Source organism: Chelonia mydas, chromosome 21 (genome assembly GCF_015237465.2).
Source record: "Chelonia mydas isolate rCheMyd1 chromosome 21, rCheMyd1.pri.v2, whole genome shotgun sequence".
Taxonomy (NCBI): Eukaryota; Metazoa; Chordata; order Testudines; family Cheloniidae; genus Chelonia; species Chelonia mydas.
In genome coordinates, this window is record NC_051261.2 from 17,146,359 (window position 1) to 17,214,248 (window position 67,890).

Below are 67,890 nucleotides of genomic sequence, written 5' to 3' on the forward strand. Positions count from 1 at the left end.
GAAGAGGGAAATAGCAAGCAGAAATAAATATCGATGGTATTTAGGAAGTGGCCATCACTGTATAGAACCTAGGCACTGCTGGAGACAGCAGAATGATTCGTGGGCTCAGACTTCATGACATTAAGGCCCACACTTGCAAAAGCGGCTTCTCATTTTGGGTACATCATTTTTGGGAGCCCAACTTGACTCCTAGAACCAGATTTTCACACATGCTGGGCACTCACAGCTCTTATTGACTTCATCTGGAGTTTTGGAGCTTGGGCATCTCTGAAAATTAGGTTTATAGGATGGAAGCCTCACCCCATTGAAGTAAATGGGAGTTTGCCATTGATTTCAATAGGGCCAGGATTTCGCTCTGTCTAAAGTTGAACATTGGAGATCACTGGCTCTAATTGCCTTTTAAATTTCAGCTCCTGGATTTTGTGAAACCATTTCTGCAAATCTCTGTAGATCTCTGCTTTTCACTTCCTGTCCCTAACTTTTTAACAAGTCAGATCTCAGTTGTAGATTTAAACCAATAAGCCAGGCCTTTTCTGTGCAGCAGATAGGGGAAGTTATTCTGCATCAGCAGTAAGAAATGGACTCTCTGAGACCGACTAAGCACAGATCTGCCAAGTCTCACTGATGGGGGGAATCTAATTCTAGCTGGTTTTAATTTTTCCTTTGTATGTCTCATTGGATTTAGTCATTTGCAGCCACATGTTCAAATCCATCTGTGTGCAAATCCCCATGGGCTAGATTGTATCAGCAGGAAGAGGGGGGAAACCCTTTTCTGAGAGGCTGTGGGAAGGACCGTATTGTTGGTGAAGCCCCATTGTAAGAATCTGGATTTGCAGCTGGGGCGGTGGCAGGGGTAGGAAATGAACCCTCCCCATGCCTTGTTCTCTGTGCATAATCTAATCTTTCATGCTACCATAATCCCATTTCAGTTAATGCTACCATCAGTTAATGCAGGTGCTGTACTTCTCCATGCCATGGGGCTCCCTTTAGAGGAAGCTCTGAGAGTGCATTATTGACAGGGGAGTGTTGTTTTGGCCCCATGCGGCTCTTTAGCCAGGAGATGACCGGAGTGGTCTAAGAGTGAGTGTTGAGCAGTGGCTTTCAAACGTTTTGTATTGGTGACCCCTTTCACACAGCAAGCCTCTGAGTGTGACACCCCCCCCTTAAAAATTAAAAACACATTTTTTAAATTTAACACTAGTTTAAGTGATAGATTTATAAGTTTATGGTTTAAAATGAATTTACCTTTTCTCTTTTAAATTAAGACTACACACATTTTAATCAAATTATTGTTATAAGCAGAAAAGTTATCTTTTAAATTGTTGTTGTTTAATACTGGAGCATGCGAAGAAACTTTGTCAGTATCACTTTTCACAGCAGACTTAGTGTCCCATTGCCACCCTTACTTCTGCACCGCTGCTGGCAACAATGCTGCCTTCAGAGCTGGGCAGCTCAGGGCTCCTACATAAGTATGTTGCGACCCCAGTTTGAGAACCCCTGATGTAGAAGCACAGGGCCTTTGGGAGGCTGGATGTGCTTGGGGGAGGATGGCATTGCATTAGTGAAGGTCTGTTTCTGAAAACCTAGGAAGTCACCCCCATGCAGACAGACAGACTATTTTGAAGACATAAGTGATGCTTACCCTTAGCTTGTACTGGCCCTGCATTTCACTCTGAGACTAACCCATTATGCCATGCTGGGCCTCCCCAGCTCACAAAGGGAAGCTTGGACAAGCCTTAAGGGGATGATGACATTCTTGAATAAAAGACAAAGAGCTGGGCTTGGCTTAGAACAGCCTTTCCTTGCAATAGGGGAGATGGATTCTGGGGCAAACAGCAGAGGCTGTCAGCTCCACGAGCAAGTAGGAACTGGGACACTGCAACTGGCACATAAAGAAACCACTACTAGCCTCCACCCTTTTCCACCTCCACCTCCATTTCCCACCCCATGGTAGCGTAGCTTCGTGTTGCTGGGTCTGCACAAGCACTAGCATCAATCCTTGATTCTCATCTGTTTCTCTTTCTCAAACCAGCTCTGGTCTGACTGTGCCTATCAGCCAGATCTGTTACTAGTGAGGAAACAAGTTCAGATCCACCACACTGGGAGACAACAAAGCCTCTACACTGGGAAGAAGAATGGCCAAGAGGGGCTCACCACCCCAGCAGTGCCAAGGTAGGCTGAGTCGGGACTGCAAGGCTATGGGATTTTCTGCTGGCACAGAAGAAACCTGGTGTTCAATGAACTGGGGCATAATGACCTGCCATTAGAGGGGGCAACCCCCTGTCATTCCATGGGAGAGGAGAACAGTCCATCAGAGGAACAAGGCTGGCAAAACTCCATGAGGTTCTAATCCCCTGTGCAGCATATTCATATGTAGAGGACAGTCGAATCGCCAGCATAAATCGGGGAACTGGGAAATTAGGGATAAAGAAAGCAAGGTATAGTGGTTAAATCAGGGACCTGGGAAGCAGCAGAGCTAGGGGTGCTGAATGGGTTATTAACCAGGAGCTCACAAACAGGTTTGATGGGGTCACACCCATCCATGCTTTCTTTATGGATAAATGGGAGGAGTGCCTTGAAAATATTTTCTGTGGTAACATGGGTCCTAGTATGGAAGAGGCTGGGCACCTGACTGTTCTTAGCTGTACAGATTTGCTGAGTGATGTTGGGCAAGTCATTTCCTCCCTTCCTGTCTCAGTTTCCTCATGTGTAAAAACAGGGATAATAATGGTCCTGACCGCACTCAGGGAGGCAAGAATGTATAGACAAGAGGGTTCATTTGTTAATTCACTGACAAAAAACTTTGTTAACACAGAGTTCAGTGAGATGTTCTCCTGGTGTTATCTGGACCAGTGATCTGCTAGGTCACTCCAATCCTCGACTCTGGGAGCCAGCCTTACCCTGCTCTGCTGTGAGAACCCCCACTCCTGGGCTGGTCACGCACGGCCTGTAGCATAAAGAAAAGGAGTACTTGTGGCACCTTAGAGACTAACCAATTTATTTGAGCATAAGCTTTCGTGAGCTAAAATTGCTTATGCTCAAATAAATTGGTTAGTCTCTAAGGTGCCACAAGTACTCCTTTTCTTTTTGCAAATACAGACTAACACGGCTGTTACTCTGAAACCAGCCTCTAGCATTTTCAGCCTCATAACTATATACATGAAATTACAACCTATAACATTACTATAACAACAATGCTCAGTGCATCATGAGCCTTCTAAAGACACCTGACATGACAAACTTTGCATTGGATACCACACAATCATATTATAAGGATGAACATTGGGGTGCAGGGTGTTCCCCCCGAGGTACAGAGCATCACATTCAGGTTGCTGAGTTTCAGAATGTCAAGTTCAGTGACACTCAACCCTCTGAAACCCAGGAAATGAAGAGTTGAGGTACACACCAACATAACCTTAACTCTGCCCCCTTGGAGCTGGCAAAAGCCGCTGGGAATTACCTGTTTGCCCTACAGCTGCATTCCCTGTTTGAAGTGTAGCTGTACTGAATGGTGGAAGCATTAGTTGGAGCAACTTGACTGAGCTCTGATTGTGATATGAGGAGATCAGGGAGGCCTCTATGGGGGGCTAAGCTCCTCCCACCCTCATGTGTGTGACAAAAGAAAAGAGGCGCATGTGTACCTTAAGGCAGAGGTTCTCAACCTTTTTCTCTCTGAGGCTCCGCCAACAAACTGTAAAAACTCCACGGCCCACCTCTGCCAGAACAACGGGTTTTCTGCATATAAAAGCCAGTGCCAGCATTAGGGGGTAGCAAGCAGGGCAACTGCCCAGGCCCCATGCCACATGGGGCCCCGTGAAGCTACATTGATCAGGCTTCAGATTCAGCCCTGGGTGGCAGGGCTCAGGGCTCCGGGCTTCAGGGCCATGTGATGGGCCTTCAGCTTTCTGCCCTGATCCCCAGCAAATGTAATGCTGGCCCTGCTTGGCAGGCCCCCTGAAACCTGCTCATAGCCCCCCAGGGAGCCGCATACCCCGGGCTGAGAACCTTAAGGGATCCAGTATGCCTCATGTCAGCACGCAATTCTGTAGGTTATGTCAGTAGCAGTGCACAAGGGTCTTCTTGCCATGGGATTGTCAGCAGAGAGGAGGAATATGAGAGTGGTCTGTGGGTTTAATGATGGATAACTGAAAATACAATGTTAGATGGACTCCTGGGAGTACAGGTGAATGGATTGCAAAAGGAAGTGAAGGGGCTGTAAAACTTAACAAGTATGGGGTTGTTTCTGGGGAGGAGGCTTGGCGTTTGAGTGTAGAACAGGTGTAGGTAGCTCCTAATCAGCACTGCTCACATAAACTCAAGTTTTGCCTTAGCAAAGAGAAGGTGCTCGACTCTGTGCTACAGCTGTCATGTGCCCTTATTCCCTGAATGATATGCACTGTCTGCAAAGGCAGAGTACAAATATGGCTGTTATGGACATACTGGTCATCGCTCAAGGAGGGTAGCATTAAGGTTGTGTGGACACAGGCCTCAAAGCCTGTATTTCCTGGTTTTCAGAAGCTTATGCTTCAAATACCTTTATTCTTGAGTTACTGGTTTTGAGAGGTTTGAGTTTTGCTGAACTGTATGTTCTGGAAGGCCTACAGAGCAATCTGAACTCTGTATTAATTATGTTTGTCAGTGAATTTCCTAGTTTTGTTTTTTTTAATAGAAAGAGAAGTGTTTGTTTGTAGGAGTTAGTGGTCATTTAGGTAGTCGTAGTTATCAGGTAGGTTTGTAGTTGGTGTGCTTCTGTGGCTAGGTAATAATTATACCTAGCTCTTATATAGCACTTTTCATCAATAGATCTGAAAGCATTTTACACCATTATCCTATTTTACAGATGAGGAAACTGAGGAACAGAGAGGTGAAGTGACAGGAATAATCCCAGTCCAGTGGTCTCTCCAGTAGGCCATAGTTGCCGTATGAGTCCTAAGTGTTCTGCCCCACTCCCATATGTGTACACTGTTATAGTGCATTGAGGATAATACTCATCCTTTTAAATGTTTGCAGTGTATAGTTGCTGAGGGAAATCACAGATGTGGTCTATATCCTAAATTCTTGAGAGTTTTATTATGTGGTGGTTACAGTAATTTTAAACCCGTGAGAGGAAAGTGGCGTGTTTCTTCTTTACTATCCCTTCCTCCTTCCTTCCCCCATTCTCCGCTCCTCCTGCCCATTCCCATTTATCCCTCTCTCTTCCTGCAACCCCCAACCCCTTTTCCCACCCACTCTTCTGCCTCTAGTTCCTGCTTCCCTCCACCAACCATTCACATATATAATACATTTCCTTTTCAAACATAGTTTGAATGCCTTCTGAATTATCTGATCTGCGCAGATTACATTTCCCCAAAACAATAATAATGATTAAAAAACAAAGTAACAAACCTGGAGAGATGTCAATTTTAGCAAAATGTTTACACTTCATTCTCAGATTTCTGATAAGAGTAGGTTTCAAACTTAAAGTGCCTGCATGTTGGTCAGTTTTCAGTGGCCACACTCCCTGAGGCTATATGAAGGCTAGCAGCTCTCTTGGCTAGTCTTTCTTCATGTGTGCACTGTAATCTGTTCAGCATGTGAGTGTTAGGCTCATGCCTATCTGGTGAGTTTAACTCCTTTTTTTAATATTGTTTTCAATATTGCTTCCCCAAAGGGGCTGTGAATGCCATGCACTAGCTGGGATGAATGTTGATCCTGAGAAACATGTTTTGATCCCCAGGTCTGAGCAAAAAACCAAAAAATGGCAGAATGTGTCAACCTTAAGAAATACTTTTGTGTAGGGGGGTGCTGTATCTTGGGAACCCCATTCTCAAGACCCCAGTTTGGCACAGTGGTTCCACCCTGCGGTCCCTTGAAGCACACCAAGTTACAAGGCAATGCGAGTAAGCATGCAGCTTTTAGAGCATTTGGAAGAATTGTCCTTTAAACAGGAAGGGCTCCTGACCGCGAACAGTGGCGGAGCGCTGGAGACCCTCCCCGGAACTTCGAAGGGCTCCGGCTGCAGTGGCGGGCACGGAGCGGCAGAGATGAGCGGTACAGGAAAGGGGGAAAGCGCTGGTAGCTGGTATGCGTTAGCTGAGAATGGCCGAGCCCCAGCACGGGGGGGTGCACAAGGGGCTTGGAGGTGACAGATGCTCCTGCACACTGCCCGGGGGCGGTGGGGAAACTTGACTATGTGTTTGCTTTAGTGGCCAGCCCCCAGGAGGGGTGGGTAGGGCTAGACCCATGGCGCTGCTGGGGTCTAGTCTCCGCTAAATTCCCTAATCCGTTACTTGTGCATTCATCCTAGCCCATGGGTTCGTGCCTGTCCCTGGTTTTCATCGGGGGGAATGTAGGGCGAGGCCCCCCGCGGGCCCGGGCGGGCGAGAGAGGCAGCCCCAGCCTGGCACTGGCCCAGGCTCTCCGGCAGTGCCGCGGGCAGGGGGCGGAGGGGCAGGCGGGGCTGGGTTTTGGTCTCCACGTGACTCCGCGAAGTTTCGCTGCGAGTTTGACAGAAGTTTGAATCGCGGGTTCGTCCAGCGGCCAGGGCGGAGCGCAGACGGCAGCAGCCGCAGCAGCCGCCGGCGGCGGCCCCGGAGCAGCGCCCCCCGGACAGCCCCCTCCGCGCCTGGGCTGCTCCCCAGCCCTGCTCCCCGCAGCCCAGCGCCCGGCAAGGGTGCGCTCCGCCCGGCGCCGCACGCAGCGGCCAGCCCTGCCCGCAGCCTGGACATGTCCGAGCCCACCGCCGCGGCCGGCCACAAGGAGCCCGGGCAGCAGGTACCGCCCCCTCCCTCTCCCTCTCCCTCTCCTGCCCCTTCTCTGCGCTCCCCCGGCTCCTCCGGGCTTGGCTGACCGTAGCTCCCCGCCCTTGTCTCTCCCCTGCAGGGCCGGCGGCTCTTCGGGCTGCGCTGGGGCCGCCTGGAGGAGCCCCTGGGCTTCGTTAAGGTGCTGCAGTGGGTGAGTTTGCTACAGCGGCTCTTTCTATTTCGGTACCAGTGAGTGACGTTCCTGCAAAGCAAGGCAGCGCCGGCTGGCTGGCTGCGGGGGGGCGGCTCTTTCTGGGGGCGAGTTCTTGGTGAGTGGGGTATGGGGTCGGGTTAGAGGAGGGAAGGAGCTGGGCATGCGGTGCCCCTCCCAGGCAGCCCCTCTGTGTGCAAGGAAGGCCTCCGTTTATGGGGAGGGGTATGGGAACTGGCCTTAGCCCTGCTCACGTTTCACTCGGGGGAGGGGGGGGAAAGCTGGCTGCAGTGGTTTAACCTTTCCAGAGCTCTGATGTTGCACATACCAGGCCCCGGTGGGTCCCTGAGCTCGCTGAACTCTCCTCTTCCGCCTCCCGCGGGAGAGACTGGAGTCCTGCACTTATTTGGACCCCAGTACTTGGGGCTTGAGTGTGTGGGAAGCCTTCCCTCCCTCAGAACAGATCTGTTGTAGAACAGCCTTCTGCCCCCTTCTGATCACCGAATCAGGTGGCAATAGCTGGAGTTGTCTGCTACCGCACTGTTGGAAGCGTGTTCCCAGGGCAAAGTTACCATTGTTTGATAGTCGGAGTCAGTCTCCACTCGGCCTGTGTGCATTGTCCAAAGAGCTTTACGTGCACCGACTCTGCCTGTCTAGGGCAGGATGCTGGGAGCCAGGACTCCTTTAGGTTCTATCCCTACTGACTCTCATGGGACCCTGGGCAAGGCATTTCACCCCCCTGAGCCTCAGCATACCCCTCCATAAAACGAAGATACCCACCCCCCTTCTCAGCAGTGTTTCGCCAAGGCCACTGTGAATGAAACAGGCCATAGAAGAATGTAGCCTTGGTGTTCTGAATAACACCAATTATGATTTCTTATGTTTGCAAAGGTAACTTTAAAAGGCCTTCTGTCTGAATGAGGAACCGCAGCACTAGCTAGCATATCTCATGGCACATCAAGGGTGCTGCATTTGTTTCATGCCTCCATGTGGTGACGGAACTGTTCAGCATGTGTTCATGGTGTGCAGGTCACACTCTTGATCTGCCAGGATCCAGGGAGCCTGTACTTGGTGTATGGTGTGCCATGTATGCAGCATTCAGCTCCTCTGTAGCACTCTTCATCCAGAAATCATGTCACAAAGGTAGGGGAGTGTCATGGCCCCTGTTTTACAGCTGTGAGAGTGAAGCAGACAGGGGAGGTGATTTGCACAAGGTCACTGGCAGGGCTAGGAATAGACACACATTGCTTGTCCCGCCCCACATCCTCACCCACACAGCCTGAGAAGCTGGCTGTGACTCTGTTTACTTTGGGTGCACACCTCTAGGCTGACACCTTCCCAAAGTAGCTCTGGTTTTGGATCCCTCTGTTTTTGGGAGCCTAACTTGAGACACTGGGAGCCGGACTTTCAGAGGTGCTGAGTGTCTGCAGTCCTGACTAAAGTCAATGGGAGCTGCTGGTGCACAGCACCTCTGAAAATTCAACATATCCCAAGTCAAACACCCCAAAAGAGAGGCATCCAAAATCAGTGGACGGTCTCACAAACAGTCTCGCTTAGTCAGACCTGAGAGGTGCTGAGTACCCATTGGAATGGAAAGTGCTTCAGCATGCTGCAGGATCAGGCCCTCCAACCAATAGTAGCAAAAGGGTATAAATCCTGGGGAGGGAAAGAAATGATACAGGGCAGTTCAAAGGGACATAACTAGGAGGGACACTGAACAAAGAAACTTAAGCTGAATGCAGGAAAACCAGGGTAACAAAGGCAAAGATCCTCAAAGGTATTTACACTGTCAGTGGAAGTTAGGAGCCTAAATACCTTGGAGCATCTGGGTCAGAGTTCTTTATGGCATAGAGTCTCAAGTTAAATGGTGGGAGAAACACGCTGGACAAAGTACTTGGGAATATACAGTACAGAACAGTCCCGTGCTGGCTGAGAATGGACGAGGCGACATAAGATGACCTCTGCCCCTGACTGCTGTGATTCTCTGCCTGTTCTGTTCAGGATTTGGTTACATAGATCAGTCCTTTATAGATGAAGTGGGAACCCCTCAGTCTATTCAGCCTACATTTTCATTCTCTCTCTTGTACACACGCAAACAGAGAGTTGTTTTTTCTTCCTGTCGCTTGTGGGAGCCAGAGTTCAGGGTGCATGAACTTAACCAGAGCTGAGTGTTTCTGCATGAGTTACCAGAAAACTATTCAGAAGCCACATTCATCCCCCCCTGCCAGTGGAAGAGAAAGAGAAATTCAACTCAGAACCAAGAACAGGAAATGTCATTTGAGACTCATAACCATTTCCTGCATGGATGAATTACACTCTCATTACAGGGGGGGAGGCAAAGAAAACAAGACATCAGTTTATTGGTCCTGTAATTGAAAACTGATTTTGGTTTAGAGGCATAAAGGCCCCTGAGCATCATCAGTCCCAGAAAGTGAATTAAAAGTTGCTTCAAAGGAAAAAGATCCTACCGGGGGCTCAGGCCCTCAGCTTCACAGTTCTGAGAGAGACATTCAAGTATTGGGCTGCATTTTGCAATGAGTCAGGAATTTTGAGGTTTTTGTGAAAACACAGATTTTTCTTTTAATGAAGTCTCCGCTTCTGCCCACGCCACCTGCCCAAATGTCTCCGCATCAGCCGTTCTGGAAACACCAGCTTCTTAGGGAGGTTTCTGAACTGCTGATTCCGGGCTTTAGGGGGACAGGTGGCCCTGCTGCAAAATTCTTCCAAAGATACCAAGGAGCCTGCTCACCCATCCACATGGGCAGGTAATCCCCACTGAGGCCAATGGGGCAGGGGCGGGGAAGAAGCGTGTGCAGCTCTAGGTCTCGTGGGACACCATCCAGGTCCCTTATCTGCCTGTGGCAGTTCCCTTCCACACACCCCCATCCATTGTGCACCTCCCTCTGCCAAGTGAGGGCGGAGAGCCTCACGGAGTGCACACAAGCTGGCCAGCTCACCAGGGGTTAGTGAGCGATGTGGGGAAGGGAGCCAGTAAGAAGAGATCTCTGGTATGGCGCCTGGCCAGCCTGTGTTGCTGGCACAGATGGGCAGGGATGGAACAGAGGAGCTCAGCAGGGAGGAGGAATCCCTGAGAGCGTGGGCTGTCTATCAGCTGCGCTGGACGGTTACTAGTGCTGTCAGCTGTTCGGTGGTGGGGATTAGGCCCCATGGAGCCCCGACAGGAAGCGCTGGGGTGACAGGTCTCTGGAATGGGGAAGCTTAATGAGCCAGCAACGTGCTCACTGCCTTGTGTGCTCAGGTGTCCTGGTGCCGTGCTGCAGTCAGTGGGGGCTGTCTGCCCGTGCGGCTCAGTGTATCCTTTGTGAGCAGAGCCCCGGGTGCCATGGTGTGCCCCAGGGGGAGGCATCGGCCCCATTGTCTCCAGCACTGGGGCAGCTCTTGCTGTCTTTAAGCCATGATGCCTGTGTCAGTCTCTGCAGTTATTCTCTGCCCTTACAATTGGTTTCTTAGCTGCTAGTAGTTGGAGGAGGGTGTGGAGCAAAGCAGACATGGATCCTGTGTAAATACCTCTGCCAACCTTGCATGTTGTCCGTTAGGGTATCTTCCTTTGCTGACCCCCCTCAGCCCCAGAGCCTGCAAAAGGCCTTGTTAGAAAGGAGAGTTATGGGAGTCATCCTAGCAGTGCTGCTGTTCCCTTCCCTGGCTGGTGCAGATGGGAGGTGGTGGTGTCTGTTAGAGCAGGGTCAGTGAGTTAAGACACTGGGGTTCTATTCCCAGCACTGCTATTACCTGCCTTCGTGCCCCTGGACAAGTCACTTCCCTGCTCTGGGCCTTATCTCTGCCTTCAGTAGGAATCAATGGGCCAGCTCCACAGTTGCTGTAAACTGGTGTAGCTCTGCTGAAGTCAGAGCACCAGTCTGGGGGTACATACCAGTGACGGGGAACGTGCATCCGGAGAGAGGTTGTAGTCTCTGATCGCACCTCTTTGTCCCAGCACATTGGTCCCAGCAAAAGTGTCTGGCTCTCTCTGAGGAAGGTATGTGCTTAGTTTGTTTGCAACATAGCAAGCAGAATCCCAACCAACCGAACTGGGAAGAGAGGCTGGCTCAGAGGATTGCTGGGATCTAGAGAACTTTCACTGCTAGGCTGCCAGCTTGGCCAGCTCCCGGTCAGGAGAGCAGTGAGTGAGAGCTCTGGCGATGACTCTCCACTGGTGGTCTCAGTCCAGTTCCATATCACAAAACCTCTATCCCAGTTGGCACTGACTGGCCCCCTTACTCGGCCGTAGCCAAAATAGACTACGGAGACGGCTTCCGTCTCTCTCTGGGTCACAGCACTGCCTGGTCTTCTGTGAGGAAGAGATTGACTCCAGCTCCGCTTCTTCCTCCCCTTGCCCTGCTGCTCAGGGAAGTGCTCTAAGAGCGGTTGCTTGGGAGACAGGGGTGATCTGGAGCCCTGGGTTCTGTTTCTCCATGTTCTGCTTGTGTCGGCCTGTTCTGATTTCTTGTTACAAACGTCATCACTCAAGGAAAAGACCTTGCTGATTGGGTTTTCTGCTGGGTCCTTGCACCAGGTAACAGGGATGTCATATGACCATGGCACTACATTGCAACTGCTGAGGATGTTGCCTTGATTATGATGTGTGGATGCGCAACTGTTATATTGTGTTGCCCCAACTAAACTCAGGACTATTTACCTGTGATCACCGGGGCTATCTTGTAAATTTCAGGAGGCATGATGAGCCCAGAAGAGCTACCTGCTAGCGCCTGTTGCCAGTTCACTGTCACCAGCTGGAGTCCCCCTGACTTCAAAACCTTTTGCTTTTCTCTTCCAGCTCTTTGCCATTTTTGCCTTCGGCTCCTGTGGCTCTTTCAGTGGGGAGACAGGGGCTACCGTAAAATGCAATGATGACCTGAAAGAGATGACCGCCATCTCTGTCCAGTTCGGATACCCTTTCAGGTAATGTGGGACCTTGCTGGACACTAACCCAGAGGATGCTTCCTCTCCAGACTTACATGCCACTGGAGATGGTAATTAATCCATCAGAATAGACAGACTGGCCTGACACCAATGCTTGACTCAATGGAGAGATGTCTGTGAAGGGACCAGAACCCATATCCTACCCCCAGCTTCCCAGATGAGTGCTCTTCCCAAACCAGTACACTCTGACTTGCTTTTACTACCGTTTTAAAAAATAGAAATACTTTCTGAGGCAATATATAGTTAATCTGTGTAACTCACTGCTGTAGGATAGTGCTGCTAGAACAGGACTCTCACTGCAGGTTTTTCTTTCATTTTAATGGTACCTAAACAGAGTTGAAGGATGGCTGTTTAACTGCCCCTGTTGAAAAATGACTCCCATTTGGGCTCTCCTTGGGGTTTTGGAAACCCCTTCTGCAATGGGTGTGGGCAAAGGGAGGGGAGAGGGCAGGCTGGTATAGGTCTTAATTACCCAAAACTTACTGCAAATAGGAAGCTGTGAGGGAACGGATCCAAAGAAATGGCCTTTGGATGCCTGAAGAGTGGGGGCAAGTGGGCACAGATGGACACTGCCTGATCCCATGGTGTGGCAGGGAAGTTGGTTCCTATGCCAGCTTAATTGCAAAGAGAACAAGGCATTTTTTAAATAAACAAGTGGGGAGAGCCAGCGAGAGGAGCTGCCAGCCTTCCCCTCCATGCTCTGCTGAAGCCCTTTCTATGCAAGGCTCCTATGGCCACTGAAGCCCCGTAACTCAGATCCTCAATTGGTGTGAATCAGTTTATCTCCGTTGAAGTTAGTAGAGCTGCATCCTTTGACATCAGCATGTCTTAGCCCTGCTCTGAGGAGTAAATGGTGCCAGCAGCAGTTGCCTTGTCTCCCTAGGGCTCCCAGCATTTCTGCCGCCGGTGGAGCTGAGCTGGGCTTAGCAATGTTCGAAAACTCCCTTTGTGGACAGATCTGTTCTGACCCCTTTAGCTCTCCGTCCAAGAGAGCATTTCAAACACAGACCCCAGAGCATAGGGAGCCCTTTGCCCAAGACAAGCTAGGGAGGCTGTATGACTGAGGTGAAACCTTTTGGACATCTTCAGGCTGCATTATATGGGTGAATGCATGAATAGCCCCGGTGTCAGTTCCCACAAGAGAGGAATTTGTGCCACTATTATCTGAGGCAAATAGCATAGCAAAGCTTCAAAGCATGACTAGGTATTTGTATGAATAAGAGCAGCACCTTCAGTTGTAGTAGCTCTGATAATACTGGAAGGGCTTTTAGTCCTCATGGTTCAGGGCATATGCTGATCACCAGCTGGGTCAGGAAGAAATTCATCTTCCCCCTGCCCTGCCCCCCAGTACGGCATTTAAAACCAGGTATTTTTCTTAAAGCATCTTGCACTGGTCACTATTAAGAGATGAGATGCTGGTCTAGATAGATAAACCATTGATCTGTTCAGTCAAGCAGTTTCTCTGCTCAATTCTCTGTAGGTTGGAGGGCTCAGAGATCCTTTTAATCAGCTAATGTGGGTGTATGGAGAAAACCATCATAATTCAGAGGTGACTACTTTAACTCCTTGTAGCTCACAGGTGTCAATGTCACAGCTGTGAATTCTGCGTGCTATGCTATGGGCTGGCTGCACGCCTGACTCTCTCTCTGGTGTCTCTGAATGAGCCCCTTCAGGAGTCAGGCCTCATGCTTTTACTTCCCGGGGGGTGGAATCACATGATTCTCTCACTCTTAGACTGGACCCTGTGCTTCAGCATCTTGTGTATCTACCGTACTTACCCTGACAGGTCCGAGTGGGTTCAGCACCAGTGGGTCATCCCTTCGGGAACCTGTGAGCAGTGGTTTGTACAAATAACCAGAGAGCCTTCTTACACCAAAGCATTGTTCAGCCTTGACTGTAGGAGCCAGGCATAACATGAGAGAGGGATTAAACAAGAAACCGTCTGCACTCAGCTGCGATGGATCTGTTATACTCCCATCGTACTTTGCATCAGCACCTGCTGTGGGCTCATGTGTGGGCACACCCCCTAGGAAGCCTAGAAGGCCTGATTTCTTCAATTCCCCCAAATGGGGTCTGTGTCTGTCTGCCCCTCCCTAACAAGGCGGAGAGAGACTTTTTAACTGTTTGGTTTCTGTTTCATTGGTTGGCTCCCCGTACTGGCAGAACAAGTCTTGTAACTTGGCTGGAGCCTGGAAATAGCAACTTCACAGCGAACAGCTCAGGCATCCTCTTGTAATGACTGGCTGGTTGCTTATCTGTAGCCATTGTGTTGCCTTGCTACCTTTTCCTAGTCAGTCCAATTAAACTAAACCAATTCGTACAGAGACAACAACCCACCATAGCCAACAACCAGGTCACATACACATACATCCGTCACCCCCATTCCTGACCGCTGCTGAGGTCAGGAGGCAGGTTGCTGCAGACTTCAGCTCATGTTTCAGGTATAGGCCATTGCTGGAAGCAGGGTACTGGCATTGATGAGCCAATGGTCTGTTCCATTATGGCCAGCATTCGTTAATCCCTCAGCCACCCCAAAGCCAGAAAGGTTTGTCAAGCAGTAAGGAAGTCAAAGTGAGCACGGAATAGCCCCGTTTGTTACGGATCAGCAAAAAGGCCTCTTGGGTGAGCAGAAAAGAGGCCAGAATTAGATTGAAATCCAGCCTGTGAAGCTAAAATTATGAAAAGTGTGAACATGTCTATATCTATCCACACATCTCGGCCTGCCTGCCAACATTTGACAGCTATAAATAGAGGCACACCTCTGATCTCCACTGACTAGGAGCACTGCTAGGAGGCTCAGAGAGGGGAGAAATGGAGAACTGTGCTACTGAAATAACAGTGATTGTCCCAGCTCAATAGGGACAGTTGGCAGGAAGGCCTTGGGCGTACCTCAGTTCCTCCTTAACAAGTGCTCTCACCATCAGAGCTCCTTTAGAGACCTCCAACATATGCAAGACTCCTGCCCAGTTCCCTACACAAGATGGAAGAGTATAGCTCTCATCCCAGGCTGCTAAGGGCGCGTCACCAAACTCACACCCTGAGATGATGAACACAGGGAGAGTTTTAAGCATCTAGTGAACTTGTCCCCCATTTGATGGTCCCTGTTTGCTTGATACATTTCACCAAATGGAAAGCAGGCTGCTCTGTTTCACTGTGCAGGTCAGGTCCTCATCCTACATCCTGAAATACACGGGCCGAGCTCAGTGGAGCGTTTTCCATTTAGACCTGCTCTGACCTGGCCCTCACTTTCTGCTCAGTTTCCAGCTGTAGTTCTGGGGTACTAGCCTGGTGCTGTTGTATTCAGCTGCATGAGAGTGCGGGGGAAAGTCAGGTCAAAGAGAAAATCCCTCTTTTCCTTTAAAGTCAAATTCAGTGGGAGGGGTGATTGGGCCAGAAAGTTTTTCACCCTTCGGTCGCTGTGTCATATTCAGCGTCGGAAGGTGGTGACGGAAAGTTACCTGTTTTTGTATGGGGCTTGACTGCCACGGACAAAGGAGAGCTCCCTGCCCCGGGCACGGTGCAGTCTTATCTGCGCGTACAGAATTGGAATGCTGGTGCCATCTGATGGCTCTTAGCAGCCTCTGTGAAATGAGTGGGTGGGTGTCATACCGGAACTGAAGTGACAAGTCACAAAATCCTTTCTAAAAAAGAAAAGGAGTACTTGTGGCACCTTAGAGACTAACAAATTTATTTGAGCATAAGCTTTCGTGAGCTACAGCTTACTTCATCTGCATCATCCGATGAAGTGAGCTGTAGCTCACGAAAGCTTATGCTCTAATAAATTTGTTAGTCCTCCTTTTCTTTTTGCGGATACAGACTAACACGGCTGCTACTCTAAAATCCTTTCTGTTACTGGCATGAATCAGCCCCACTGCTGGCAGCCTTAGCAGAGAGGTGGTTGAATACCATGGTGATGGTCAATCTTATGGAAACCCAGATAGACAGAGTGGCCAAGGACTGACTGCTGTGGAATCTGAACTCACTCCTACAGTGTGTCTACACTAGCAAATCATCAAGGGGTAGTGCTGCTCCAGTGTAAGAGCAAGTGTAGACCGGACACCAGCATTTATACAGCCAGGGGCAGGGCTACTGGTGTAGATCAAGCCGTAGAGGGGATGAGGCCTGTTGGCAGGCTGCAGTGTAGGGACCTTACCCTGCCACTGCCCGTACTGTCCTTGCTCTGTGGATAACTCCCGCCCATGACCCCACAGCCCCAAGACCACACTGTCAACCTCCTGCAGAGGCAGGCCAAGCCAGCCGTCCATCTGTCCAGGAGGAGGAAGCAGGACAGTGCTCCTCGTTAGATGCATTTCCCTTCTCTGTGACTGTGGGGCCTTTTCCCAGGCCCTTGTCCGTTCATGCAGCCAGGCAGGGTTCCTGTGGGTGCCATCCTCTAGCTCCTTGGACTCCTCTGGGCAGCAGCTGCTCTGCGGGGTTCTCTGCTCAGTGTCCCCCTCTGCATCACTGGTTTTATCCCATGACCTGCACCTCCCAATCCTGTTCTCTTGTCCCCCATACTCAGTCCACCATATCTGGATTCCATGGCCCCTCCCGTATCTGAGGGGATGGGCCTTTCAAGGCTCCGCCCACCAATCCCAGCCTTCAGACAGGCTGGCTCCTCTTACCCAAGAGGGTGGATGTAGATCTCACCCCGTTCTCTCTCCTGCACTGCGCCTTCCTCCCTGCTAAATGTGTCTCTCTCCCACCCCTTTCTCTGTGGGCAGGTTATCCAGGATTCCCTTTGAGATGCCTGTCTGCGACGGCAATGCCACTAAAAGGACTTTGCATCTCATGGGGGACTTCTCGGCCCCCTCCGAGTTCTTCGTGACCCTGGGAGTCTTCTCCTTCCTCTACAGCATGGCAGCCCTGGTGATCTACCTGCGATTTCACTCCCTTTACACAGAGAACAAGAGGCTTCCCTTTGCGGTGAGATCCCTGCCTTAGCCCCCTGGGCTGGGGTTTGTTTGGTGGCTCTTACAGCTGTGGGGCTTGCGCTAAAGAACCTGTGGCACAGGGCTGGGAGTTAGGTCTCCTGGATCTGATTTCTGGCTCCGCCACTGACTCATTATGGGACCTTGGGCAAGTTACTTCCCATTTCTTGGGAGGGGAAGTCAGAGGAGGCAGAGCTGAGCATCTGAGGGCTTCCCCCACCATTGAGCCATCATTCTGTCCCTGCACCCCTTTCCAAGATGGGAGTTCTCTCCCTGTGGTGCTGTCACGCTGGCAACGTGAGGAGAGACAGAGCTGACCCATAGCAGGCACTGTCCCCCTAATCCCGGCCAGGGTCAGCAGTCAAGTGATTAAGCCTTCAGCTCTGGGTGCTCAGGGTGAAGGCTGAAGGCTGTTTCAGAGCCGGGGCTCACAGATGAAGGCTGAAGGCCCCACACTGGGATGTAGCAGGATGTCTGTTTGGTGCCTGGGGCTTCAGGTCAAGAAAGGGAGGCGTTAGATGCAGGCAGCAAGGGCAGACTGAAGCTGTGCAGTGCAAGCCGGGTGGTCCTAAACTCCTTTGCTTATCAAAGAACAGGGGAGTCGCATACATTGGGGTGAGGGGTTGGAACACTAGTGGGACCCTCCAGGGAATTTAGGGGCCTTTCTGGAGCATTGGGCCTAGATCTTTTGGAGTCTGCCTTAGTCCACCAGCCGGTGGGGCTGGGGCGGGGCTGGGGGGCTGGTCCCTGGCAGGTGGTGTTGGGAGGCGGTATAGGCCAGGTGGGCTGGAGGTCCTGGAGCTTGACGAGCATTCCCATCTCCATGCCTGGGGCTGGGGAGAGTGAGAGGAGCCCTGCTGTGCACCACACTGGAGCCAGCATGACGTTTCCTTCCCGCCCCCCAGGATTTCTGCGTGAGCGTCTCCTTCACCTTCTTCTGGCTGGTGGCGGCTGCAGCCTGGGGCAAAGGCCTATCAGACGTGAAGGGGGCCACACGGCCATCCAGTCTCATCGCCGCCATGTCCGTGTGCCATCTCAAACAGGCCGTGTGCAACGCTGGGGCCACGCCGGCCATGGGGCTGGCCAACATCTCCGTGGTAAGAGCCCACGGCCAAGCCAGCGCCACAGCTGCGCACAAGCAAAGGGGGCAGGGGACCCATTCGGCCAGATTTACACCTGGCGTGAATGCGCCATGTTCCGTTGAAATGAACGGCCCATTTACACCAGCTCAGGATCTGGCCCACAAGCTGCAATGTCTGTGACCACAAAACTGGAGTAGAGCGCTGGTGGAGACGCCTCTTGGGCTGTGCCATGCCCTGGATGGGGGTAGGGGGGTTATCAGCACTGGGGTTTCATCCAGGGACCATGAGCTGCTAGCACCCGGCTTTGTTAGTCAGAGATGGACCGGGCCCATCGACCTCTGTACGTGGACTGTCTGCGCCTGGGGGAGATGGCCATGTGGTGCTGTCGTTTAACCAGTGCGCCAAGGGCAGTCAGGGTGCCAGGAACTGCTCAGACACCCTGGTGTAAATGGCGCACTGGGTGCTGTCTCTGTACTAAGTGCATTGCCCCGAGAGGCAGTCACGGGCAGTGGATGTGTGCGCTCTGAGTGACTTAGCTACTTCTTCAGCACCAGAACGGGGTGCAGGCAGCAGTTGAGGGGATTTTGCCAAGTCTGCTTGGCCTCTAGGCCTGGGGAGCTAAGGGCGGTTCTCCGTTGCCTGTAGCAGTTGGCAGCCTTATATCCTTTGAGCCCCCCGCTACCCGGGGGGCCATGCAGCAGAGCGCCGAGCCATCCTGATTCCACCCGGGAGCGGGGTGTGCACAGCTGGACGCACGCACGCGCCTGAGGCTGGCAGGTCTTGCTGCGAGTTCGCTGATGGTAATTGTGCCCTTTGCTCTCTCTGACTCTCCCCTAGCTCTTTGGCTTTATCAATTTTATCCTGTGGGCTGGAAACTGCTGGTTTGTGTTTAAAGAGACCTCATGGCACGTGCAGGCCACTAACAAGGAGAACTCTGCTGAACAGGGAGCCATCGACAAGCAATAAAGACCCTCTCTGCCCGCCCGCCCCCCCCCCCCCCCAAGACCTCCTCCAACCCTGGACAGCCGGTACCTTGTCACATACACGCCTTCGTCCCAGTGCTGTGGGACCGTGGCCTGTGCAAGCTCCATCGTCGTGTTGGCATCCCTCCTGAGCATTCTGGGATGCCCACCTTTGAGTGACTGGCAGGCGGGAGTCCTCGCTCGGTCCCAGGTATACGTAACTTGTTGCAGACTCCGAGGGGCTATTACACAACTCGTGGTTCTGGTAGCAGGGTTTATTATTTTTGTTAATATGTGTAATTTATTTGTTTCTGCGTTCCTGGCCCCCCAGCCTGCGGCTGTGTGGAATTGCTCTTCACAGCTGCTGTGATGAGCCTAAACCAATCAGGAGTTTAGATGCCACAGGAGGGGGTGCGGAGTCACTTGTGGGTGAGAGTGGATGCACTGGGGAGACCTAAGACTGGGGCACTACAGGACCACAGAACACCCACTACTGCCCAAGCATGGAAAGGCAGAGGCTGTGTCATACCTATCCCCTACTTGACTAGGAACAAAGGAGACAGACAAGAGGCCGAAAGGGAAGGTGGAGAATATGCTGTTTCTTGCTCCTGGGAGGAGAAGGCTGGTATATTTCTCCTCTTCCCTTCTGCCTGCAGCATTGTGTCTCCTGGAGGAAGCTGATGGTGGGTTTTCAGATGTTCTTGAACTCCAGTTTGGCTCAGAGGGAGACCATGCATTAGGCCAGATAATCTAGTGTAGCAGCAGCTTGATAGAGGGGGTGTGATCCTGCCCTTGCCAGACAGTGCTCTAGGAGGGCTTTCCCATCTCGGATCTCACCCAGGGGCAGCACGGGGGGTAGGAGGTTCCTTACTCAGATCTCCAGCTTGTTCCACTTCCCGAGGCAGCCCTTTTAGCAGCTCTTGGTGCTTGTCCCCTCCCTGTCCTACAGCTGAGGAGCAGCCCCAGATTCCTCTGAAACCTCCTTATAAAACTTCTGAGTGTGCGTGAGTGTCTGCTCCAATGGCTCCCTATGGGGCAGCAGCAGGTGACTGACCCTCTCTGGTGCCCTGAGCCAGAGAGCTTTGCTTGGCTTCTAGGAGCCTTTTCTCGTAGCCGGAGGATCCGCTGGCCTAGTTCATGACCCTAGACCCCAGGCGGAAGGACCCAGAGCTGTGCTGTGCTGACATGGGCACAAGCGGAAGGGAAGCTTTGAACAAACCGAGTGTTTAGATCATGATGAGTGTCCATGTCTGCAGTAGTAATACCGTCCCCTTACCCCACTGGCACTACGCTAGCCGCTCCTACTAGTCCTGTCCCTGGAGCCCAGCAACACCGATTGGTCACGCAACCCCTGAGCAGTCCTGTCATCCCACCGGCCGCTGGGGCACGAGGCAGCTGGCCCCAAGCCTGTTGGCATTGTAACAGCTGACCCCACAAGGGGCTCTGTGCTCCCGGAGCCGCAGGACAGAATGGTAGCTTAGCATCCCTGGTCCCAAAGACAGCCCTGCTTTGTTCACGGAGAAGGGGCTTGTTCAGCAGCTGCTTTAGTGCGCTGAACTCTGTAAACCCCTCTGAGCTTCAGGGCATTGCTCTGCTGTGAAGGGGTTGCTGCCTTTCCTAGAAACAGGCGAGAGCTTTGGTTCAAGGGCCTGGGGAATCCAGGCTCCACGCTGACTCTTCGGGTCTTACTCTCTCCCTTTCCTCTCCCTGCCCTCCACGATGGGGGTGCCTCCTTTCTGCTAAAGGAGAGACGGATATTAATGGTGCTTTGTTAGCTGGGGACCGTCTGTTCAGCAAAGACCCAATTGCTGCATATTTTGTACATTTCCCCTCCACCTCTCGCCCCTCCACGGCAGCCAGGCTCTGGCCAGTTGTAGGGAGCCCTGTGGTGTCTCTGCCCCAGAACCACAGGGGACTGAGTCCCACAGGGCTGTGATGCCCAGTTCCCTGCAGCACAGCCCCAGTGCTACATGCTGTGGTCCTCTTACGGTGGCCCTGGGATGCCCTGCAGGACAAAAGAATCGACCAATCTGTTGCTGGAGGGCTTCCCCCTCCCCACCCAGGCTTCCAGTCCAGCCGGCTCTGGGCCGACTTCTCCAGTTCTTGAGTTCCTAGAGGTATAAACCCTCATGTTTCTGGGCATAAGCCACCACTAGCTGCCAAGGGTCAGGAAGAAGCTTCCCTTGTGGCCAGGCTATTCCATAATTGTCCAGTATGGGTTTTCTTGCACCTTCCTCTTAAGCAGCTGATGCTGGAGACCAGATCCCAGACTAGGCGGGCCACTGGTCTGATGTGGAACGGCAATTCCTACGCTCCCATGGTGGTTTTGAGGGTACCAGGACAACCAACCCACCGAACTGCCACCGCTGCATTTGGTTCCTTCTGCTTTGCCTGCGTCCCTGTTTGCTAATCTGGGGGGATAGTCAAAGCCGATCCCCAGCTGCCAGGCTCCGTTACAGTCAGGAAGTGACGCTGCTTTACGCTAGCTGAGGGTCTGGCCTCTTTGTGGATAAGCCATCGCAGGGACCTGTGCTGCTCAGATCTTCCAAGAGTCCAGCGGCCAACTGAGCTGGCCCCCATCCTTGCCACAGCGGGAGGGTGGAATGGCCGGGTCTTTATTTTGCTTATCTGTGATTAGTAATAATGGCTCCAGAACCTGCGGGGAAGGAGAGGGCACTTCTCTGCATTTTGTAACCTCCGCCCTCATGGGGAAGCGGGGGCTGGGAACCGTTTCTACTGTGAGGCGTGCTGTGTTCTGCCTGTATTTATTTATTTGAAAGGGGAGAGAGAAAATAATACCTTTCTTTTTGCTTTGGTGCTAAGGTGGCACCTGCCCCTTTGCCCAGCACCAGGAGCAGCTCCTATGCCAGCCTGCAGCCCTCCCTCATGAATACCCCCCCAGCTCAGGCGGTAGGCTCCAGGCCAGGGACTTCTCCTCATTGGACCCTGCCCCGTGACAGAGATCCTAGAGGAGGGGGCTCCTGGGGCTAGGCAGAGGGGGAGGGACCAACCTTAGCTGGTGCTGACTTTGTGTTTTCCTGGAGAATCTCTTGGCTGTGGGTGGAGGCAGGCCTGGTGCCAGCAAAGGGCCCTGAATGTGTGTGACTCTGCAGGGAGCGGGGGCAGGGGGGAGGCAATTGCTTTTTAGCCCTTTTGGCCACTGTTAAAGCAACTGATTGCAGCAGGAGTTGAGAAGGGGGCAGTGGCCCAATCCCGCGCTCTGCTGTGTGCGCTTGGCACTGCCTGGCTGCTTCGGCCTCCCCAGCCCTGGATTACATTGCATGGTTTTCTGGTGCTTGTTGTTATGACTGAATAAAAAGTGCTGCGAGGGTTTGTTACCACAAGGTGCTGCTCCGGGCCGGTTTCCTTTGCATTCCCCACCCTTCTCCAACAGTCACTCTCTACCCTGCTTCCTCCCGGTCCATGGGGCTCCTACAGCTGTCACACCTGCAACCTGTGGTGGGCCTCCTCCTCAAGGGGCTAGTCTAGCTAGATAACATCCTACTGTTACTGCCAGCAGATGCTCCCCTCGCTGAAGAGGTGCAGGCCTGTGCTGTTGGATCTGAGAGTCCTGGATGATAGCCTGTGCCCCCCGTGTCTCCCAGAGTGGGCTGGAACGCAGTGGCCATACGTGTGATGGGCCCTGCACTACTCCAGGGAAGGGGTGGGTATGCTGCCTGGCTGGCTGCCTCCCCTGCCCCAAGGGAACAAGCCTGCACTTACCTCCAGGGCAGGTGATTAGGTGACCTAAGACAGCTTTGCTATTTGTTGCAGCAGTGTCATCTCTGACCAGTGTCTCCCCGCCGACTCCACCACCTGTTCCATTGCCCGCAGCATCCAGGCAGGGAGGGCATATCGTACGCAGCCATAGCCACCCATATGCCAGAGTCGCACCATCCCCACTGACCTGGCCTGGGCATACACTGCCATCTCACCCACCACAACATGCCCCACGGATCAAAGGGGGAGAGCCCTTGCTTTGATTATGTCTGACCGATCATGTTAGCAGAGCCATACAACTAGGAACTCCCCAGAAAGGGAAAATCGCCATCTGTTAAGGGCAGAGCAAATCCCACTTGGCAGATAGGTTGGGGTCATATTGGCCCCAACAAGCTGCTGTACCATTCTTTGCCTACAGGCAAGTGCCAATCAGGCAGGGTAAAATGCTTCCCCGCCTTTGAAAACACGGGAGAAAATGCTTCTGGGCTGCTCCCAGCCCCAGGGTGCCCCATGGCTCAGCTTGAGCACCCAGGGAAAAGGCTGCAAGGGTGGGGTGGCCATTGTTTCATGTTACTATGTACATCTCATCAGTGTACATGGCACCTAGAAAAAGGAGGGGCTGGATTGTGATCTAGGTTATACTGGAAAAAATCCACAGGAACTCGACTGACTTGGGCAGAGTCACTTTGGATTTACACCAGTGTAACTTAGATCAGAAACTGGCCCAAGCTCTTTGTTGCCAGGATCTTTTGGTCTTGTGTTAGGCTGAAGCCAGGATAAAAGGGTGCTAGACACAGGGGGGATGGACATGGCAGTGCTAAAGAAGGGGATGCAGTTTCCTGTGGAGACTGAGTGCTAAAAGCACAGTGGCTTTCTTGTGGATCATCCTTCCAAACAAGGCTCATGGCTCACACCCAAATTCCTCCCTCTGAATCGCATTCAGTGCTGGTGTAGGTAGCTGCCCTGCAGCCAGTGAGAGATGGGCCTTACAGCCTTGGTTCCGGGTGCAGGAGGGACTCTGCAGTCAGTGACTGCCATGTGGATTCATTTTAAGGGCATTTGCAATGGCCATCGCTCTCTGCCTGAACTACACCCCAAATCTCCCCAATTACCCGTGCTTAACAGGCTCTGCTGCAGGTGCCCCCGGGCAGGCCTCACCTTTGCACACAGAGGAAACGAGCCTTTGTAGCGACCTGCCCAGACTGACAGGTGAAACTGAGCTGGGCAGGATAACGAACTATGCAAAGTGCTAATGGTGCAAGAGGCTGTGATTACTCCTAGGAGAATCTGGTCTCTGCACAGCTCCCCTGACTTAGGCTATGTCTGCACTACAGCCTATGTCAGCAGAACTTATGTCACCCAGGAGGGTGACCAAACCACCCCCGAGTGATCTATGTTACACCGACAAGCGCTCGCGTGCACAGTGCTATGCCAGCGTGAGAGCTGTTTCTGCCGTTCGCGGAGGTGGTTTTATCATGCCAAGGGGAGAGTTCTCCCCCATCGGCACAGAGCATCTCAACCGGACGCACTGCAGTGGGGCAGCTGCATTGGTAGAGCTGGGCCGTGCACACTGTTCGTGTAGACACACCCTCAGTTTAACCCTGGTGCCCGCAGTGCGGCACGGAGGCCCTTTCTCCCCCCAGCCCTGAGATTTCCAAGCCCTAGGCGTATTCCCAGAGCTTGAATCCTCTCCAGGCCTTCAGACCAAATGTGGAACTAAAGCAGGTGGGCAGAACCCCAGTGAGACTGACTTATCTGTGTAATCTGATGGGAAGGGGCAGGGTTATGGGGGAAGGAGGATCTGGACACTGTGATCACAGCCTGCTAAGAGGAGTGACAGATTCCTGGAGAAATATTGCCGTTTGGAGACTTTAGCAACAGCCCTTATAGGAAAGAAATATTCATTAGAAAAGGAGCAAAAGTGATGGATGAACTCATTCTGCCGGCTGGCTGGCTGTATTGATTTCCATGTGGAAGGGAGAGAAATGGATCAGCACAGGCACTGAAACAGACAAAAGCTTTCGTGGCCCCAGCGGGCCCCCTTGGCTGCAGTCCTCACTGACCCCAGGGAGTCCTCTGTCACCAGGACAGGAGAGCCAGGCCAGCTCTGCTGGAGTCTCTCAGGCATATTGGTGCAGGCTTCTTACAGCCTCATCCTAGGTGGTGGGGTGAGGCTGCAGGGGTTCTATCACCCCAGTATCCTGATGGATGGTTTCTGCTAGACCCTGTATCCCGGGTCAGTGCCTTCTGCCTCCCTCAATTCCCCCTGGCAGTTTCCAGTGATACAAGATACTTCTTCACTTCCTGTCCGAATCTGTTGGGTGGTGTTTTCTATTGAGGAAAACAGAAAGGAACATAAACTTTGGCCAACCAAGTGTAGAAATATAATTAGGCAGGGCAAAAAGAATTTGAAGAGCAACTAGCAAAAGACTCAAAAACTAACAGCAAAAAAATGTTTAAGTACATCAGAAGTGGGAAGCCTGCCGATCAATGAGTGGGACCACTGGCACTGGACGATCGAGGTGCTAAAGGAGCACTCAAGGACGATAAGGCCACTGCAGGGAAACTAAATGAATTCTTTGAATTGGTCTTCACTGCAGAGGATGTGAGGGAGGTTCCCAAACCTGAGCCGTTTTTTTTAGGTGACAAATCTGAGGAACTGTTCTAGATTGAGGTGTTAATAGATGTGGTTTTGGAACAAATTAATAAATTAAACAGTAAGTCTCCAGGCCCAGAAGGAACTAAAATATGAAATTGCAGAACTAACTGTGGTATGTAACCTATCGCTTAAATCAGCCTCTGCACCACATGGCTGGAAGATATCTAATGTGATGCCGATTTTTAAAAAAGGCTCCAGAGGTGATCCCGGCAATCAGAGGCTGGTAAGCCTAATTTCTGTACCAGGGAAATTGGTTGAAACTTTACTAAAGAACAGAATTATCAGACACGTAAATGAACGTGATTGTTGGGGAAGAGTCAACACAGCTTTTGTAAAGGGAAATCATGCCTCACCAATCCATTAGAATTCTTTGAGGGGGTCAACAAGCATGTGGACGAAGGAGATCCAGCCTTGACAAGGTCCCTCACAAAAGGTTCATAAGCAAAGTAAGCAGTCATGGGATAAGAGGGAAGATCCTCTCTTGGACCAGTAAGTGCTAACAAAAATACCAGGAAACAAAGAGTAGGAATAAACAGTCAGCTTTCACAGTGGAAAGGTAAATAGTAGCGTTCCCCAGGGATCTGTACTGAAACCAGTGCTGTTTGACATATTCATAAATGATCTAGAAAAAGTGTAAACAGCGAGGTGGCAAAGTTTGCAGATGATACAAAATTACTTGAGACCATTAAGTCCAAAGCAGACTGCAAAGAGCTACAAAAGGATCTCACAAAACTGGGCAAGAAAATGGCAGACGAAATTCAATGTTGATAAATGCAAAGTAACGCACATTAGAAACCATAATCCCAACTATACATATAAAATGATGGGGTCTAAATTAGCTGTTACCACTCAAGAAAGAGATCTTGGCGTCATCGAGGGTAGTTCTCTGAAAACATCCACTCAGTGTGCAGCAGCAGTCAAAAAAGCGAACAGAATTAGGAAAGGGCCAGATAATAAGTAGGACCCTACCAAATTCACTGTCCATTTTGGTCAATTTCATGGTCATATGATTTTGAAAACTGTAAGTTTCATGGTGTGGTAATTGTAGGGGTCCTGACCCAAAAGGAGCCGTGTGTGGGAGGGGTCACAAGCTTATCGTCGGGGGGTTGTGACACTGCTGCCCTTACCGCGCTGCTGGGGGCGGCGCTGGGCGGCTGGAGAGCCGCGGCTGCTGGCCGGGAGCCCAGCTCGGCAGGCAGCGCCGCCGTCAGCAGCAGCGCAGAAATACGAATGGCTCGGTTTGGTATCGCCACCCCTACTTCTGCGCTGCTGTGGGGGGCCGCCGCCTTCCGAGCTGGGCACCCGGCCACTGGGCTGGCCCACTCTGGCCGTTCTTTGTCTCGCTGTGCGGCGTTAGACAGCTGCTGGGCTCTGGGCCAGAACCCGCTGCACTTCAGAGGTAGGTGAGGAATCGCTCCCTCCCCCCAGTCGAAACAGTCCGTAGAGCATGTGTGATCTTTGTGCTGTGTAGGGCCCTATGGAAACCCCAGGGGCTACCATGACTCTCGAGATAACTTTTGTGCTGTAGAAAGATTGAGGGTGAAACTCCCTCCAGTGCAGGGAGCCCAGGCAGAGCTGGACACAGAATAGGGTGACCAGCTGTCCCGCTTTTATAGGGACAGTCCTGATATTCCAGGCTTTTCCTCATATAGGCACCTCTTACCCCCCCTCCCTTGCCCTGATTTTTCACACTAGCAATCTGGTCACCCTTAAACAGAACCCAGGCGTCCGGGCTCCCAGTGCCCCCGCCCCCGACAGCAGGAAGAGAACACAGGCGTCCCGGCTCCTAGTGCCCCCCCTGAGGACAGGGAGAGAACCCAGGCGTCCTGGCTCCCAGTGCCACCCCCCCCACCGAGGGCAGGGAGAGAACCCAGGCGTCCCGGCTCCCAGTGCCCCCCCCCCCCGAGGGCAGGGAGAGAACCCAGGCGTCCCGGCTCCCAGTGCCCCCCCCCCCCGAGGGCAGGGAGAGAACCCAGGCGTCCCGGCTCCCAGTGCCCCCCCCCCCAGGGCAGGGAGAGAACCCAGGCGTCCCGGCTCCTAGTGCCCCCCCCCCTGAGGACAGGGAGAGAAGCCAGGCGTCCCGGCTCCCAGTGCCCCCCCCCCCCCCGAGGGCAGGGAGAGAACCCAGGCGTCCCGGCTCCCAGTGCCCCCCGCCCCCCGAGGGCAGGGAGAGAACCCAGGCGTCCCGGCTCCCAGTGCCCCCCCCCCGAGGGCAGGAAGAGAACCCAGGCGTCCCGGCTCCCAGTGCCCCCCGCCCCCCGAGGGCAGGGAGAGAACCCAGGCGTCCCGGCACCTAGTGCCCCCCCCCCCCCGAGGGCAGGGAGAGAACCCAGGCGTCCCGGCTCCCAGTGCCCCCCCCCCCCCCCCCCGAGGGCAGGAAGAGAACCCAGGCGTCCCGGCTCCCAGTGCCCCCCCCCCCGAGGGCAGGAAGAGAACCCAGGCGTCCCGGCTCCCAGTGCCCCCCCCCCGAGGGCAGGGAGAGAACCCAGGCGTCCCGGCTCCCAGTGCCCCCCCGAGGGCAGGGAGAGAACCCAGGCGTCCCGGCTCCCAGTGCCCCCCCCCCGGGCAGGGAGAGAACCCAGGCGTCCCGGCTCCCAGTGCCCCCCCCCCGAGGGCAGGAAGAGAACCCAGGCGTCCCGGCTCCCAGTGCCCCCCCCCCCCCGCGGGCAGGGAGAGAACCCCGGCGTCCCGGCTCCTAGTGCCCCCCCCCCCCCCGAGGGCAGGGAGAGAACCCAGGCGTCCCGGCTCCCAGTGCCCCCCCCCCCCCGAGGGCAGGGAGAGAACCCAGGCGTCCCGGCTCCCAGTGCCCCCCCCCCCCCGAGGGCAGGGAGAGAACCCAGGCGTCCCGGCTCCCAGTGCCACCCCCCCCCCCCCCGAGGGCAGGGAGAGAACCCAGGCGTCCCGGCTCCCAGTGCCACCCCCCCCCCCCCCGAGGGCAGGGAGAGAACCCAGGCGTCCCGGCTCCCAGTGCCCCCCCCCCCCTGAGGGCAGGGAGAGAACCCAGGCGTCCCGGCTCCCAGTGCCCCCCCCACCCCCGAGGGCAGGGAGAGAACCCAGGCGTCCCGGCTCCCAGTGCCCCCCCGCACCCCCGAGGGCAGGGAGAGAACCCAGGCGTCCCGGCTCCCAGGGCCCCCCCCCACCCCCGAGGGCAGGGAGAGAACCCAGGCGTCCCGGCTCCCAGTGCCCCCCCCCACCCCCGAGGGCAGGGAGAGAACCCAGGCGTCCGGCTCCGCAGCCAGCATCCCCCTACACACCCCCAATCTCCGCCGGGGGGGAGGGGGCGGCTGCGTGGCGCCCGCCGCGGCGCGCCTGCGCAGAGCCGCCGTGGCGCGGGCGCAGCGGACTACACTTCCCAGGCTGCGCGGCGCGCCTGCGCGTGGGCCGCCCCGGGCGGGCGGCGGGGGGCGCGCGCTCCCGCGCGGTGATGGCGGTGCGTGGACGCGCGGCGGCGGCGGCAGCAATGGCCGCTGTGGATCGGCGGCTGCCGAGCCTCGATGACTTCGCGGGGCAGAGCTGGAGCGCCTGGGTGGAGAGGGCGGGGCCGCCCGCCGAGCCAGGTGAGGGGCCGCGCGCGCCGCCGGGGCGGGGCCGGCGGGGCGGGGGGCCGGGGCGGGGAGCGGGGCAGCTGCCGCCGCCGTCCGGCTCCTCTCCCCCGCCCGGCCGCCCGCCCCGAACAAAGGAGCCGCGGGGTCCTAGCGCCGCCCGCGCAGGCCGCGCCGCCGGGTCCTAGCGCCGCGGGGTCCCCGGATCCCTTCTGAGCACCCCGCAGTCCCCGGACCCGCTGGATCCCCTGCGATCCCGTGGTGCCCCCAAGCACCCGTGTCCCTGGTGCGGGTTCTGAGCACGTATCGTTTCCTGACCCCGCTGGATCCCCTGCGATCTCGGATCCCTTTTGTGAGATCTGTTCTGTGCAGGCTGTGACCCCCAGCGCTGCCCGATCCCCCTGGATCCCTTCTGTGCCTCCGGGGCGCCCCCGATCCCTGACCTCGCCGCAGCCCCCAGGGTCTCCGCATCTGGATCCACTGAGTCCTGCTGTGATCCTCGAGAGCCCCGATCCTTTCTCTGGACCCTGACCGCGTGGATTCCTGACCCCACTGGATGCTCGCTGTGACCCCCCCTTGCCTGACCTTCTCTGTGGCCCCTGAACACAGATGCACCCCGTGATCCTTCAAAACAACCAGGAGTCCGGTGGCACCTTAAAGACTAACAGATTTATTGGGGCATAAGCTTTCGTGGGTAAAAATCCCACTTCTTGAGATGCATGGAGGTCCTTCTCACCCATTGCTGCCCAGCAGATCCCACCAAGACACTTGTCCTCAGCTCCCTAGCCACCCTGATCCTCTGCGCTCTGTGAGGCTTGTCTGATTGCTCGGCTGTCCCTTGCACCCATCACTTGTGCCCCCACACCAGCCTTGATTCCTCACAAACCCATGCCCTCAAGGCTCCTTGCTCCTGGTGTCTCCTCTCGCTGCCCTATCACCCCCTGAACTTTTCACTTGACTCCCTGAATCTGTCTGCCTCCATCTCCATGCCCCCTGATTTTTCCCTGACCCCCCAAATTATCCCTGACCTTTGAACCCCCAGCATGGTATGCCCTGAAACTGATCTCTCGACCCCACCCCAGAGTCTCTCATGGTCCTCTGATTTGATTCTCCCTGGATCTTCTCCTCCACTGGATTCCCCACCAGACCTGAACTTGATCATGTTCCCCTTGCACCAGGATCCTGACCTTTGTCGTCCCTGAACGTGGTCCCTAAGCCTTACCAAGCCTGATCTCCTCCTGCCACGCCCCCATCCTGCTCCAACCCCTGCTGTCCCCATCCTGCACCTCTGCACCCTCAACTCCTGCATCCTGCCTCTGTTGCGCTTGCTGCAGCCACTTCTCCATCCCTCTGAGCCCTCTTTCGTCCCATGCTGCTCTTCACTCCCATGTTGCTCGCGCCCCTCTGCCCTCTTTCCCCAGGGGGATGGAGCTGATAGCTGTCTCTTGAGACTTTTGCCCTTGAAATCCCAGGAGTCGTTCAGAAGCATCATCATTTAGGGGGTGGATAATTTGATTTCTCCAGCACAGTCTGAGGCTGGACTCTGGAAAGGCCCTGGAAGTGGGGGAGCGGAGGCCAGTGGAGCTGTCCCTGGTGACGCTTCTTACACTGTGGAGCGGTGTCCCTTCCCCCTCCATTATCTTTCCCTTGCACTAGATGTAGTTAGAGCATCGTGCTTCCTGATCTACTTAGGGCTCCGGCAGAGTTTGCATAATGACTCCTGTGTTTTCAGGGATTTATAGCTGGGCTGTGAAGCAAATTCCCTTTGCAGACAAGTTCGCACTGTCGGCTAAGTTCTTTCCCTGTAGAATGAAAATGGTACAGCAATAAGTGCTGGAGAAAGCCTTGTTAGTTCGTATCTTATGTCTCTTCCCGGTAGGGTGCAGGGCAGGACTCTCCCTACAGTGTGTTTGTCAGGGTTTGTCCTGGCTGGTCTGAACTAATTCACACTGTGGCGTTTAATATCCATGCAACTTTTTGCAAGTTGTTGCTTTATAAAAATATGCAGTTTCCCTTCTCGAGGCTCTTCGTTTCTGGGAGCCTGTTGGCATTTTCTCCCTGAGATTGGGCCGTGGATTTGCCCTGGTTGGCTTTAATTTCTAGGATCATTTTCAAATCTACTTTTTAAAAAGCATTGGCTGGGTTTAGTGCCAGAGAGAAATGACAACGCTGGGAGAAGGATGGATGCTTTACTGTCTCATTGATGCCTGCATCAAAACGCAGCCCCATCCTGCGAACCGCTGGTTCATGAGAGTCGGTCCGTGTTTTGAGCTCTGTCTGCAGCGAATGCAGGCTGTGGTGTCCGGCTATCGGATGCAGAGGGAGCATGGCTGAGTGAAGAAAGCAAGGCCCTGGATGTCAAGACTTCTGAACCTGGCTCTGCTGTTGTGTGATCGTGGGCAGATTCGCCTCTTCAGACCCAGTTTCCCATGGGGCTTGTTGAGGTTTCATTGTGCGGGGATGCCTGGGTGAAACTTGCTAGAGAAGGGTGCAGTGTGGGGGAGAGGATTGTGAATCCTGTTGTTTGTGTGTAGTACAGTAGCATTGTCAGGACCCTGCGTGCTGAGGGCTGCCTGGACATACACTAAGAGGCAGTTCTTGCCCTGAAGCACATACAGTCGACCTAGCCCAGCTAGACAAAGGGTGGGCGAATGGAAGAACCGTCTGCCCCATCTCACGGCGGGAACTGAGGCATGGAGAGATTAAGTGACTCGCTCAGAATCACACAGGGAGCTTTTGGGGAGCAGGGGAGTAACCCAGATCTCCTGAGTCTCAGTCTGGTGCTTCAGCCACACGACCACCAGTTTTGGAGCTGCAATAACCAGGTGCATCAACTCCAACCTGTGCGACCGCAGTGGATTCTCTTTCTGCCCCTAAAGAATTTAAATTAGCCCCAGCTCTCTTCCCCGCTAGACATTCCCAGCCAGCCCTGCTTGCATTCAGACAGCACCATGGGGCTGATTCGAAGGGATACTTGGAATCCTGGAGCTGGTGTGTTTGCACCTTGCACCCCATTGTGTTTGCAGGGTGCTGCTCGATCGGCTGGTCTGTGGCACAACCCCAAGGTGTTCATGGGAACCGGAACGGGAGGAGGGAGTGGTGGGACGCTACTCATGCCCACGTGTCCCCCTCTCTCTGATCCCTCTGATCCTCTCCACCTTTCTTCCCAGCTGCTGGCCCCCATCCATTTACCTTTCCTTTGTGGCTGCTGTCCCATTCCCCCGTCCCTCGGTGCACAGGGGTAGAACTGGGAGTGATACCAAGGGTCAGAGTGGGTTCTCCATCATTCGCAATTTATAAATCAAGAGGGGATGGCTCTCTAAGAGCTCTGCTGTAGGGATGGTTTGGGGGCCGGTCTCTGGGGGTCAGGCTGGACGGTCACATGCTCCCTTCCGGCATTGGAATCTATGAGCTCAAGGAAAGGAAAATGTCCCAACATGTGGAATCTGCTGGATCTCCCGCACCCTCTGCAGATCCACTTGGCTGGGGGATCATGTCCCAGGTGTGGTGGGGGCAGTCCCAGAGCTCGGGTCTCTTCAAGCAGGTCTGGGCTAAGCCCTGGAAGTGACTTTGATCTCCAGCCGCCCTGGCTGAGCACACTGGCTGCCAAGATGGTCAGTGGGGAAAGAGCGAGCCCTTCGGAAATGGGTTATACCAACCTGGAAAAAGATGGAATAAGAGTGTCCCCAAAGGGAGCTCTTCCAGAATAGTACTGCCCTTGGAATTCACGTTAATCTGGAATAACTTCCCCATGCAGACAATCCTTGAGTCCTGCAGGATCCGCTAGGGCGAGCAGAGAGGTTGTCATGCTTTGCAGGGAAAGGAGCTGCGCTAAAGGCCCTTCACAGACCCAGATAAAGACCCTTCTCTGCCCCGGGGCCGCACCCTGGTTCCACCCCCACCTGTCATGTGGCAAACAGCCCATTGATGGTGCTGTTTGCATCTCCTGCTTGATTCAGGGAGGCCAAGTGGGAGATTCCCTGGGACCAAGGCCCTGCACCTTGTTAATTGGCTGATTCTTAGGGCTCCTCAGTCTGTTGGCAGCTTGGCGACCTGCCATCCTCCCACTTTGCAAGCAGTTAACCCCCCTGTCAGCCTGTAGGGAGCAGGCTCTCTTGGCTTCTGGATTAGGGGGCTCTGGGGTTCGGGGAAAGGTCCTGACTGTTACTGATGGGGCTGATTGTCTCTAGCAGGGTCTGAGGTGGAGGAGAGCAGCAAGAACGGCAGCAAGAAAGTGGATGCGATGACACTCATTAAGGAAGGTAAGAGCTCGTCCGGCTCCTTCCAGCTCAGGGAGCTGCCCAATTCTGTAGTGGGCATGATCTGTTCCTTTGGTGTGAGGGGAAGGTGCCCAGCTCCGGCCAAGGCTCTTGTTATCTGTGAGTGCCAGGGGTGGGGGGTGGTTAGCACAGGAGCTATTGTGAATTTGGCATCAGCAGATAACTTTGTGGCCCTGCTTGTGGGTTGAGGCTTCCCTTGGCCTGGGCCATTCAGACCTGTCTGGCCCTCTCGGAGGAGAGAGCTGCTAAATAGTCCTGGTCCTCGTCGCGGCAGCTCCTCTTGGCTGTGCAAACCACGTCCCCTTTGGGTGGAGCTGGTCGGGGAGAAATGGGCTCCAGTGCACCGAGCAAACGCGGGGCAGACTTCAGCCCAGGCTGCGCCTCTGGCCTCACTCGCTGTGGAGCTCTGCAGAGCTGGCCTGGAGCCCAAGCACAGAACGTGGCTGTTGGGGGCTGTGCTCTTCTGGGATCCCCACATCCCTTGCAAGGTTGGTGTAGCTCCAGTACTCCTGGCCTGACTGATCCCCAGCTTCACCTGGCAGCCCGGGGCCTCGATCTTGCTTGCTGCGAGGGAGGCTCCCGCAGACATTGAAAGCTGGCCCAGTGCTCTGTAATCCCCCCTAGCATCACACCAGGCAGCCCTGTGATCCAAGTGGATGAGCCCCAGAAACCCAGCGTAGCCCTAAGTCAGTCGCTTTGGCCCAGTCGCTCTCAGGGTGGGGCAGTGTGGGGGCCACAGGATGTCCCCCAGTTTAAGGCTTGAGATGCAGAGGTTTTGGAGCCCCTGGCGAGGCCCTTCTCTCTGGATCGTCTGTGCAGCGCACCCATAAACCGGACACCAAGGTGCCCTTAGCCCCAGCATCCGCACAGGTGGCAGCTGCCCCTCCTCTGTGCCAGCCTTGCCCTGAGGGGCCTTCTCCAGGACTGAGTGGGGAGGTCAGGCTCCATGACCCATTTGACCTTTGGCCTCTGCTGAAACTGCCCGGAGGGGGCCCCACTCGTGGTGGCAGCAGCTGCTTTGTGTCCAGTGAGGTCTGAGACCCACCACGCTCATTTCACACAGGCCATGAACAGCCATTGACTGGCAGCAGCGCTGAGCTGGGCTGGGTTTGAGCTGGAGCCCCTGTAGTCTCCCTTTGGGGAGGGGGGACGTGACTGTCCATTTGCATTGGGTACAAAGTTGGGTTTCCTCAGGCGAGTCTTTTGGCCTGGCCAGCCACAGCCCCACAAGGCCGCAGGGGGCCCTTCGTGGCCTCTCCCTTACCGCTCTCTCTCTTGCCCTGGCAGACATGTCTATCTTTGGGCACTGCCCCGCCCACGACGAGTTCTACCTGGTGGTGTGTAACCACTGTAGCCAAGTGGTCAAGCCTCAAGCCTTTCAGAAGCACTGCGGTAAGCCGATTGAATGTCCGGGGTGAGGTCAGCAGCCGGGCCCCTTCCGCGCCAGCCGGCAATGGGGACCTGGTTCTCTTCTCCTCCCCCGCGTTCTCTGGGCCCTCAGGTGCCGACCCAAAGCGGCTCTGGAATGACAGTTCGGCTGGTGTCGTGGCCACAGCCGCTGTGTTCCTGATTGAGCCGGGGTTGCGTGGGTCCGGAGGGAAGGCTCTGCCTCCTCCGTCTGCCGTGGGGAGAGAAATGCCGCAGAGGCAGCGGCGTGGGGCTGTGCAGGAAGCCGCAGACCACTGAGGCCACCCATCGGCCGCACTTGGTCTTGTTTTGCGACATGTATGTACCCTTCGCCCTGGCCCCGCAGCCCTAATGCGGCCTGGTGTGGCGGGGCAGCCCCGGGGGGTGAAGGTCTAGGAGAGGTGTCCCCCGCACTCACCGTGCAGCCGCGGCTCCTGCCCTGTGGGGCTGGGCCTGGCTCCCTGCTCTGGGCATCGTGACTGGGTATAGGGGGTCGCAACACCACTCAGGTTTGGCCCGGCCACCCCGCCTCCTTCGAATGAGTGGCATTGCGAACCTGCGCATGCCTGTGAGAGAGGGGCAGCTGGGCCAAACCTGAGTGACACTGTGACCCCCGTGCCAGGCTGCAACACCTGTGGCAAGCCAGGCCTGGCCCCATGGGACCAGGAGCTGCCACTATGGGGAGAGTGTGGGGAGGGCTTGCTCTCTGGGCTGGGAGAATTGTATATTTGCCTAGGCCTTGGCAACCCACTTAGATCCTTCCCATGACTCTCCGTTGGGTCAGGACCCACCATTTGGGAAAAGCTCTTTCAGGGGACCTTCAAAAAGCATCCGTGAGTAATTAGCTGGCAACTTGTTTCCCATCCCAGGCGTCGTCCTCTTTACTGTCGCAACCGACACAATCCCACCTGCTCCTTCGCAGCAGGAGCTGCCTGCTGCTGGGAGGCCCCCGGCAATCAGCGGCAGGGTGGGAGAGCGGAGGATCTACCTCTGGCATTCTGGAAAGGACAGTGGGGAGAAGAGCAGCACAGGGAGCCATGTTCCTGGGGTGGGCAGAGCAAGGGGTGCCTGGCTGCTCTGCCTGGCCTAGTTCTGGTGCTGGGCATGGTTCTCCGGGGGCCCGCAGGAAGGTGGAGTGGAGCAGCGTTGAAGGGTCTGATAGCTGTCAGCACGTGTTGGACCCGCTGGGGTCTGTTGCACTGGCTTCCAAACACATGGTTTTGCATGCAGAGGTGACGTACAGGGCAGTTCAGGCTGCTAGAGTGAGGGGACTGCATGTTGGGCTGAGCACAGGTCTGGGAGCCAGGACTCCTGGGTTCTTAGCCAGCACTGCTGCTAAATTCAGACAAGCACACAGGTCCGGGAGCCAGGACTCCTGGGTTCTTAGCCAGCACTGCTGCTAAATTCAGACAAGCAGACTGGAGATGGGAAAAGTGGCGGTGCCCAGGCTCCACCCCAGGCCAGCTTCATGGTTCTGTTAAAATGATCAGCAGTGAGATGACTGTTGCTGTTTCAGTTGTCGTCATTAGCCTTCAGAGTGAACAACACGCCGAGATGAATGGGGCCTTTCCTATGGGGCCGGTTTGGCTTCAGACTCAGGCGGCCTTTGCAGCCCCACTCCCCCGGGGTGTTGGAGAGCAGTGAGAGCTGCCCCGCTCCTCTGATGGGCAGGGCCTCATGTGAGCGCGTCACTGACAGAGCCTCCACCTCCCCCGCAGAAAGACGGCACGGACCTCTCAGCAAGCTCTATGCCCAGAAGTGCCATGCGGTCAATGGGCAGCCCCCTGCCTGCGGGGGCCACAGCAGCGCCAAGGCCTCGCGGGACAAGTCGCAGAGCTCCCGCAGCCGGGCCCAGCACCCGCCCGAGAGGCCGGACAAGGCGCAGAAAGATAACCTCTGGTGAGTGGGACAGGGGAAGGGGGAGCCTGCTCTCACGTAGGGAGCGGGGTGGGCTCAACACAGAGGGGTTGAGGGGAGCCTGGCTCCACTTTCATGTGGGTGTGGGGGACCCTGTGCTCCTCTGATGTGAGAAGGATTGGGGGGCAGCCCCGCTCCGGGGAGAGTGGACCTCTTCTCCTGTGTGGGGAGGAGGAAGGGGGGCGATGGAGAGAGACATGGGGGGAGGGGCAATAGGTGAAGCCACACCTGGCTCATACCTGGGGAAATGGGGGAGCCCCACTCAGATATGGGTGGAGGAGGTCACGGGGAGCCCCACTGCACTCTGACATGGGAGGAGGGGCTGCAGGGAAACCCCAGCTGGCTCTGACGTGGGGAGGGGGATGAAGGGAGACAGTGGAGGGAACCTGACCTCCCCGATGTGCTGGGAAAGGGGGGGCCCCACCCCACTTCGTGGGGCTCAGGAGATGCGCTGTTCCGGCTGTGTGGCAGGGTCTCGATGGAGGCTGCGCCTTCGCCCTCGGCTGCCTGGGCCTCAGTGGACAGGCGTTTCCAGAGCCGGGTGTCGTCTCCATCCGCATGTGCCAGGGCTCGCTCACCCGCACTGCGCTCAGGAGGGATGGCAGTCCCAGCCCGATGGTCCCCTCCGAGGACAGGCATGAGGGAATGAGGGACCTGCACTATCTCAGCCAGCCCCGGCTCTGCCAGTGCCTGCCACCTCCCGTTTAGCCCAGCCACCGTGGCTGGTCGGACTGGTGTCTGTGTGCGACGCAGGGATAGCCCAAGGTATGTGGCAGGCCGGAGCACACGTGACCGCAAGGCTGGTGGGCAGCAGGCCCAGTCCAGGGACTCAGAAGGGGAGCCCAGAGTCCAGGTTTCACAAGTCCAAAGCACCTGCCCCAGGATGTGGCTTGGCGGCTGGGACCTGGCCCAGACAGGCCTCAGTCACCTTCTGCTGCTGGGGAGGTTTGCAGCGGCCGCTAGTGCATTCCCTGGCTGAGCTCTCGGAGCCTGTCCCTTCTCCTTCCAGTTTGTTCATGCCAGTGGTGAACCTGGAGAAGATTTCCAGCCTTCCCAGACCGGATGGACACGGCATCAAGGTGCCCCCGAAGGCTGCTGCTGCTTCTGCCCCCGGGCAGCCGCCCGCCAGCTCCAAAGAGCCCATGGGGAAGCTGTCCCTGGCATTGTCGCCCAAAGAGCCGCTTGTGCCAGCCAAGGCAGGAGTCGACTCCGTTGTGCCCGCCGATGGCCTGGACAGGAAATCAGAGAGCACCTCTGCCTCGGGGGAGAAGGAGCCGGGCGCCACCAAACCGCCTCCCAAATCCCACAAGAAGATGGCGCGTGAGTCCTGCTATTCCTCCTTCGCTGCCCAGTGGGGGTGATGCTGAATCAGGCCAAGGTGACAGCTCGAGAGGGCATTTGGGTGGTGGCGACTCAGCAGCCCTGTGCGATGATGCAGCTGCGTGGCTCAGCACTGGTTGCCAGCCATGATAGCTTAGCGGCTCAATTCAGCCTCTCTCCTTGGGCGGGTGGGCCGGGCTCCTCTCTGCCCCATGGTGGGAGCAGGGATCCTGGCATTTCCTTTTCTCTCCTTCCACACATGCACCTGCTGAGCCACTCCCTTCCCAGGCCAAGGAGTGCTCCCCTGATTGGAGCCCAAAAGAGTGAGAAGGCCACTAACCAGATCCTGGGACTCATCTGGTGCCTGTATAGACCTAAAGAGCTGCACACAGCTAGGGGGCTGTCCGCTGGGTACCGTGAGAGAGAGCCTTGGGCCAGTGCCTCAAACCTAGAACTGGGAGTCAGGCCAGCTGTGACCTAGTCCCCTGCCACTGACCCACTGGGCGGACTTGGGCAAGTCACTTAAATGCTCAGTGCCTTGGTTTCCCTGTCTGGACAGTGAGAATAACCCTGGAGATTGTGAGGCCGAAGGAGCTGTTTGCAGTGTTCAGAGATCCTTGCATGGAAGGGGTTGCATATCTTTGCACCTCCTGCACTGGCCCAATGCTGCTTTTGTCTGGGTTTGGGATGTTTCAATCCACCCCGGCAAGCCCATGGAAACCTTTCCATTTCTGCCCTGTTTAGTAAGCCCACATCCCCACCTTGCTTTATAATAACAGATCCTAAGTACTGGGTCTCATTTCTTGGGGGTAAGGTTTTATATAGCACCTACTGCAGTTGTACCTGAGCTCCACCCAACCTCAAAGAGCATGAAAGCTGGTGATGACAGTGTCCCTTTAAAACAGAAGCAAGAAGCAAGATTTTTCTTTTTGAAATGGCGAGAACCTCCCAGCACAAAGCCTGTTCCAACAGTCAACCAAAGCTCCAGGCCAAATGCAGGGATCTTAGGAAGTTTGGTGAAGACTCTACAGAGCAGGGCAAGCCCAGGGGATCCAGCCAGGCCCTGTAGCCGCTGCTTTCCCCTCATGCATCTCAGCTCTGTCTTTCTGCCCTGCAGGGAAGGAGTGTGATTTGAACAGGCAGTGTGGAGTTGTGAATCCTGACACCAAAAAGATCTGCACCCGGCTGCTGACCTGCAAGGTACTGTCATGTGTGAGATTGTTTCTGGTAGAACAGGAGGAGGTGGGGTGAGTTCCTGTCCCCCTACATCCCAGCTGGAGGTTGAAGGGCTCTGCAAGAGGCCCCAGGCTGACGTGCCCACTGGGGAAGAGAAGCGTTTGGTTGCATGGCTATAAAGTGCCACCTTGTGAAGGTCTAATCCAGTGGTTCTCAACCTGTTTACCGTTGTGGGTTGCACGTGCAGCTCTTTGTGTTATGTGGGCCACATCCACACAATACATACAATACACACATCCACGCAGTACTAGCTGTGTGGCCCAGAGGACATGGGCCGCAGCTGTGCACTGACTGGGCTTGAAGCAGCCCGCAGGCCACAGATTGAGAGCCACTGCTCTAGCCTGTTGGAGAAGAGGGGGTGAGAAATTAGTGCTGACTTGCTCTAGGAGGCCTCCATGGACTGGAGACACCGCTTCATCTCATGGCTCAGCAACATGCATGCAGACAGGGAAATGTGGAGCCTCGGGCCTCTCCCCCCGGGAAGCCCAGGAGAATCTCCACTAGCTGAATTAGTAAGAGGGTCTGTAGCTCCTGCGAGCCTCTAGACAGTAGAGGGGGAGGTCCCCTGGGGGTCTGATAGCATCCTGTGGTGAGCCCAGGCTGTGACACTCTCCCCTCCTGCCCTCATCACAGATTCACTCCGTGCACCAGCGCCGCGAAGTGCAGGGCCGGGCGAAGGACTTTGACGTCTTAGTGGCGGAGCTGAAGGCCAGTTCCAGGAAGGGGGAATCCCCCAAGGAGAAGAGCCCGGTGAGGAAGGAAGTGCTTCCTGACCGACTCTCCCAGGAAGCCTCCTCCGGAGCGCAGACCTCGTTGGTTCTACCCAGCACTTCCCCTTGCCGAGCAAAGCAGCCCCACTCCCTCTGTGCACTTCCCAGGTAACTCAGCAGCAGGGAACCTCGGGTTTGCCTCCAGCTACCACCTGTGTGTGTCAGTCCGGGCAGACTCCCCCGCCCTGGCGTAGGAGGGGGTGCTGCGCAGGCACCTCTCCGGGGCTGGCTTCTCCCACCTTCCCCGTGCAGAGATCCCAGCAGAACCAGGCCCCAGTGGGGACCGTCTGCCCTTTCCAGCAGTGCCGCTGGCACATAGATCCCCCCTGGCCTAGCCCCATCCCTCTGCAGGCCCCCAGAGATGGCAGCTCTCACTCCTCTGCCTCTCGTTGGGTTCAGGTCCAGGGTTTCCTCAGAGAGCGACCCGGAGGAGCCGTCCACAACCTGTGGCGACAGAGAGCCCGGGCTCTACCCCTTCCCCATGCCCAAGGGCAGTAGCCGGGGATCGAGCGAGGAGAGCGAGGACGACGTGGCCGAGGAATCCCACAGGCTGGACTGTCATTATGCAACACGGCCACCACGGCCTCAGGCGGTGAGTGCTTGGCGTGAGGTGAGGTGGGTCTGTGCCCCTCTCTGGGCGGAGACCAGTGCCCCCTGGTGGCACTGGGGACAATGACCTGTCCAGTGATTCTCAGGCCTGTTTGTCAGCATCCTGCTCCCACGGAGCTGCTTGGATCTCAGAATCCAGCTGGCACCCACGCGGAGTTGCCACATTTGGGGCTGGAAAGGAGATAGGAGGTTGGGGATGCAGCCAACAGTCCGTCCTCTCTGCCATGCTGTGGGCTGGGCTCCTGACCCATGGCAGGGTGCTGCTATGTGGTTTACAGGGGTCTCGGCCTCCCTGATGGCTCTCTCCCGCTCCTCTCTTAATCCCAACCAGTTCTGCACCTTTGGAAGCCGCTTGGTCAGCCCCGGGTGTTACGTGTTCAACCGACGGCTGGACCGGTTCTGCTCGGCCCTCAGCTCCATGCTGGAGAGACACCTCAGCTCACACATGTGGAAGTGAGTGTCCCGCTGGGGGAGGCAGCGCCTGGGCCAGAGTGGGGCGGGTGTGACCCGCTGGGGGGTGGGGCGCCTGGAAGTATGGGAGGAAATTGTTCCCGGCTCACATGTTGAGATAAGAGACTGGCCGAGTGGCACCTGCCCCTGCTCAGCTCCTGGGAGGGTTGCGTTTCCCTGTGGTGGGGACAGCCTAGGGCTGGGCTGGACAGTTGGCAGTTCCCAGTCCAGCCACTCCCCTCCCCAGTCGGCTTCCAGAAGGTGGGTGAGCATCAGCACCTCTGCCCCCCAGCCTTGGCCTAGCGCCTTGGTTGCATTGGGTGCAACTGGCCTTCAGTCTGTTGGGAAGCCCACGCAGACACGTGTGGGCAGAGAAAACGCATGGTAAGATCTCCAGCCGTTCATGGGGGAAGCTCACCCTATGTGCATGAGGGGGTGTCGTGACCCCATTATTGTAACCCAGGCCAGGGGAGCTGTGGCAGGCTGCAGAGGAAGTCCTGGGGGACTCAAGGAAGCGCTGAGGAGGCAGTTTTCAGGAAGGGAGGTCAGCTGATGTGTCAATCACTTTTGTTCCTTTCAGCCTTGCTAAATTTAGAGGGGGTGGCTTCTATTTCAGTCTGTACAGTAATGCCTGCCCCAGGCCCCCTTCCCTATTGCCGGCAGTGGGAGCAGCAGGTGGGATCCCTCCATGCCCTTCAAGACATCCAGGGCAGCAAGAGAGGATGGCCATTGTGAGCAGAACCCCAAATAGAGCGGCAGCCTGTTAAGAGGTTACAGCAGGCACTGGGGAGCCAGGACACCTGCGTTCTATTTGCAGCTCAGTCACTGACTTACTGAGTGACCTGAGCCAGCCCCAGTGCCTCAGTTTCCCCATCTATATAACGGGGGTGACGTCCCCAGTCTGTCGGGGGGGCTGAGGCTGGGCTAGCGTTCGGAATGTGCTTTGAGATCTCAGCGGCAGAGAGTATTAAGTGCAGGGTCCTTATAAAGTGCTTTGTCAGGAACGTAAATAATTCCTATTAACCTTTATCGGGCTGGTTAACACCTCCCTGGCCTGTTCCTGCCCCACACCCCCAAATCCCCACCACCTGCAGTGACTCTCAGTCCCGGCTTCCCCCAGCAGATGGGGCTGGAGCAAGGGCTTGAAGCACAGCCCTGATAGACAGGCGCATGGGAGAGACAGCCGGGGATCAGAGGGAGAGGGAACAGCGAGGCTGGGGGTCAGAGTAGGGAGGAGATGATTGGGGACGAGAGGAGGAAGCATTTTGGGATTGGAAGGGCAAGGGGGCCAGTGGAGAGGTGGGACATGGCCTGGGATCAGATGTGGGAGGCGACAGCCTGGGGTTGGATGGGGGAAGGGCAGGTGGGTGGGGAGTGGGGGAGGCAGCCTGGGATCTCATGGGTGAGGGGGCTGGCAGGGGTTGGAGACAGTCTGGGATTGGATAGGAGAAAGGCAGGTGGATGGAGTGTGGGGGGAGAATGTCTGGGACTGGATGGGGGAGAGGCCAGAGATTGGATAGGGGCAGGGCAGGTGGGTGGGTGTGGGGAGAGAATGTCTGGGATTGGATGGGGGAGAGGCCAGAGATTGGATAGGGGCAGGGCAGGTGGGTGGGGAGTACTGGGAGACAGCCTGGGATCGGATGTGGGAGGGGGCTGGCAGGCGCTGGAGATAAGATGGGGGAAGGGCGGGGGGTGGGGATGCAGGGACATGGCCCGGGATGAGATGAGGGCAGGGTAGGTGGGTGAGATGCGGGGGACACAGCCTGGGAACAGATGGGGGAGAGGTTGTGGGAGGAGATTAGGGTACACGACCCGGGATCAGATGGGGGAAGGGCAGGTGGGTGGGGAGTGGGGGAGGCAGCCTGGGATCTCATGGGTGAGGGGGCTGGCAGGGGTTGGAGACAGTCTGGGATTGGATAGGAGAAAGGCAGGTGGATGGAGTGTGGGGGGAGAATGTCTGGGACTGGATGGGGGAGAGGCCAGAGATTGGATAGGGGCAGGGCAGGTGGGTGGGTGTGGGGAGAGAATGTCTGGGACTGGATGGGGGAGAGGCCAGAGATTGGATAGGGGCAGGGCAGGTGGGTGGAGAGTACTGGGAGACAGCCTGGGATCGGATGTGGGAGGGGGCTGGCAGGCGCTGGAGATAAGATGGGGGAAGGGCGGGGGGTGGGGATGCAGGGACATGGCCCGGGATGAGATGAGGGCAGGGTAGGTGGGTGAGATGCGGGGGACACAGCCTGGGAACAGATGGGGGAGAGGTTGTGGGAGGAGATTAGGGGACATGACCTGGGAACAGATGGGGGAGAGGTAGGGGGTGGAAAATGCGGGTACACGACCCGGGATCAGATGGGGGAAGGACAGGTGGAAGGGGATGGGGTGGGGAGAACCCGGGATCAGATGGGGGAAAGGTGTGGGGTGGGGATGCAGGGGCATGGCCCAGGATGAGATAGGGGAAGGGTAGGTGGGTGAGATGCGGGGGACACAGCCTGAGATCAGATGTGGGAGAGGTCAGGGGAGGGGATGAGGGAACATGGCCTTGGAACAAACGGGGGAAGAGTAGGTGGATGAGATGGGGGAACACAGCCTGGGATCAGATTGGGGAGAGGCCGGGGGGTGGATGAGGGACACAGCCTGGGATCAGATGGGGTGAGAGTTGTGCAGTGTTGTTTAAATAAGCTGCAGCCCCTCCCCCAACTTTTCTGATTCTGCTTCTGCTTCATTGGCCTCACCAGGAAGATCCCTCCAGCCGCCGACCCCCAGCTGCACCCAGCCCTGTCGCCCGCCGGCCCGGGCTCCTCCACATCCGGCACTTCCCAGACCAGCAGCTCCTCGCTGGCGTGCAGCCTTCCCCACGGCGCCCCCGGGAGGACCTCCTTGTCCTGCACAGCGACGGCCGCCAGGGAGAACCGCGGCCACCCCAGCCTGAGCTACACGGTGGGCTCGCCCCCTGCCGCGGCCGCCTGCAGCCAGTCGGACTGCACGGGCGGGAGCCAGTCCATCACCTCCCCACTCCCGGCCAACACCCCCTCGCCATCCTTCAGCAAGTTGCCTTCTACCAAGGCCAGCAAGTCCTCCAAAGCCAAGGAGCCGACGGGCAGCGCGGAGCCAGAGGCCTCGGCCCGAAAGCGCAAGCAGCCTCTGGGTGCTGCTACCGGCCCCCCATACAAACGGACCTGCCTCCTGGACCCAGGCAAGGGCAAGGTGGCCGGCTGCCAGGTCCCGCACCCGCCTGCAAAGACCAAACCCTCCCTGGGCTCCCCCTCCACCGCCTCCCTCAACGGCGCCATCTCGCCAGGCTCCAGAGTCAAGCGGACCGGCCACCTGGACTGCAGGGCTCCCGGCCACCCTCAAGTCAAAGCCTCCCAGCTGGAGAACCGGGGCTCCCCCCTGAACGGGCCGAAAGCGCTACAGGCAAACTGCCTCTCGGACGAGGAGGCCAAGAAGCGCAAGAACGCTGCCACCTACTGCAGGCCGGTGAAGGCCAAGCACCCCGCCGCCACCTCCGACTCGGGCTGCGCTGTGCGGAGGAAGAAGGCCGTTGCCTCGCTGGGCTTCGAGGAGAAGCGGAACGCACTGAAGGTACATTTCTCCCCCCCACTCCCCCGCCGCTGTGCACCCCCACTGCAGGCTGATCCTCCTGCCCTGTCCACCTGGGTCTCCCCCTGCTGCTCTGTCGTCCACCCCACAGCACTTCTTTTCCCACAGTCCCCCTCCCCGACCTCTTTGGCTGCGTCCTGGGGCCCGCGGAGCCTTCCCAGATGGACCTCATAGTTCATGGGGCCCCTCTGAGCTCTGGGGGGCTGGACCAGGCTGCAGGGGTCTGAGCAGAGCCGCCCCAGGGAGTGGCTGCCACAGGATGGGAGCATCTGCTCTGGGGCAGTGCCTGGCAAGCAGGCTCCTTGAAGCCCAGCTGGCTGGCAGCTCATCCCTTGGCCACTAGACAGTACAGATCCCCAGCATGAGACGGGTTAGTAGGACTGTGGTTATGTGCAAAGTGGTCTGTATTCCAAGCACTCTTCGGAGATGTCACGTCCCCAGCGGGTGGCACTGTTGGGAGTTGGCTGGGGGTGCCCACAGTGCTCCCTCCCAGCAGGGGCTCAGGCTAAGGACAGCCAGGAGGACATGCTTTTCCCAGTAGGAGGTGCTGTGGGACTGAGGCAGGGGCCTTGCCTTGTGAGAGCTCACAGCACTGCAGGGAATGGTCCTGGGCTGGGGCTGGCTGTTGGGAAGGATTGTGGCCTCTCCTAACAGGAGGCACGCAGGTCACGGCTGGTATGCGTTGGGTACATGATCGGTACCCCCAGGTCTGTGGGACCGTGGGGTGAGAACAGGGCTGATCAGCTGCTGAACTCTGCCAAGAAACAGTTCCTGTTCCCACCTCTGCCCCAGACTCACTGCGTGAATTGCTTCCCCTCTCTGGGCCTCAGTTTCCCCATCTGTAAAATGGGGAGAATGATCTTAAACCTGCTTCTCAGGGGCTGTGAGCTATGATGTGCTGTTCTGCTCTGAAAGGTGAAAAACATCCCCTGTACTCAGCCGACCTGCTTTCTGGCTGTGTCCGTCACAGCTGCTGGCTTCTTGGTGTCATTACGTTTCTACTGCTTGTGACTCCCATTAGCCCTGCAGGGCAGAGTCTGTTCCAGTTAGCCCTGTGGGGCCGGCCTGGCCACCGGAAAGAGTCTATTCCTTTTTGTGCATCAATAGAATCAGTCAGTGACCTCTGTGGAAACCCACTGGGGTTAACTTGGCCTGTCGAACCTTTATTACTGATGATGTGCAACAAAGACAGAGCCCAGCTGGATTCTCAGGTCTCCCAGGGAAGTTTGTGGGGGAGGGAATCATCTTTTTGCGGGAGGGAGCACATTCGCTGGGAAGTCGCAGATCTTAACAAGGGCCATGCGATGCCATTTCCAGCAGCACAGGGCATGCTGCACTTCTCAGAAGGGCTCTGGCACTGAGAGCTCTTATTCAGCTATTCAGATGCAAACACAAGGGTGTGCTTTTATTATAAGTAGACGCCAATTAGACACAGCCCTTGGGCTTCTGACAAGTCGCCCTCGTCCCTGAGCCCCTGCGGCAGAGAAACACTGGCCCTCTGCGCTCGTGTGTTCTGCTCCTTTGTTCCTCTGTGCTGACCCCTGTCCTCTTGTCTCCTTGCAGTCGAAAGCGCATTAACAAGCAAGTGCCTGTGCAGTGCAGACGGAGCCATTGGTCCTGAGGACTGGGCGGCCCTGGGTCGGATTCAGAGGCCACTGCTTTTTATAACTTTATATTATTTTTTTTAAAAGAAAAAAAACTCTATAAAAATACCTCAAGACTCTTTTCCTGTTCTGTTGCTGCTAAAAAACCCGAACGAACAAAATCCCAAGGGGGAAAAAAATCCAGACGCAAACCCGATCCACACTGGGAGGAGGTTGGAAGCGGATGGACTGGACTGGAGGCAGCCACACAGCCGGGCTGGGATATTTATAAGAATTCTTATTGCTGCTTTTGTTTCTTTTTTTAAAAAAGAAAAATCAGTATTGAAAGGGTGGTGCGGCCTGTGGCTTTCAGCCTGGGGGAGGGGGAGGGGCAAGCGCCCCCTCCTGGCAGGGCTGGGAAGCGGATGTTCCAGCCAGCTACAGTTGGGGTGGATCCCTCTGCAGGCTGCGCCCTGACGTGCGTTTCCGTTGCATGGCATCGCTCATTGCTGCTAGTGCTTGACCGATGCCTGGCTCATGGGTGGCTCCCCCTGCTGGCAGTCCCCTGGCCTGTAGGCACTTCTCTTCTCCCAAAGCCGTGTTTGGTGGCGCAAGCGTTTTCCTCTGGAATGGAGCTTATGTCAGGATCGTGCCATGTCCACACCAGTCCCTTAGTGCAACGTCTTGGCTAGTTCATGAGGCCTCTGTTTTTTCTGATTCCCTCTGCTGCTCATTGTGCCTGGCCCAATCTTTGCCTCAGTGCCTCCTTCCTGTTCTAACCCTGGGCAGCGACTGGCACCCAGTGGAGTGGTTGTGTGACAGACAGGAATACCCCACCCCGATGGGACAGCTCTGAACCGGCACCCATGTTCTTGTGTAACTCTCCTCCAGCCCATGTCTTCATTTGAGAAGATTAGTACCTTGCACTGTCCTTAGGACCAGAAGGGTGGCTTGAGCCAGTCATGGTGTGGCTGAGAATTGTAGCTGCTGCTTGGCCAATGCTGTGCTGGTCCAACTCCCCCCAGTGTATTATGATGAATTATTTGTTGTATTGGGCTAACGGCTCGAGGCCCCGATGGGCTGGGCATTGTTCAGATCCATCGCTGGAGACAGTCCCTGCCCCAATCTCAACTAGACAAAGGGTGGGAAGGAAAACAGGTGCAGAGAGGGTAAAAGTGACTTGCCCAAAGTCATCCAGCAGCCAAGTGGCAAAGCTGGGAATACGCCCAAGGCTCCTGACCCACAGTCCAGGTCCTTAGTCCAGCTGCCTTTTTTTCCCCTCTTCCAGGAAAGCTTGTTAGTGTTGGGTCTGTAACTGGATGGTGAGATCCTGGGGAAAGGCTGCCGGGCTGGCTCCTTTCGGCTGGCATTCCGCGGAGAGCCCAGACAGGCGGTTGGGATAGAGACCCTTTTCGGCTTTAGCTGTTCTTTTAACAGGCTGCGACTGGGTACCTGGGAGTGGTGACTTAGGTGCCGCAGGCTAATGTATGTACAGCGCCTAGCACAATGGTCCACAACAAGGGCTGCTGGGCACTATGGTAATACATCTCTCTATTTGGCCCAAGCCGTGCCTCCCAGTCTGTACTGCCGTTTTTAGCCATGTCATATCCTGCTGTCTCCCAGCTACTGGAGCCTTCCCGCACTGCCTGCCCCACCAGCCTTTCACTGACATGTTTAGCTACACAGCCTGCTTTTCACTGCAGTGTCGCTACACGTCCCCTACACGCTGCCGACACTGGTGTGCAGGGTAGACATAGCCTCAATCTGCTCTCCCCAGCCCCAGTTCACAGTTCTAGCTCTCGTTCCTTCTGCATTCACATCAGGCAGCTTCCTCCTCCAAGCTGCCTGGTCCCAGCCGGGGGAGGGGTCACTGACAGCACAGGAGAGACAGGCTCCTTGCTCTCAGTTCGGGCACCCTGGCTGGGCCTCGGCATGACCCACAGCAACCCAGAACTGCACTTGCAGGGAAACTGCTTGTGAGGCCCAGCCTGGAATGGACCCAGCGCAGACAGAATCTTTGGAGAACTGAGCTGCAAAAATCAAAGTCTCAGCTGAGCATGTGCAAACCGCCATTTTTCAGATGCTCATAACTTGGCCAAATATGGGCAGATTTCTCCAGGGATGGCAAAAGGCACATCTCTAACACCCTCTCAAACTTCAAGTCCCTGTCCCAAAGCAGGGAGGTGCTAGAGCTTTCCAAAGAGAAGGGGACCAGAATTTTTTAACATGGGAAAAACAAGGTATTTTTCACTAGCCTTCTCAGAAGCAGCTGAACTGTTTTGTATGAAATCCCCCCTCATCCCCCCAAAAATCAGCTTGGAGCAGACACCCAGCATGGAAAATTTCAGCCCAGTTGGTTAAAGTTTGGCAAAGTTATAAGCAACTGAAAATAGGCTTTTAAAATGGGAAATGTCCGAGAACCTGACATGAGAAGGCAGCTCTTCTGGAGCAGGTCTGGAGGGAGCCCTAGGAGCCGTCAGCTGATCCTGGCCCAGGACTGGGCAGGCAGGGCAGTGTTTTAGAAAAAGCCCTCAACATCCATTCCTCCCGGTGGGGGGGTGTCTGTCACCAGATCCCTCTTCGTGGAGTTTCCCCAGCCTCATTCTGCTAGCCATGGGGCAGGCCCAGGAGCCCTGGGCGACGTCCCTGTGTGAGAAGGCTGAATTCATGCTGCTGGGGTGTGGGCTGGGTCTCAAACGCCCATGGAGCTGCCCCCTTTGGTGTCCCGGCCTACGTTGGCTGCCAGCCGGCACAGGAGGGAACCGGCCGCAGAGAGATGCCGGATGAAAGGGGCGATGGGGCTTTGGCCCCCCAGGCTGACTGCCTTCCTAGAAGACACGCTGCACAGGGGCTGTGCCCTGTGAACCCAAAGGGGGGAGGTCAAGGCTCCTGGGAGAAAGTAGAGTGGCTTGTGGGTGGGGGGAGAGGAAGGTGCCACGACCCCTGCTCCACCACTAGGACTTCAGTCCTCCAGATCCTCCCTCCAGCCCCCCTGGATCCCTCTAGCTCCACCCCTTCCTCTCCCCTCTGGCCCCGCCCCCTCCTCCTCTCTGGCCCCTCCCCCTGGATCCCTCTAGCTCCACCCCTTCCTCTCCCCTCTGGCGCCTTTCGCCCCTCCCCTCCCCCTCTGGCCCCGCCCCCTCCTCCTCTCTGGCCCCTCCCCCTGGATCCCTCTAGCTCCACCCCTTCCTCTCCCCTCTGGCCCCTTTCACCCCTCCCCTCCCCCCTCTGGCCCCGCCCACTCCCCTCTGGCCCCTTTCACCCCTCCCCTTCCCTCTGGCCCCGCCCCCCGATCCCTCTAGCTCCACCCCGCCCTGGCCCCTCCCCCCGGCCCCGTCTCACGCGCTCGGACCCGCAGGCCGGTGTTGCGGGGGGCGCCCCAGGCCCGCCATGCAGGCCGGGCCCCCGGGGTCCCGCGCCTCCCGCTGGCTGCGGCGGGGCGCCGGCCTCCTGGCGCACCTGGTGGCGCTGGGCCTCACCCTCTTCCTGCTGCTGCTCTCCCGGCCCGGCACCAGTGAGTGGGGCAGGGCCCAGGAGGGGCCGGGGGGCCAGTGGGTGCGGGGGGGAAGGGTTAAGGGGGCGGGGGCTGGGGGGCGTCAGTGGGCGGGAAAGGATTAAGGGGGCTGGGGCATGGTCTGGGGCTGGGCTGAGGGGCCAGTGGGTGCGGGGGGGGGGAAGGATTAAGGGGGCTGGGGCATGGTCTGGGGAGGGGCCGAGGGGTCAGTGGGTGCGGGGGGGGGGAAGGATTAAGGGGGCGAGGGCTGGGGGGGGTCAGTGGGCGGGAAAGGATTAAGGGGGCTGGGGTAGGGGAGGCATGGTCTGGGGAGGGGCCGAGGGGTCAGTGGGTGCGGGGGGGGGGGGGGGGAAGGATTAAGGGGGCGAGGGCTGGGGGGGGTCAGTGGGCGGGAAAGGATTAAGGGGGCTGGGGTAGGGGAGGCATGGTCTGGGGAGGGGCCGAGGGGTCAGTGAGTGCTGGGGGGGAAGGGTTAAGGGGTCAGGGGCTGGGGGGTCAGTGGGTGGGAAAGGATCTGGGGAGCTGGGGAGGGGCTGGGTGGGGAAAGGGTTAAGGGGGGTGGAGACTGGGGGGGCGGGTGAGGGAGGCATGGACTGGGCAGGGGGCTGAGGGTGGTCAGTGCGGAGGGCTGGGGTAGGGGAGGCATGATCTGGGGAGGGGGCGGAGGGGGGTTTGTGGGGGGGGGCAGGGTAGGGGAGGCATGGACTGGGCCAGGGGCTGGGTGGGCCCAGGTGAGAGTTGGGGTGAAGCTGGATGAGGGGCCTGGCCCCTGGGGGGCGACGGAGGGTGCAGGAACCCAGAGGCAGAGTGGCGGGAGAGGAGGTGATGGGGCTGTAGGGATGCAGCAGGCTGAGGGCGGGGAACGCGGGGCCAGAGTCAGGGGTCCCCTCTTAGTAATTACTGGTAAGTGGACTGCAGAGCCCCTGAGCTCCCCCTCCTAAGCCTCCACCCTGCTCACTATAGTACAGTACCCACATGTTAGGGCATTGGGGTCTGCACTGAGTCAGTTCCCAACCCCCTTCTGGACCCCTATTCCACATCCTCCCTGTCCAGGGTCTCTGAAATGGGGTGTCTTCCCCCCCGGGGCTGGCCAGAGCCTGTCTGTCCCAGCGTTACTCATGTGCATGTCTCCTCTTGCCTCTGGGAGAGGGAGCCAGGGGCTGGAGAGCAGGAGCCAGCAGTTTTATTCCTTGCTCTCCACTGTGTTGTCAGTCGCTCCTCCTCACTAAGATGGGTGATGCTGGCTTTTAAAGTGTGGAGGGCCCTAGCAGAGAATGGGAGGAATCACAGAATCATAGAATATCAGGGTTGGAAGGGACCTCAGGAGGTCATCTAGTCCAACCCCCTGCTCAAAGCAGGGCCAATCCCCCACTAAATCATCCCAGCCAGGGCTTTGTCAAGCCGGGCCTTAAAAACCTCTAAGGAAGGAGATTCCACCACCTCCCTAGGTAACGCATTCCAGTGTTTCACCACCCTCCTGGTGAAAAAGTTTTTCCTAATATCCAACCTAGGCCTCCCCCACTGCAACTTGAGACCATTACTCCTTGTTCTGTCATCAGCTACCACTGAGAACAGTCTAGATCCATCCTCTTTGGAACCCCCTTTCAGGTAGTTGAAAGCGGCTATCAAATCCCCCCTCACACTTCTCTTCCGCAGGAGGAGAGGGAGGGAGTGTGAAATTATGGACCACTTAGTTTTTCAGCATCTATGAAGTTTCCCAGCACGTCAGTTTCAGCATTCCCTGTGTTTGGGTCAGCTTATTGCCCTTAGAGAAGGTCCATGTGGAGGGTGGGGGAGGGCAGAAGTTGGGCGTGAAATGGGATGCATCTGGGAAGAGTTGCAGTGCAAAGACTCAGGCCGATGTAAGATTGTTTAAAAGGCTGCACTCATCTTGGCTTCTGCTCAGTTTGAACACACAGTAGTTTTTAAGAACCCCTGATTAACTCTGAGAAGGGATATTATCTCCAAAGGATAGAAATAAACATTGCCAAGGGTGGGGAGAAAGGGACTGAAACCCTGTATTCCACGCGCCTTCCCAAATCCATCAGGAAAACAGGATTCAGACTAGAGCACCAGACAGTTCAGTGCACCCTCCATACTTGATTGTCCCCATCGGGCTCCACAGCCAGGGGAGAGGAACTGTAATGGTGATAAGAAGTGCTAAGGTACAGAATGGGTGAATGAAGCATCATTTTCTGTTTAGTGTTGCCCCAACCCGAAGTGTTAACTCTTTCCTTCCCAGGTCTGTTTTCTTGGCACCCTGTCTTCATGTCTATAGCGGTAAGTTTCTTTTTTTTCTGTTTATCTACTAGAAATGTCCCCAGGTTTATAGCCAGTTTGGTTTGCTTTTGGAGATGTTAGCATGTAGCTCTAGCTTCCCTCCCCCGGGGCCCCACTGGTGCAGATGGAGCCCCTTAGCAGCATGCACTCATTTGTCCATGATTCATTGCAGCAAGTGCTATCTTCCTAAGGACTTGTGTCCTAGCTGGCTTCCGTTCACTCCTGAGGTCTGGTTTCCAGTATTTCAGTGGGTGGATATGGTGGTTGGAGGGAAGCGCAGATGATAGCATCTGATCTGGTGTAAACAATGAATTTACTACCCACATCTTTAAAGTAGGTGCTCTCCTGATTGGCAAGATGCCCCCAAATGGTAGTTCTTAGCCCTGAGCAGATGGCTGATTCCAGATGTGGTTCAGTGTCAGTTTGGAGTGAAAGCTGCTGTGCCAGTGGCTGAGAGCGAGGGATCAGGGGTGATCCTTTTTCCAGATCAGAGTGGGACTCTGTAACATCAGTAAGAGAAGTATGTGTATCTGGGAATTCTGAATATACAGTGGGAGGCAGACCCTCTTACGCTGCCAGGAGTTAAAGATGGTTTCCACTACATATGAAATAGATGAGAATTATTTATTTTGATTGATAAACTGGCCGCCAGTTACCATTTTCCAAACACATTTACACTAGTTTAAAAGCATAGCTCAATGAAAACAACAAAATGGCAAATTCTGCCCCCCCAGAAAACCCTCTTCCCATGACAGGCCTTAGGGAGTAGCTAGATCCTGCAACATGCCCTGAAGGTTTAAAAATAATAATAAAAAGTGGGACAGGTATTGGAGCTCGGAATGCCCTGCTTCTGACCTGCTTCTCCCCCCACCCCGCAGAATAGAAACATGGGGGCTGCAGGAGCGTATCCCACCTGAGCTCCACTGGAGTGAGAGGAGGGTCTCGACAGTCCCCAGGAACATGCAATAGGGGGCTTTTTAGATTCAAAACAACCCCTGGAAAGAGGTTGGTGGTGGGTGCAGTATCCGCATGTGACATGCTAATGCTGCGGCAGCGTCGACCTGCCCTGCAAAGCCCTGATGCTAATGATGGGAGCAGGAGTGTGCATGATTTGCTAGGATTGAACTAACTCACAGGGACAAGGCCGAGTTTCCCAGTTCCCCCTTATGTACGTTGAGCCCTTGGCTGGAAAGACACTCTTGTCACTGGTGGTGGCCATCTCATGGCTCTACCCAGGGGAGTAGCTCAGGTTTGGAAGCATGAACTTTTCCTTCCTCCCCTAAAGGCCCCTTGCACTCTTCTGTCTCTGGGCTAACGTGCTGTCCCGCGCAGGGTCCTTGGCCAGTGTTCCCGTCAGGCAGGATGGGGGGCAACCAGGCATCATGTTGCTAATGGTCTCCTGTGTCCCCAGTTCTGCCTCTGCCTGCCTGAAGCCATCCTGCTCTTCTCGCCCGAGAACTCCCCCTTCTGCCTCTGCTCCCGTCTGGTGAAAGTGTGGCTGCACTGGACCGTGCAGACGCTGGTGGTCGTGGCTGCCACGCTGGGCCTGGGCTTCATCGTCTCCAGCAAGAATCGGAGCGAGCTCCCGCACTTGGTTTCCTGGCACAGCCTCCTGGGCGTCCTGACTCTGGCTGCCACCTGTGGGCAGGCTCTGTGTGGGCTTAGCCTGCGCTTCCCCCAGCTGCTGAGGATCTCCGCTGTGGCACAGCTAAGGCTGTACCATGTCACATGTGGCCTGGTTGTGTGTCTGCTGGCCACCTTCACTGTAGTCCTCGGGATTTGCTCTGATTGGTTCCAGGCACAGGTCAAAGGGGTAGCTTGGTATTTCTGCCTGGCATTGCCCTTCTACCCTGCCCTGGTGATCATGAACCAGACCACTGACATTCAGCTACTGAAGAAAAGGGTGCATGTCTGAGCTCCGGCCTCCCCTTCTCCTTGCACCTCTTCCCATCCCGGGTCTGAGCTCCGGCCTGCCCACCCCCGTCTCTTCTCCCTCCCCCACCCCAGCTCCGGCCTACCCATCCCCGTCTCTTCTCCTCCACCACCCTTCTGAGCTCCGGCCTGCCCATCCCCCTCTCTTCTTCCCTCCCCCCCATACCCTCTGGTCTGAGCTCCCATCTGCCCTTCTACCTTTCCACAATGCACATGTGCACTGGGGGCACGTTCCTTCGCTCTCTGTACTAACGAGCATTTCCCCTTGTGTGTTTAGCAGAGCTGCCCTGTGGGCGTAGATCCTGAGCTGTCTGATCACAGCTAAGATAGACACTTCATGTATTTTTGTTCAGGTTTTGGACCTGGGGCTCGGTTTTGAGCTCCTGGCTCACACTGGAGCCCCTGCCCCTTAGCACTGCAGCTCAGCTGGTCCTGACCCGGATGTAAATGAGGCAGAAGAGCACCTGGGTGCATCTGGCTGCTGGCAGCATCGCAATAGGCCCCAGGTTCTCTTCAAACTGGATTAATTATTGTTCCTAATGTTACTCTGGGCTTCCCGTTGCCCTCTCCCCCTGCAACGCCCCCTGGCCCCGACCCATGCAGGCCCTTACAGAACCCCAGGCTTTTCCTAGGCGGGAGGGTTGGATTTTGTGGTAGTTGGACCCCCCAAGGGCCCAGCATGCTGAGGGAGCAGTTGGAAGGATATGGGGCCTTTTGCCTGGATTCTCACCACGGTGGGGTGTGAAATGGGCCTGTGTGAGAAGAGTTGGTGGTCTAGCTGTGCCTGAGGCCTGCGGGGAAGCGCCATAGACAGGTGGCATTGGGCGTGGAAACTTGCACTGTTGCTGCCCAAGCTGGACCCGTCCAGTGGGTAAGCAAAGGTGTTGGCTCTGCATGGTCATCAGCACAGCCCCTTTGACAAGCACTGAGTTCACCTTAGCCAAGGACGTGGGGGGGTCCCGGAGAGGTGGTTGCTTGGCACCCTCCACGTCCTGAGAAGCTGCTGTTTCAGAGGCCAGTTGCAGCACTTGACTTCTGCTTGTTTGTCCCCCACTGCAGTGGCAGGTCTGTATCTGCGTGTCGCTTTGGGGCAGAGGCCGTGGGTTAGCTCAGTGGGTTGTAATGGGAAAGCACCAAGATTGCAGTGGCCTTGGGGTTTTCATGGGCTGGGGATGGCTTTGCAGGTGTGGCCCGGGGGCAGGTTTACTAGCTGTGCGGGCTTCATAACTCGCAATGACTTGGGCTTTGGACCTGGGCTCCACTGAAAATGTAGGTCAGCATGGCTCTGGAGCTCGCGAGCACCACGGCTGTGCTGACCACACCCTCGGTGTTGACACAGCTGGGGTGACGGAAACCGTTTTTCATCAGTCTAGCTACCATCACCCGGGTAGGTGGTGTTCCTACGCCGATGGAAAACCCCTTCCAGCTGTAGGCTGCGCTGACGCTGCGGGTGTGTGCTGGCATTGCTGCGGCGATGGAGCTGTGTCGCGATAGTCCCCTAGTGTACACGTAGCCTTAGTCAGCAGCGAAGCTCCTAGGGTCATGTTTGGGGTGGGAGCTGATTGACTTCACTATTCCCATATTTAACCATTTCAATGGCAGGACTTGCAGGGGGCATCTGTCTCCAATATCTCGGGGAAGGTGCTTCACTGGCTCGCATTGCATTTCCCTTTCCGGGGTGCTGGCACTGCACCAACAGAATGTCCAATGTCATGCCCCCCACACCTCCCCGTATGCGTCACCAGTGAGGTTTTCACCTGTGACCCTCAGCACCGCAGCCCTGGCTAAAGAGTAGCTCTGCTAGGCTGTTATCCTTCCTGAGGATCAGCCACGATGCTAGTGGGGTACATATGCGGTGGGCAGACTGTCACTGCATGGGTGGGGGTGGCAGCAGGGGCAAGGCAGATGTGCTAGCAGGGGCGGAGACCCATGGAAGGGCTGTGATGTCCTTTGATGGCTCTTGCTGTGAACACGCTGCTGAAACCCTTCTGCTCAATCCCACTTGACTGGAAAATGGAAGAGTGTGCAATTCTTTTGTGCACTTAGGGTTTGGTTGCCAGCTATCCTTCCCCTCCCCAAGGACTCTTTCTGAAACCCCACCTGCAGGGTCACTCTGGATTAGCCCTGCGAAGCCGGACTGGGCAGCAGCAGGCAGGAGCTATACTTGCACCTCCCAAGCTCAGTACATTCCTCCTTTTAGCTGCATTCTGAGCGGCTCCGGCTCGCTTAACCCAGCTGAATCCCCCCTCTCTGTTGTGTTATGGGTCCAAAAAGCCGGGCCAAGTCCATGCCTTGCGAGCTAAAGGCATTGGCTTTGGGAATGTCTTTCAGGGAGCTAATGAAGTGCAATCCTAAATGCTGACAGCCATATTTCTGTCTGGTTATACGGAGCCTTCCACATGCTGGGTGCTTCCTGGCGTGCCGTGGGACAGCCACGGCCACCCCACCCTGCCCTGTGAGCTCAGGCTTTGGATGCTGGGGATGCAAAACATGTATGTACAGCTGCACTCCAGCTGAGAGCCATTGGGGGGAACTTTCCATCTCATGGGAGCTGGAGACCCCCACCTAACTGTCTCCCTGCTGCACTGGTCAGAATCCGGACCAAGCTTTTCCTTAGGGCAGAGCCAAGCACCAGGATTGTGCCCTACATGTCTGTAGCACCTCACACAATGGGGTGCTGACCTCGGGGAGGGCCTCTGGGCACTATACAAATACCGACCTGTCCCTGCTTTGTGTTGGGATGGAAACCTGTATAAAGCAGCTGTTTTCTCTGAGATCACTTCTTGGGAGAGCTGCAGTCCGGGACCTTGTTCTGACAGGTTCCATCAGCAGTTGCTGTCCGCAGAGATGGGCCAGGTAGGGTTGGGGTTTGTACAGTTGCACATTGTCTGGCTCACCATCGCATGCAGCAAGCCTCACGATATCTCACTCCATAGACCTCCTTGTGGCACATCTTGTTATAGATCATAGCAGGAGTGGAAATAAACCAGAAGCGCTGCAGCCTGGGGGAGAGGGAGACAGAGAGATGAGTGGCTGCGTTGGACTGAAGGTTGCTAGGGCAGACGGATTGGGAGGGGTGCAGATGGAGTGAAGGCTCTCTGGGCCTCTGATCACATCCCACACCTGCTGGGTTTTGCTGTTCAAACTTTGATTCCAGCTTGCTGAGCAAGCCAGCAGTCTGCCCTTGTGATTGCCAGCTTCGGGGGGAGGGGAGAAAGGGGGTGGCTCTGGGGATGGGTAAGAGAAAAAGTTCATCTAATTAGAGGTGTCTAAAAGGCACAGAGAAATTCGTCAGCAGCATGGGGTGGGAGGGAGAGACCGTGAGCAGGATTTGGATTCTGTTTGAAACACAATAACTCCAGTGGAAGAGGGTCACAGGTGAATAGGGCACAAATGGTTCATTTTCCATGATCTCAGTCTCCAGGTTACTTTAGATCACGCTGTGGCAGAGGCCTCGTCACCCTGCTATTGCTTTCGTTGTCAGTCCTCTGCCTTTCAAATAGCATTGTAATGGGTAAGAAGTGTTTGGCATCTGTGTGGCTGGTGCGTTTGTATGTGCTCTTAGCCTGTGTTGTGTGTTGAATACACAGCCCTGCAGTAATTGGGGCCCAGTCATGGAATGGAATTCTTGTGTGTAACAATGAAACCTCAGTCAATCCCAGCTGTGCCCGATGTGTGCTCTGTTTGCGGCGCATATGGATGGCGTGTGGCATGGCTGGCAGGGTGGTACTGGGGTGCCATGACTGGTGCTGTGAGCTCGAAGCTCAGCCATTTGTGTGTTATCTGTGAGGTGGGGTGTGTAGGATGAGACAAGATAATGGCTTAAGCCGAGGCCTGAAAGTCAGATCTGGCTCCTTTCCCCACTCTGCTGCTGACATGTGAGGATGGGCAAACCCTTGTGTGCTGGAGTTTCCCATCTGTAAAATGTGGGGAACACCTCCCTGACTCGCAAGGCTGGTGGGGGCTAACTGAACTGCTAACGCCCATGGCTGGCAGGGTGGGCTCGAGACGGGCAGAGTGTTGCCAGGAAGTGGTCTGGCCTCGTTCATTTCTCCGGGGCAGGAGTGCCCATGCAGCTGCCGCAAAGCCGGTGGGTCTGAGTGGAGAGTGAGCAGCACTGCGCCTTGTGCCATCAGAGGCTCTCAAGCATGTCACAGCCGCTAGTCACTGAATCCTCATGACCACCCCCCGGTTATTTTTATTACCATTTTACAGCTGGGCAAATTGAGATACAGAAAGGGAACAACACTTGCCCAAGGTCCCACAGCTAACCCAGATCTCCTGACTTCAGTCCTGCTGCTCAAACCACTGGGCTGGGCCTGAGATGGAAGGGAGGAGAAGGCCCAGCGTGGGTGGCACTGAGCATCTAGAAGAGAAACTGGGGGTCGGGAGGTTATTACATGGGAGGTTGCGAGCGGTCAACCTCTACCCCAAATCCCGCTTTGCCTCCGGCATTTATAATGGTGTTAAATATATCAAAGAGTGTTTTTAGTTTAGAAGGGGGGTTGCACTCAGAGGCTTGCTGTGTGAAAGGGGTCACTAGTAAAATAGTTTGAGAGCCACTGATCTAGAATGACTGAGTGGCGACGTCTGCCCACGCCCCCTCTGCTGGGCACCAGGGTGGCGGGGAGAAGAGGGAAATCAGCTTCTGCCCCATGAAGAGAGGGAAGCTAGTGGGTCCCAGGGCATAACTGAGATGGATGTGGTGGCCAGACCGGCTGTCTCTGGTACTTACATGGTCCCCATTGCTGGACTGTGAACACCTCGCACTGCACAACCCCCTGTGAGGTGGGCAGTGCCATTACCCCCATTGTTCCTTTGTGCTTCTGCACATGTAGGGACCTAAGTGACTTGCCCAAGGTTGCCCTGGCCGTCTGCAGCGGGGCAGGGAATTGAACCCAGGATCTCCTAAATGTCAGGCTCTGCCCTACCAGGGCCACTCCAGCCTTGCATCACAGGGGTGATACATGATCACAGCCTCGTCCTTGCGCAAAGCCCTGTGCCTCCAGCACTTTGCCGTGCAGTGATCCGTGCTCGTGAGTTGGGGGGGTTCTGAATGCGCCCTAGCGGCCCCGCCCCCACGGCGCGCTGCTGGGATGGAGGCACCAGCTGCCCCGAAGAAATATAGCATCCCTGTCTCAGCTGCACGGACCAGGACCAGTGGATGTTGGGGTGATGTTTGCCCACACGGGGGAGCTGTTTGCAAAGGAGGGAGAGCTGCCAGAGCTCGCCGGGACTGGTCTGTGGGGGCCTGGATACTTCACAGCTTGGCAATTGAACGCTCATCAGTCTCGCCCCTAAAACCTCCTGATCCAGGTGCAGGGAGAGGCTGCTGCAGTAACAGGCTGGACGAAAGCTTCTGTGTTCCCATCCAGCCGCAGAGCCACTAGGGTAACTGGAGGGAAGCCCTGGGCTGCGGTTCTGCCAAGCTTGCCTCGCCTTCCCTCGAGCATGTGCCCCTTTCTCCCCCACCCCGACAGCACTAGCTCAGGCTAGCAGCCAAGCTGTCTGAATGCTCCAGGCTCTGCCTATGTCCCTGGAACAGAGCCGGTACCATTGCTGCGTGAACACAGGAGCTTGGACGTTGGCCCTACAGATGTTTCGGGGGGGGGAGGATTAAATAATGTGTAAAATCAAGTCAGCCAGAGGTCACCTTAACAGCAGCATCCAGAAAGCCAAGGAGGAAAGATGAGGATTAGCTGAGGGACCCGTGTCACCTCTCTCCAGCTGTCGACCCCCCTGGACTGTCCAAGCTGGTTTCCCAGGGCCTTGCTTGTGTGGCTGCTCTGGTTGTTGGGGGATACAAATTGTGCCATGCTGGGGCTAGCTATGTTTGACCGTAGGCCGCTGCCAGATCCCCAGCTCCCCCACTAGACCCAGGGATTGATGACTGATACAAAGGTCGACATCTCATGAAGCGTCCGGCAAATGTTTTGTGTCCTGTCAAATACAGTGAGGATCCCAGTCTGCCTGTGACCCCGAGTCAATCCCGCATGCTAGCAGCTTGTTTACCTGTGGGGGTGATGGGGAAGGCCCAGACGGTGTGATTGTGAAGTCCCATATCTTGCACCAAGCCAAAGCTAGAAACGCTGTCTGCTTTGGGCCTGGAATGCATTGCCCAAGCACAGGCCCCAGGTCACTCCTCCCTGGGGTGCAACTCAGCCTCTCTCCCTGCCCCCAGCATACTGGGATCAGTCGATCTATGGGACTGATCTGGGCCATGGTACGGTAGTGTCTGAGCAGTAGCAATCGTTACTGTATTGACCCTTGCAGACCCCTGTGGGATGGGGAAGTTTTGTTATTCCCAGGGTCTCTCTTGCCTTCTTCCCCTCCTCTCCTAGTTAAGCTGTCAAAGTCAGTCCTGCAGGGTTCCGGGTGTTAGTGCTGCCAGAGCCCTGGCCCTGCAGCATGGGGGTGGTCCCCCCCTCGCCCATGCACATGGTGTGCCTGCTGTTCGGGCTCGGAGCCCAGCAGCCTGAGGGTTGGCCTTGAACAGCAGCTTTGATGGACGTGCAGACAAAGGAGCTCAGCAGGGCCTTTCAGACAAGTGAGCAGCGCTGCTTGGCTTGCTCTTTTCAGCTCTCAGGGAAAGTACTGCACCTTGGGACCACACAGCGTTTGATCTCTGGCCCACTCAGCAGCCCGAGACGTGGCCCGGCTCATCTCCCGAGGGGTGCTTGGATTTGCTCCTGTTGTTAGAAGGCTCCGAGTCGCTTTCATCCCCTGCATACAGCATCCAGGAGAGCCGACCGCACTCCTACTCTGATCCCACGCTCCTTTCAACTGGAGTTCTGGGCGCAGGCCTCCGGTGATGGAATCCCTCTGCTGTTCTGTTGTAAGAAGCCAATTGCCCTCCAGCCCAACGGTGTCTCCCTGGAGTCCAGAGAGGGGACGCCCCCTGCCGCTCCAGGCCTTTGCGCTGGTGCTGTGCCGCTGAGTTAAGCCCTCTCTGGTGACTGTTCGTGCAGAGGATAACATGCTTGTTTCAACTCCCCCTTCTTCATACAACCTCCAGAGAGGCGATCTTGGGGGCTGTGAGGCAGTGATGGAAGCTCCTCTGTTTGACCCATTAAAATGTGTGTTACAGCTGTGCCTCATGGTCCCGACTGGGAATGGGGCCACCTTGTGCTAGGTGCGGTACAAATGCATAGGAAGAGGAGGAATGGAGGCACTAAACAGAGCAGATGGAACAGAGGGGAGAGAAAGGGATACACCATACAAGCAGGAGATGGGACCCTGGGATTCAGTGACTTGCCCAAGATCACCCAGGGCTTGGACCCAGCCCACCCCATCTGGTGCCTTTATACCCAGACCTGTGTCCTTTCATACCCTGTCTGATCTTCACCCAGAGCTGTGAACTGCCCTGTTTACACTTTTCCTGGCACATGTCAGCTGGCCCAGCCCCCACTGCTAGCTGCCCTGCCAAGTGCCCTCTAGTGCTCCAGACTGCTACAGAGCACACTCTGCCTTTTAGTCAGTCTCCCCTGCAGGCTCAGCCCATGATCCAGCCTCCTGCTGTTTCTCAGCCTGGCCGCTGGCACATCATCCAGCATGCCTGTCCCCATCTCTCCCAGGAGAGCGTTGCTGGGCTCCAGCTGCCATCTCAGGTGTCTGTCTTGCCCTGAGTTACCTACCTCCAAGCCAGAGTCTGGACACGCAGCAGCTGGAAGCAGCCCTGGGCACTGCGCCTGCCATGGCAGCCACAAAGACCCTGCTCACAGTCCCACATCATTCTGTAGCTGGAGTGTTTGGGGGAGCCCAGGGAGTGGGAGTGAAAGAGAATGAGGTCAGGAGCAGCCTTTTCCCCAGGGCGGGCTGGCAGTTCCCTTCTTTGGCCAGGGAGCCAGTTTTATTAGGAGCCTGGTAGCAGAAATATGGACCAGTGCACGTGTGTGCGCCCAGGTGTCTCCGTGCAGGGGTACATATGTGTGTGGCATAGGTGCATATATGCAGAGCCTTGTGGGTGGTGCATGTATGCTGGAGTGTGAGGGAAAGTGTACATGGAGGTGCCCGTGTACGGATGGATCCAGGCAGGTGTGGGTGATGTGGGAGAGAGGGTGCACAGCTGAATCTGTCGGGATTCTGGGCAGTCTGGCATGGTTTGCATAAAATAGAGCAGACCCCCAGGCTGCCCTAAATTATGCCATGACCCAGGGGTGATGGAGTCTTTGTAAAGGTGGGGGGCATTGGCCCCTTGTGCCCTCCTGTTCTGGTGCCCCTGCCATGACCCATATCAGTCCCCAGACCACCCTGGAATCAATCAGGAAGGCACCTTTGCCCTCCCAGCCCCGTGGCTGCAAGAAGCAGAGGCTAGGACTGTGAGGCCCCTCATTCAGCCCACCACGTTCCATAGGGAATCATTGATTGGTTCTTGGCCCTTCACTGTTCAACATTTTTATCAGTGACCTGGAAGAAAACATAAAATCACCACTGATAAAGTTTGCAGATGACACAAAGATTGGGGGAGTCGTAAATAATGAAGTGGACAGGTCACTGAAACAGAGCAACCTGGATCGCTTGGAAAGTTTGGGAACAACCTAGCAATGTGTTTTAATACGGCTAAATGTAAGTGTCTCCATCTGGGAACAAAGAACATCGGCCACACTTACAGGAATCAATCTGTTTAGTTTAACAAAGAGAAGGTGACAGATATTTTTAAAAGGCCTCTTCAGTCCAGCAGAGAAAGGTATGACAGGATCCAATGGTTGGAAGTTAAAGCTAACTTTTAACAGGGAGGGTGATTAACCATTGACTCACCAAGGGTCACGGTAGATTCTCCATCACTGACCATTTGTAAATCAAAATGGGATGTTTTTCCCAAGCTTTGCTCTAGGAATGATTCTGGGGCAGTTCTCTGCCCTATGTAACACAGCGGGTTAGACTAGATGATCCCAGCAGTTGCTTCTGCCCTTGGAATCTATGAATGAGCCTTGATCACTCAGTGCAGATGCTGAATCTGGGCTGATCAGTTTCACCTCCACATTCTTGCTGGGTGCTCAGCCCTGGGGGGAGATGTTTACATCGGTTTCTCCCCTAGGGCGAGCTGGTGCAGAGATGTCTCTGTGCTGGGTTTTGCAAACCGTTCTCTTTTCTATTTATCTCCCCCGCCCTCCCTGCATCTAAGCGTGGTGCCTGCACCTAGCTGACAGTATCCTTTCAAGTCTCCCATCCAGGAGGAGCGTTTGAAACCCCAGCGAGGATGAAAGTGGTGTTGCTGCCAGATGATGTTATGTCTGTGACAGCTCTGGCGTGCTGCGCACTTCAGGCTGGGAGCAGTGGCTGGTTGATGTACAGGCAGAGCAGGAGCAGAAGTAGGTTGGGGGGGGAAGCTCCAGACAAGTTTCCTAGGAAACAAGACAATGGGCCAGGGACGTGGTCACCAAAGGGGAGGGTGGCATGGAGTGCTGTGAGGGGAATTCCTAACAGAGGAAACTCCCAGGGTTCTCCTCCCCGCTGTCCCCCTACATCCCTTTCTCAGACTGCAGCAGCTGGTGTCTGCTTCGCAGCTTGGGAGGGGCGCCTGGATATTCTGAGAACAGAACTGCCCCAGGAGCTCCAGCACAGAGCCAGACGCCAGCTTGCTGGTCCAGCCAGACGATTAGAGGGCGGGGGGCGGGGGGGGAATCTTTGGGAAGGAGAAATGTGGGAGCTTCCATGGGGAAGCAATAGCGAGAGGAGCCTGTGCTAGCGGCTGCAGTGCCATCGAGGTGGCTTGGCTCCTCTTTGCGTTTCCACCATGCTCTTATAACATCACGGGGGGAAATTCTGCAGCCTCTGATGCTGGAGGCCCTTTGGGGGTGGGGCTCCTGTATTCCAGCGCTCGTGTGAGCAGAGGCTGTGTGGGGGTTAAGGTCTGGTGCTGCAGGGAGCTCAAGCTGTTTGCACACCTGCTGCACTAGTCTTCAGAGCGCAGGGTAGAGGATGGATGGGAGGGGTGAGCTTGGGAAGCCTTGGCACAGGACTTCCCTTAGGCCTCGCTCTGTGGTAGGGGAGGCGCAGCTTGGCAGCCACACGTCAGCAGTTCATTAACATGGGGCCAGGGTCTCTAGTAATCCCCATGTGGGGTGGGGTGTCTTGCCTGGTGCTGATCCACCCAGCATCCCATTGCTGCCCGGAGCAGGCTCAGGCCTCTGGCTGGAGGTGCCTTGTGAATGGGGGGCCTTGGGGGCGATGCGCTGCTGTGTAGTTAATCAGGATTCTGCAGCAAACCACATCCTGCTCAGGGGCAGCTCTGCCAGGGCGCACAGTTAGGCCAGAGAAGTATCGGGGGGCGGGGGGATACATTCAGCACAGATCCTGAGCCATGTAAATTCTCCTGGGCTGAAATTCAGTGCAGCGAGGGCTCCTTGCTGGCATGGCAGCACCTTGAGCCACTTCTGTGTCAGGGGCAGAGTGGACGAGATGGCAAGGGACAGTCCAACCCTGCAGGAGTCAGCTTTGCAGGCAGGACAGGCTGGCTTTGACAGCCTGATAACCAGAATAATTCTGTGTGCGCGCACATCTGCCCCCAGCCTCCCGCTGTCTCTGCCATGGCTTGGTCCTGCCTCCTGGGCGGCCTCCTGCTACAACAGGTCAGCGTCTCATGCCTGGCATCTGGGCTGCCACCCTACTAGCCTGCCCGCCAGGCCACGCCTGTCCTTGCACAGTCACAGATATCCTCTCGCTTGGCTCCTTCCCCCCCGTACCTGGCCAGCACCCCCTCCCACCTGGGTTCCCAAATCCACCCCAGCCATACCGCCAAGGCCTTCTCCAGGCCTTCGCCACCTCCCGCCTGGACTACTGCAGCCTCCTCTTCTCCCTTCACATGTTCGTCCTGCCCTGCCGCTTCCACCGTATCACACCCCCAGCCCTGGGCCTCACCCAGACCTCCTTGCATATCAGCTCCAGCTCCAGCTCCAGCTCCTCACCCTGGCCTCCCAGGCTCTCTGTGGCATCCTCCCCTACCTGGGTGCCTCCTCCGGCTGCCCCTTGCACTCTGCAGTTGGTTTCCCACCTCCCACTCAAGCCTGGAACAGCTCCTCTCCTGATGTGTGCCTAGAGGCTTCAACTCCTCTGCACTCCTTCCTGCCACCTCGCCTTCCAGTAACCTGTCCCGCGTGGGTGCCTGACCCCAGCAAGGTCACTGAATACACAGGCCACCATTTCTAAGCCATGGGGCCCAAGCTTATGCCCCTGTGTGCCAGGGGACCTGTTCCTCTGTGGTGCTGGGCACCCCAGATCCAGCCCAAATCAGTGGGAGCCGGGGTGCTCCATATCTCTGAAAATCCAACCGCTTTGTTATGGCATTAGTTGCCTACCTTGAGGCCCCCCAGGTTTGGGGAAGGTTGTGATTTGAGGCAGAACCCATGCAAAGCACAGTGGTCTGGGCTTTGGTCTGGGTCCATCTGAAAGCCAGAGTATGCCAGATACGGAGAGGTCCCCTGCAATGCTGGAGAAGGGAGAGCACTGGGCTCCTTCTGGCTCTGTGTGTCTGTGTGCGCATGCGCTGGGGGGGACAGCGATCCTAGCCCTGTGAGCCTGGCTCTGAAGTCATTTGTGGGGCCCAGGTAACATCATCCCAAGAGACACTGCTGGTGCAGTGACGCTGTGACACCTCTGTTTGGCAGGCGGCGGGGAGGAAGCCCCATGCCTGGGGCTCATTTTAGCCCTAGGCCCTGCAGGAAGGCAGGTTGCTTAGCTAGGGCTGCTCCCTCTCCCCAGCGGCTGCTTCAGAAGCAGTCATGGCTTTGACAGAGAGAAAAAGAATCCTCCCCTAAAACCTGGCACAGGAGAGTACTTACTGCCCCTCTCTGACCGCAGGCCATGGGGGAGGGAAGACACTTTTTAGTTCCCAAGAGAAAGGGAAATGGGAACCTCAGCAGAGTCTACTGGGCCTGCAGGAGCAGCCGGAGCAGAATAAAACCCTCACCCAGAGAGGATAAATTAGGCATTAATATCATTGCTAAAAGGTATTATCCCCTTCATATGGAGCTGGCTCCAAAGCCCTTCTAATACCTGCCAGAGAGCTGAGTGGATTTTTGCAGCAGGGATACAGTGCTGCCTACCTATTCATCCGCCCCACAGAGAAGTTCACACAGGGCCCTGAGCTCTCCATGGTGCCCCAAGATCAGCACCTGCTGCTGCCCAGGATTTGCTTGACACTCTGGAGAGAGGCTCAGAACCTTCCTGTGGGCAGTAGCAAGGAAAGGGAGGTCTGTGCTCCTCCAGATCAGCTATATCACCGTGCAACACCCACACCACTGGGCAGCATTGGCCCCATGGGCCCCAGATCCTACAGCTCCCATGCCACCAAGCTGCAATGCACCAGACCTGGAAATGGGTGCAAAACCCCGCATTGGTCTCTAAAGGTAGAACTGTTACCTGGGGACTGGGAGGGTCCTGGCTTGAGCGCTGACTGTATTAGCAAGCAGGGCACAGCCAGTGATTCCAGCAGCCAGGGGATGGGAATGCTGCTCATTGGGGCATGGCTTTTGTCATTCTGTTTGTGCCCCTGCAGGCTCCTGGGTGCTGTAATGGCTATAATAGTGTTCGGCTGCCAGAGCCAGGCGGAGGGAGCCCAATGTGTCTAGTTTGCATCTCTCAGCAACTTCTCTCCCTTTGCTTGAAGGGTCTCTGGAGAAGCCTGATAACGTATCGCCTCCAGGGGATTGATGGAGGGGACCCTGGGTGTGGAGCTGCCCTAGGGAGAGCTGCTTTCGTAGCACAGGCTGAGCTGTACCATGGAAGGTGGTGGCAGGTACCAGGAGATGTCTAATGATTAGCGCAGAGGGATGGGGGTCAGGAACCCTGGGTTCTATTCCCAGCCCTGGGAGGAGAATGGGGTCTAGTGATTGGAAGTGAGGCCTCCTGGGTTTTATTCCTGGCTTTTCCACTGACACTCTGAGAAATTGGTCACGACATGTCCTGGCGCCTTAGTGCTCCTGTCTATTAAATAGGGACAATACGACTTCCCTCTCCTGCCAGAGAGCTGTGAGGAGCAATCGTGGCTCGCCGAGTCAGAGGCTATATACGTGACAAATGTGATTGCATGTGGGCTGGATGATTTGGAAGGTCCCTGGGATTCCTCTCTGAGACACAGCCAGGCAGTGGGCTCATTTTTAAATCTGGAAGCCTGTGTACCATGGCGGTGGGCAAGACTAGCTCAGGGCTCTCGGGCAGAGTGGCTGATGCTCCGCCTGTCAACCCCACCTTTTTCCAAGGCTCACCTGGGGCTGGGGGCGGGGGGGGGGGAGTTCCGCTTGAGTAAATGACAGGGGATTGGCGGGGGCTGAACTTGCTCTTTTCAGAAGGTGAACATGCCTGCAGGTGTGACTGTGTCCCCCATGTGGGGTGCGTTCTCTTCCCAGTCCCCCAGTGCTGGCTTTCCCCTGCAGCTGCTCTTCCTGCCAGTTCCTAGCAGTTCTAGGGTGACCATAGTTCCCCAAGTGAAAATGGGGCATCGTATGGGGCTGGCCCAAGTCCTCTCCCCATGTGGGGCTGGCCTGAGTCGCTCACCCAAGCCCTGCCCCCCCCCCCACAGGACTGGCAGCACTCCTCTCCCAAGCCATGCCTGCCCACCCCCCCGCCCCGTGAGGCTGGGGCTGGTGTCGCTGCTCACCTGAGCCCTGCCCCCCCTCTCCCACAGGGCTGGCAGAACTCCTCTCCCGAGCCCTGCCCCCCCCTGCACAGAGCTGGCCTTGCTGCTCACCTCCACCCCTGCGTCTTTGCAACCTTGTGCTCTGCATCCCGCTTTTTGATAAAACTGGGCATTTGTCCCGTTGGCTCTCGGCAACGGAGCAACTCGACAAGAGCCAACGGGAGAAATGGCCAGTTTTGGCGGCCAGGACAGGGTTAAAAAGCAGCTGGCACTGTCTAGTCTTCTCTGGGACACATCCTTCTTATGACTGAGCTGGTGGAGGGACGCACCCTGTCCCCTGACAGATCAGGGTTCACACCTAGCGTGGGCAGCATCACACGCACGTGCACACCGAGACTGAGGGCCTGCATCCATCGACCAGTGCCAGGGGTCGGCGCTGGGCACCTCACTGCTAGAAAACTGTCAGCACTTCCGGGAGGAATTCAGAGAAGAGGCAAAGAAATGAGCAGAGGCTGGAGGGATTTTCCCATGGTGAGAATGGAAGGAGCTAAACAGATCCAGCTTGGCTAAGAGCTTGATTTGCCATCAGTTTCCATTAGCTTCCACTGGAGTTGTGAGCACTCTGCAAATCAGGCCCTGGGGGAGACAT

At 56.1% G+C, this 67,890-nt stretch overlaps 3 protein-coding genes across 6 annotated transcripts; all 3 read left to right on the forward strand.

The window, feature by feature from the left end:
- The first annotated feature begins 6,037 nt into the window (after positions 1-6,037).
- SYPL2 (synaptophysin like 2) lies at positions 6,038-22,193 on the forward strand. 2 transcript variants are annotated; one of them, XR_006286890.1, is made up of 7 exons: positions 6,038-6,753; positions 6,862-6,933; positions 11,729-11,853; positions 16,599-16,800; positions 17,711-17,902; positions 18,725-21,714; positions 21,771-22,193. XR_006286890.1 is itself a non-coding variant. In XM_007067546.4 (6 exons), the coding sequence occupies exons 1-6, from the start codon at positions 6,706-6,708 to the stop codon at positions 18,851-18,853; spliced, it is 768 nt and encodes a 255-aa protein (XP_007067608.2). In that variant the 5' UTR covers positions 6,038-6,705; the 3' UTR covers positions 18,854-22,193. The 2 variants fall into 2 exon arrangements, 1 of the variants encoding a protein (XP_007067608.2); XM_007067546.4 differs by having other exon boundaries at positions 18,725-22,193.
- A 6,394-nt stretch (positions 22,194-28,587) lies between these two features.
- Positions 28,588-46,287, forward strand: ATXN7L2 (ataxin 7 like 2). 2 transcript variants are annotated; one of them, XM_037885151.2, is made up of 11 exons: positions 28,588-28,785; positions 32,961-33,032; positions 34,338-34,442; positions 36,176-36,356; positions 37,384-37,694; positions 38,812-38,894; positions 39,564-39,808; positions 40,100-40,292; positions 40,641-40,762; positions 43,492-44,338; positions 45,920-46,287. In XM_037885151.2, the coding sequence occupies exons 1-11, from the start codon at positions 28,653-28,655 to the stop codon at positions 45,932-45,934; spliced, it is 2,307 nt and encodes a 768-aa protein (XP_037741079.1). In that variant the 5' UTR covers positions 28,588-28,652; the 3' UTR covers positions 45,935-46,287. The 2 variants fall into 2 exon arrangements, with proteins under 2 accessions (XP_037741079.1, XP_037741080.1); XM_037885152.2 differs by having other exon boundaries at positions 28,610-28,785; positions 32,964-33,032.
- Positions 46,288-49,247: 2,960 nt separating this feature from the next.
- On the forward strand, positions 49,248-57,326 carry LOC102932907 (probable transmembrane reductase CYB561D1). 2 transcript variants are annotated; one of them, XM_037884931.2, is made up of 3 exons: positions 49,248-49,453; positions 51,696-51,733; positions 53,145-57,326. In XM_037884931.2, exons 1-3 carry the CDS (start codon positions 49,330-49,332, stop codon positions 53,646-53,648), a joined length of 666 nt encoding a protein of 221 aa, XP_037740859.1. In that variant the 5' UTR covers positions 49,248-49,329; the 3' UTR covers positions 53,649-57,326. The 2 variants fall into 2 exon arrangements, with proteins under 2 accessions (XP_037740859.1, XP_043389483.1); XM_043533548.1 differs by lacking the exon at positions 49,248-49,453 and adding an exon at positions 50,250-50,356.
- The last annotated feature ends 10,564 nt before the right edge of the window (positions 57,327-67,890 follow it).

Coding starts and splice junctions, on each gene's coding strand:
- SYPL2 (XM_007067546.4), top strand. CDS start 6,706: ATGTCCGAGCCCACCGCCGCGGCCGGCCACAAGGAGCCCGGGCAGCAG. Junction 6,934..11,728: donor TCGTTAAGGTGCTGCAGTGG/GTGAGTTTGCTA, acceptor TTTCTCTTCCAG/CTCTTTGCCATTTTTGCCTT. Junction 17,903..18,724: donor GGCTGGCCAACATCTCCGTG/GTAAGAGCCCAC, acceptor ACTCTCCCCTAG/CTCTTTGGCTTTATCAATTT.
- ATXN7L2 (XM_037885151.2), top strand. CDS start 28,653: ATGGCGGTGCGTGGACGCGCGGCGGCGGCGGCAGCAATGGCCGCTGTG. Junction 28,786..32,960: donor GGGGCCGCCCGCCGAGCCAG/GTGAGGGGCCGC, acceptor GATTGTCTCTAG/CAGGGTCTGAGGTGGAGGAG. Junction 34,443..36,175: donor AGCCTTTCAGAAGCACTGCG/GTAAGCCGATTG, acceptor CCTCCCCCGCAG/AAAGACGGCACGGACCTCTC.
- LOC102932907 (XM_037884931.2), top strand. CDS start 49,330: ATGCAGGCCGGGCCCCCGGGGTCCCGCGCCTCCCGCTGGCTGCGGCGG. Junction 49,454..51,695: donor GCTCTCCCGGCCCGGCACCA/GTGAGTGGGGCA, acceptor TTTCCTTCCCAG/GTCTGTTTTCTTGGCACCCT. Junction 51,734..53,144: donor CTGTCTTCATGTCTATAGCG/GTAAGTTTCTTT, acceptor CTGTGTCCCCAG/TTCTGCCTCTGCCTGCCTGA.